This window comes from Gossypium hirsutum, chromosome A06, assembly GCF_007990345.1.
Source record: "Gossypium hirsutum isolate 1008001.06 chromosome A06, Gossypium_hirsutum_v2.1, whole genome shotgun sequence".
NCBI classification, from domain to species: domain Eukaryota; kingdom Viridiplantae; phylum Streptophyta; class Magnoliopsida; order Malvales; family Malvaceae; genus Gossypium; species Gossypium hirsutum.
The window spans coordinates 61,741,078-61,813,166 of NC_053429.1; the positions used below are offsets into that span (position 1 = coordinate 61,741,078).

A 72,089-nucleotide genomic window follows, 5' to 3' on the forward strand; every position below is an offset into this window, starting at 1 on the left:
CTACTTCCCTGACTGGAGGCAAACCCGGTAATTCTTCTGGAAATACGTCCGCAAATTCACACACAACCGACACTGATTCAACTTTCTTTTCAACTTCTTTTGTATTAATTACATACGCCAAATAAGCTTCATAACCCTTTCTCAAATATCTCTGAGCCGACATCGAAGAAATCATACTAGATAATGCCTCTGATTTATCTGATTCAACCCGCAGAGTTTCACCATTTCCACATTTTAATTCTATAATCTTTTCTTTGCAATTTATTTTAGCATCATGCAATGTCAACCAATCCATACACAAAATAACATCAAACTCATCAAACGGAAACAACATCAAGTCGGCCGGAAAGTAATGATCCCGAATCATTAAAGGACATTTCTTGCTTACTTTATCAACTATCACGCATTTGCCTAACGAGTTCGACACTCTAATCATAAATTCTGTGTTCTCAACAGGTATATTCATACTAGACACCAGTTTCATGCATACATATGAATGAGTAGAACCGGGATCAATCAAAGCAATAACATTAACATTATAGAGAGAAAATGTACCGGTAATCACATCAGGTGAGGAAGCATCTTCACGTGCCTTTATGGCATAAGTTCTAGCTGGAGCCCTTACTTCAGATTTAGCTGCTGAATCTCTGGCTACATTCTTGCTGCTTGCTTCATTTCCAGCTTTTCTCGAATATCTTCCTCTCGAGTCTGCACCACTAGCTTTTGTATTCTGAAATTTTTCTTTTTCAGCTCTCTCTGGGCAGTCTCTAATAAAATGATCCGGAGAACCACATCGAAAACATTCATTTGTTCTAACGGACCAAAATGATTTCTACCACACCGCTGGCACTCAGGTTTAACAAATCTCGAGTTCCCTACACTGGCTGCCGAAGTAGTCTGGGATTTAGGACCCACATTTTGCTTCCTATAATTCCCATATGATTGCCCAGCTGAAGCTTGGGAACGAGGATTCATATTCCTTGACTTTCTAGGTTGCTGTGAAATTGAACCGCTCATCGGTCTTTTCTTCCAATTTCTAGTCTCAGCCTCTACCTTTTTCTTTTCTTTAAGTAGTTCTTTAGCCTTGCAAGCTCGATCAACCAGTACTACCATTTCTTTTAGTTCAAGGATCCCGACAAATACTTTAATGTCTTCGTTAAGCCCGTCTTCAAATCGTCGGCACATCTTGGCTTCTGTAGGAACATATTCCCTGGCATACTTACTTAATCGAACAAACTCTCTTTCATATTCTGAGACTGTCATATTACCTTGCTTCAGCTCAAGAAACTCTTTACATTTCTGATCAATAAACCTTTCACTAATATATTTCTTCTGAAACTCTTCTTGAAAGAATTCCCAGGTTACCCTCTCTTTCGGTACCACCGAAATCAAAGTCTTCCACCAATTATAGGCTGAATCTCTCAACAAAGATGTAGCACATTTCAAACATTCTTCAGGTGTACAAGATAATTCATCAAATACCCGGATAGAATTTTCAAGCCAGAACTCTGCTTTCTCTGCATCATCATCAATATTTGCTCTAAATTCTTCAGCCCCTTGTTTACGAATTCTGTCAATGGGGGTTCTGTGAAATTTTATCATATCCATACCTTGAGGCATCGGGGGTACAGGTTGAGGAATTGGGGGAGGTGGGGGAGGTCGTACATTTGGGTTCGTACGAATGAACTCAGTGTACCATGCACTCATCATTTGGAGAAAGGCTTCTCGACCCCTTTCTCCTCCTCCCTGACCAACAGTAGGAGGTGGATTTTCAGTCGGCGCTGCTCCTTCAGCCGGAGCTGGCGCATTACTCTCTACTTCATCTATCACAGCTGGATCGGGATCCATTTACTATATAAAAATCTTTTAAAAAGGTCAGAAGTCGTCACACTATCACAATTCATACATATGGCATGTATAGCAAAACCCGTACATATAACACGTAGTCCGAGAACCGACTAAACCTGGCTCTATACCACTAAATGTAACGCCCCTACGCCCGAGACCATCGCCGGAGTCGAGTATGAGGTGTTACTAAGCTTAGTTTAACATTTTTAGAACTTTGGATTATTGTTTCTACATTCACAGCTTTTAAGCTACTTGCGTCACAGTCACAAGAAAAATCATATCTCAAGTTACGAAACTCAAAATCAAGATCCGTAAATTTTTCCTAAATCTAGACTCATATACCTATCTACTAAATTTTTTCTAGAATTTTTGGTTCGGCCAATTAGTACAATTTATTAGTTAAAGTTACCCCTGTTTCAGGACTCGACTGGTCTGACCTCTGTTTACTACGAACCACATTTCTCTCTGTACAAAATTCATACGACTCAATAAGGATTCTGAGGATAAAAAAATACCACCTAATTATATCTTTATAATTTATAATGAATTTCTAAATTTGGAACAAGGGATTCAAAAACTGCTATGACTCTGTTTCACTAAAATTCAAATATCTTCTAACATATAATTCTTTTACCTGTTTCATTTGTTTCATGTGAAACTAGACATAATAAGCTTCAATTTGATATGTATTCCATCACCAAATTCAATTGCTATGATTTTTAATAAATTTTCAAACTCACGTTAGTGTTGCTGCAGTATTCTGTTTATGGCATATTTCCTCAACCATTCCACAACCATTCCACAACCATACCATAAGATCATTTACACAAAATAGGTATATTGCTATACATGCCATACTTAAATTTACAAGCCATTTACCAAAAGTCTTCCGGATAGTGTGACTGAGCCTTCGACCTATCCCGACTCCTGAGCTGGCTTGTCCAAAACTACAATGAGTAAGAAGGAGGGAGTAAGCATAAATGCTTAGTAAGTTCATATGCAAATAATAAGTAACATAACAAACAGTTATACCAATCAACATTAGCATACATCACTAAAACACATCACATTTCTGATCATTTTTCATCATCTTATTACCTTATAGTGGTTGTATCAATACTCAACCCGAGGGTTAAATACATACCTGTCCAAAATATCCATTTCACATCACTCACCAATACTTCTCTTTACATCTCGAATATTCCTCCATTGAGTAGAACTTTACCCGTTGAACACATCGGAATATAATTCGGATACATGGATAATTTGCATATAAGTGCCACATATTCAATCAAGCAATCATGTAACCCGCCCATAAGCGAACTCGGACTCAACTCAACGAGCTCGGGCGTTCGCATCCATAAGTGAACTCAGACTCAACTCAACGAGTTCGGATGCCTAGTTACATCTCACGAACTCGGACTCAACTCAACGAGTTCAGACATTCGCATCCATAAGTGAACTCGGACTCAACTCAACGAGTTCGGATGCTCAACCATCCTAGTGACATGTCACTTGTATCCTAATCTATTCCTAAGGTTCAAACGGGCTTTTTCCTCGAACACTTATCCTTGCCGTCTTCCGTAGAATGCCGAAATCAATACTCGATAACAATTATATTTAACAAGTAGTTCACATAATTTACATATTATTTGAAATTAACCACAAAGCATACATTTCATAATAAAATTTAGCATAACATATAATTAACATCAATAACTTAAAAATGACCATTATGCTACATTATTTACACATGAACTTACCTTGGTACCAAAATACAAAGATTTTGCAATTTAGTCCACAATCTTTTCTTTTCCTCGATTGAGGTCGATTCCACGTCTTTCTTGATCTAAAATAACACATTTAGCTTATTTAATACTCACATTATCAAATTAATCCTTAACTCAAATTTTGGCAAAATTACAATTTTACCCCTAAACTTTTGCATATTTACATTTTTGCCCCTAGGCTCGGGATTAAACTTTATTCCTTATTCTTATGTTTTACAACATGCTGATCACTTTTCTCTTCTATGGCAACATCAAATTCTCACTCTAACATGTACTTATGACTATTATGTATTTTTACCGATTAAGCCCTTTTACTCGTTTTCACTCAAAACCGAGTAGCACAAGTTGTCTAACATAATTTAAAACCCCATATTCTATCATAAAACATCAAAATACACAAATTTCACCTATGGGTATTTTTCCAAATATGAACCCTAAGTTGAATTATTGTTAGCATAAGCTTAATCGAGCTACCGGGATCTCAAAAACATAAAAATCATTAAAAACGGGGCTTGGAATCACTTACTATGGAGCTTGGAAGCTTGAAACAAACCCTAGCTATGGAGAACCCTTGAAATTTCGGCCTAATGAAGAAGATGGACAAAAATTGGCTTTTAATTTTGTTTTTAATTCATTTTAATAACTAAATGACCAAAATACCCTTACTACTAAACTTTCCAAAAATTCCTTCCATGTCCTAATTTTGTCCATGAACTTAAAATTGGTCAAATTGCTATTTAAGACCTCCTCATTAATATTCCAAAACAATTTCATACTAAAAACTTCTAGAATGCAAGTTTTGCAACTTATTCGATTTAGTCCCTACTTTCAATTTAAGCACTTTAGGCATAGAATTTCATCACGAAATTTTCACACAATCATGCAATCATATCATAAACCTCAAAATAATTATAAAATAATTATTTCTATCTCGGATTTGTGGTCACGAAACCACTATTCTGATTAGGCCCTAATTCGGGATATTACATAAATAGCTCAGTTTAGACCTAAAATCCACTAGAGATAAACGGATGTTACAACTCAATAAGTTGGACGAGATGAGATTATTCTCTTACGAGAATGCCAAAATTTTTAAAGAAAAATAAAAAAGATGGCATGATAAGCACATCCACCCCTGTATGTTCAAAGCTGGACAACAAGTCCTTATCTTCAATTCGAGATTGAAGTGTTTCCAAGGTAAACTTAAATCCTGATGGTCAGGACCCTTTACGATTAATCATATTTTTCCATACGGAGTTGTTAAACTCCAAAACAATAAAAGAGGTACATTTAAAGCTAATGGTGAACGACTAAAACATTACTAGACCGAGAGCAAGAAAACACTTCAATCATTTTAACTGATCCATGAAATTTTTCCTATCAGAAAACTATTACTTTTGTAAATAAAGAAATTTTATCTTTATGTTTATTTTTATTTTTATTTTATTTTATTTTATTTTTATTATATATTTTTATTTTTATTTTTATTTTTAATTACATTTTTTTAGATTAGTTTTTGTAAATAAATAAATGGGGAAATAGAAATAATAATGTAAATAGAACTCCTAATTAAAATTAAGTTAATCTTTTAACTTAAGTGAAATGGGGGTTATTTTTATTATTATTTTTCCTTCCCTATTTTTCTTTTCTTCTTTTGGTTTTTTAGCCACCGTCCACCTCACCGCCACCATCTTCCTCCATGCCGTCACTAGCACCAACCTAGTACGGTCCGAACAGCATCAACCGACCCTCTAGCCCCGTAGACCCGTGCACATACGCACCCTCTAGTAGCAGGCCCTTACGCACTGCTCTGTTGCACATCATTAGCCACCATCGGCCATTTGAGGTAGTCCTCACGCACCCTTGGCCTATGTCGATTAGGCCACCATCGGCCTCTCTCGAGTGCAATCGTCCACCATCAAACACTTTCAGCAGTCATCGACTTCTATCAAGCGAAACCCATCAAGCCCTATCAATCACCATTGACAAAAATCGGGCCCTATCGAGCCATGTGCACCAGCAGTCAACGGCAGTAGCAGATTTTTTTGGCAATCCCATTGGTGATTGTGGCTGACCCCTCAACACTCAGAAAAACCTAATTGTCACCCCTAACTCATCTTGAGGTAATTATGGGACATAATTTTTTCTTCTAAGTGCTTTTTGTCTTGATTATTTTTAGAAGATGAATCGAAAAAGGAAGACTTTGGAGATTCAAGAGGAAGAGTTTCAACATTGGTTCCGAACCCAGGGAATAAGGGTCAGATACATCAAAATATTTAAGAAAAAAAAACCCTACTTCCAAAAAAGGGTTTCCAGCTGGATAGTGAGTATGATGTACTAACACTCATCAGGGAAATAATTGAGAAACGAGGGTGGAAATTTCTATATGATATTAGGTCTCCTCCTAAAGACAATATTGTTAGAGAGCTCTATGCCTACTTGAATTTGCCAACATTGACAATGCTACAAGCATAAAGGAAAGAGTTATCTTTATCATCAACAACAATTAATGTTATATGCAGTTTCCTAGATGTTGATAATGATTACTATTCTGCCATGGTGGCCAATGTTAGTGAAGAGATGATTCTGGACATACTAAAATTCATCACAATTCAAGAAGCCAAATGAATGACATCTAGACAAGGTACTCGTTACTACCGTAGGGAATATCTAACCAGAGAGGCAACGGTATGGTTCTGATTTATTCGAATGAGTATTATTCTTGCCTTTTCAAGTTGCACTGCTTTGATGATTCAAATCATTCTCCTATATTGTATATTGACTGGAAAGTCAATAATACGGGGAGAATAATACTTAACGAAATTCAAGAGCGTGCAGAAAGAAAAATAGGTTATTGTCATTTCCCATCACTCGTTACTATGATGTGTCGCCAAAATAACATACCTATAACACCCCTTACCCGTACCTGAGACCGGGACAAGTACGAGGCATTACCAGACATATACTCGGACACTTTCAGAAAATACAAGTTATAAAATTTCATTCTAATTTAAAACCGACTAAATGACATCATAGTGTTCCGATTATGGACCTACAAGGTCTAAAACATATATTAAAGGTGATCTGGGACTAACCCGAGAAGTATAGAAAATTTTAGTAAAATTACTAGGGTTATGCCTCACACGCCCGTGTGGAGGCAAAACACACGCCCGTGTGCTTAGGGACACACCCATGTCCCTCACCCGTGTTGAATTATTTGGATTTATTATTCAATTCGAACCTACAGGGGTTTTAACACGGCCAAGCACATGCCCGTGTTCTTGGCTCATGTCCCTCACATGACCTAGGCACGCCCGTGTCCAAAAACCCAGAGATTCTGTTTATGATGTCATCATTCATTTTGAGGCACACGGCCAAGGCACACGCTCGTGTGCTAGGCCATGTCTTCCACATGGTTGAGACACACGGCCATGTCTCTATCCGCGTGTTTACTACCATGCAAACTGACCTAAAATTTTAAGTGCAGAGGACACACGGCCGAGCAACACACTCATGGGGATGACCGTGTGTCACACATGGCCTGGACACTTGCCCGTGTGTCTACCCGTGTGGACCTTTTTAAGGCTATTTCCCAAGCCGTTAGTCACCCTCTATCATCCATACACACTTAGAGAATTCAATGGTATTTAACATGGTCTAATTAAACTCTTAAACAACCTTGACATGACTCGTTGCATGTTAACCTCATTTTATTGGTTTAGTACATGCTAAATTATCCTTTTCGTATTAGGGATTAACATAGCACATTTTACTTTTTTACACTTAGGCCATATTATAATCATATACCATTATATACTATGTCCACTCATAAATTATTAGGTTCCATTTCAATCGACTAGTCATGATAAACCTAATCATCATATCTCATGAAACATTTAAACATAGACATGCATCATTGGTAGGTTTACTGCCTACATTAATTTGAGCCATATCTCATGGCCATATACAAAAGAATAAGTATACCATTTAGGCCATTACATTGGCTTGCCAAATGACACATATAACAAAATAACCAAAAATCCTATACATGCCATTAAACAAAGTGAAAGTATCTATATACCAAAGCAGGACAAGTCGATAGTGTGTTGATTCTCCAACCGTCTTCCAATCTTCACGAGTCCACGAGCTCTGTAAGACAGGGAAAAGAGAAGGGGGTAAGCATTTATATGCTTAGTAAGTCCGGATAACTGGAAGGTAAACTTACCAGTTAATTGTCATACAACCATATTAAGCATTAATTCCAACAAGCATGGTATAGTTTCCCTATCACATGCATTCAATCATCGAGTTAGTCTCATAACAATACATCATGTCATTAGTCTTAGATGACTCATCGATTCAATATTTCCCTTTCTATTTTTCATGTTAATCCCGTTGAATTTTCTCAGAAATCTTGATGGATAGCCCAATTACCGTCAAGTCATACAAGTGATCATCTTAAATGTGCACTCTCGTGAACCTTATTTCTTACGGCAGGATTACCAGTCCAGGCTAAATCCCCCGTAATAGTAACTCATAGAGAAATATCGGGATTACCAGTCCAGGCTAAATCCCTCTTAATGACAATTGCTCTCATAAGCTTGGATCTAAATTGCCAGTCCAGGCTAAATTCAGTCATCATTTGGATTACCCGTCTAGGCTAAATCCTTAATGCACCATATTCTTCGAGAGGCTTGATCACTCAAGGAACACCCATCTGGGCTAGATCCTTTCTATTTTGAGATCGTCGGATTACCTGTCCGAGCTAAATCCTTTTCTACAACACATGCAGGACCTCATGTCATGAAAGCCATAATTTATCCATCAGATTTCCTTTTCTATTTCAACCGGGACATTTATTATCTTTCATTTACACAAGCCCATTTCATGAATTATCATGCAATGAATATCTAAATTTTCATACATTCAAGAACATGCATGTTTAAGTATATTAAGAGTTTACTTTGGGTTATACGAACTTACCTAGTAATTACTTCGGTTTCGTATTTCGGTTATTTCGAAACCTTCTATTTTCCATGGTCGACCTCCGGAATTGGTTCCTCAAGGTCTATATCAATAAAATTTGATTATTAAAATTATTCATTTTAGACCTAAAACTCACCCCTGGCAAAATGACTATTTTGCCCCTAACCTTTCACAATATTTTCAATTTAGTCCTAAGGCTCGTATAATGAAATGCATGTAATTCCTTAGCTACCCAAGCCTAGCCAAATATTATACACACTCAAAGCAGCCCATGTTTTCCCTTCATTCTATATTTTCCTACCTATTTATACAACTTTTACAATTTAGTCCTTTAAGCCATTTCCATAAAAAATCACGTAGTAAAAGTTGTTTACCACCCTTTAAACTCTCATATCCCTCCATAAATCATCAAAACACAAAAATCTCATGCATGGGTAAATTTTTAAACATGAACCCTAGCTTGAAATATGGGTAGAAATAGAGAGAGCATGTTACGAGGATCTCAAAAATACAAAGAACATTAAAAACGAGGCTAGGGAACACTTGCTATTGAGCTTGAAATTTTTGAAAACCCTTGTAACACCCCTATCCCGTAACTGTTGCCGGAATAGGTAAGGGGCATTACCAGACAGACAGAACATTTCAGAATCACATTTATCATAAAACATCATTGCATAAGAAATCATCTTTTAAGATGGTCTACGAGACCTAAAACATACTTTTAAGAATAGTCAGAACTAAACTGAACATATACAAAAATTTTCAAAATCCAGAGAAAATTTCACTTCTGATGAGGTCACACGCCCGTGTGACCGGGCTGTGTGCCTCACACGGGAATCAGACACACCCATGTGAACCAGCCGTGCCAAAATAATGCACCCACACTGACTTTCACCCATGGTCATTAAGCACGCCCGTGTGCTATGGCCGTGTGATACTTAGTTAGCTACTGACTTTCTTACACGGCCACAAGACACGCCCATGTCCCCTGCCCGTGTGGCACAATGCAAGCTTGGTTTAAGCCAATTTGCCACCCCTATAAGAGTCTTTCCTACTAGCAATGTTAAACAACATTCATACAACAATTTTCAGCCAATTCCATGCTCAAAACATGCTTCATTACAACTAAATCATCATCATTCAATAACCCATTCAAAACCATATCAAAACTTAACACATTCATACCATTTGCTAGCCAACTCTCATGGCATAATATATATTTACAAATCAAAACTTAATACATAGACCTTCTAGCCTATATATGCCATACTTTAAAATATTTACACTTTCAAAAGTACCAAAATGAGTTCGATAGTGTGGTGACGATCCTCGACTATCCCCGAGGCTTTAGTAGCTACGATAACTGTAAAACAGGCAGAAAACACGCAGAGTAAGCTACAAAGAGCTTAGTAAGCCAAATACAATTGGTCTAACTACTAAAGCATATAAGTACAATGCAACCGTAAAGATTCATAGCGATTTCATAGAATAATTCATAAGCTTCACCGTGCTCCTTTGTTTGCATTTATGTCATGCTTCATTTCCAAATTCCATACCTATTTCACAGAGACAAAGTCTTTCATATTTGGAATCTTAGTACGATTCATACGTACCTGTAAAGGTTATACATTTCATATACTCATTCTCATATTTCATACTGTATCATCAGACGGTTCAAAAACGATACAGATACTCGTAAACAAGTACAACGCCGACGTCTTGGACGTGGTCTTACATGTAATTCAATATCGATGCCTCTGTCCAGACAAGGTCTTACACAAAATCAGATACGATGCCGATGTCCTAGACATGGTCTTATACGTAAATCTCAATCGAGTCCTGTGTCCCAGACATAGTCTTACACGATATCACAGATAGATGTCAATGTTCCTTTAGAAGTATACAGAGCTTTTCGGATACTAACATATTATCAGACTTTACTCAAAAGATATTCATCAGGCTCTCAAGGCCATCCAATACAAATTACAATTTATATATGTGGAAATTAGTAAATTTAACACATAATTGTAATTTGACTTACATCTACGGATTTTGGACGGAATGAGTCGACTATTCAACTATTTTGGACTTCCCTCGATCTAAGTCTAATTTTCTTTGTTCTTGATCTAATACGATTCAAATTCAACCATTCAATCATTCATTTCACTCAAAATAATCCATGAACACATATTTAGGGCACTTTTCATTTAGCCCTTACATTTTCACACTTTGACAATTTAGTCCATTTTTCACAAAATCACAAATATGCAAAATTCACCAAGACTATAGCTTGGCCGAATATACATGGCTTCCATACAAGCCCAAATAACATATTTAATTCACAATTTAGTCCTTCAAAACCTCATTTTCACAAATTAGCTCAAATAGCTCTATTTCATCAAAATTCAAAGACAAAACTTATAAATCATCTACCAAGCCTTCATAATTCATCCATAAACATTTCAAAACTCATGATATCAACAATGGAATTTCATGAAATCTTTAACAGAAATAGAAATTCAGACATGGGTTTTGAAGAACACAAAGCAACGATCACCGAAACATAGAAATTATCAAAAACTGAACAAATTTCATACCTCAATTTATGCTTGCAAGTGTCAAAACCCTAAAGCTCTTTTTCTTTTATTTTTTCCTTTGTTTTTCGGCAAACACTACCCATTATCAACACATTTCATGTTTTATTATTATTTAATTTACATTATAAGCCATTTTCCAATTTTGCCCCTTTTTATAACAAATAAAAATTCCATCACTAGTGTCCATACTTGTCCATGCATTAGTACAATGGTCTATTTGACATGCAAGGACCTTTATTATAAAAGCCAAGCCAAATAGGTGATTTAACCTTTAGCACACAACTTTTACACTTTACGCGATTTAATCCTTTTTCATAATTAAGCACAGAAACAGACAAACTAAATCACAGAAATTTCGCAGATATAAATTCACATATCATAGACACAGAAAATAATATTAAAACATTTTCCAGAATCGGTTTCATGATCTCGAAACCACCGTTCTGACTAGGGTCGAAATCGGGCTGTTACAACCCTATCTATGGAGACCCTTGGAATTTCGGCAGCATGGAGAAGCAAATGAGCTGATTTTAGCTTGATTTTTCCCTTTTTATTCTTTAATTAACCAAATGACCAATATGCCCTTCATTACTAAACTTCCAAAATTTTCCATGCATGCCCATTTTTGTCCAAAAACTTAGAAATTGGGAAAATTAATCTTTAAGGACTCCTAATTAACATTCCAAATCAATTTCATACAAATTGCTTCTAGAATCCAAGTTTTGCGATTTATTAAATTTGGCCCCTAATTTCTAATAGGACACTTTATACATAGAAATTTCTTCATGAAACTTTAACACATGCTCATTTTCATATCCTAGACCTCATATTGATCATGAAATAATTATTTTAACACCGAATTTGTGGTCTCGAAACCACTATTCCGACTAGGCCCTCATTCAGGATGTTACAATACTAATGCGAGACATATAAAAACCTTACAACAAAGGTATGATCACTGCCTATGATATCTCAAAGGTAGTAGGAAACATCACAAGGAAAAATAGATAGTTTAGATTGATAAGGATGAGATGGTAGAACCAGAAGTCGATTCCAGTATTACCAAACCACTAGATGATCCTGCACCAACTTTTATGTCTACTCAACCTTTTGCAAATTTGCTAAAACAGGAGTAAATTATGGATTTATTACAACATGTGAACAAGCAACAACAAAAGTACTGGAAGTATGCCAAGATTCGAGATGAATCAAATCAACTTGCTTTTTAAAGCTTATTTAAATCCTTCGATTACATTCCTGAGATTTTAGATTCAATAATCAAGCCATAGAACCCAACTTGTGGAATCAGTCATGAGGGTTCCACTAGACCGAGGCAAGATACTAGCATAGAGGGGGAGATAGACATAGATAGTGATGGGTCAATAAATAAATGATGTAACACCCCTAACCTATATTGGTCATTGGATTAAGGTTATGAAGCATTACCGTACAAATGGAACATTTAAAAATTCATTTTATACATCATTATAAACATAATATAAAACAACCGTTCATATACATGTCGTCCCTAAATCGAGCCTTCTAGGCCATAGAAATACATTAGAAACAATTCAGGACTAAATTGGAAACATTTGGAAAGTTTAAGAAAAAGTTAGAAAAATTTGATTGCAGTGGTCACATGGCCGTGTCCCAACCTGTGTCCTCACCCATGTAACTCTCTGAGTAGGGTCATACGCTCGTGTGCCAAGCCATGTGTTAGGCCGTGTAACTACCTGACTTGCATGCAATAAAACCTATAGGGGACACACGGTCATGTCATCAGGCCATGTGTCACACACGGCCGTGTCATCAAGCCGTGTGTCATATACGACTAAGTCACACGCCCATGTGGACATGAATTTTCCCAAAATCAAGCTATTTCCAAAACCAATTCATGCATGGTCCTTTAGACCAATTGTGCACATATTCAAGGCATCAAGACCCCATCAAAACATACATATAAATACCAATTCAAGAGTCCTAAATTAACTAACCAATATGTCATTTAAGGCACCTCAATTGCATCAACAAAACTTACCTAAACATGCGTATTTTACCACTTACCATTCATCAACTACTAGTTCCAAGAACTTACTAAACATACAACATAAGGAAACTCAATGATACAAAGCATCATATGATACTAGTAGACCATTCTCAACCATTATCAAAAGTGACCAGAAGTACTTTCTAAAGCAAACATTATAACCTATTATGCATACATGACACGAAAACACAAACACATTTAGTTATTATTTACATATCCATCAAACACCACTTTAAAACATCCTAAATACATTTCAACCACAAATTCAACTATATAAGTTTATACATGCCACTACCTTTGGAGATACAAAAACTACTAATGGATAGTGTGAGCCGAAGGTTTGATCCGTCCAAAATGTCAGCAATGACGATCTACAAAACAATCCACAAGAATGAATAAACTTATAGCGCTTAGTAAGAACATAGTATATCATTTAACTAACAATAAATTGAATACGATTCAAAATTACCGTAGTCTAAAAAGGGTACAAAAGTGCATTTAGGGGTATCGAAGTACAAATAGGGGAACGTATGTGCAATTTGGGGTACCGAACTAAAAACAAGGGCACGTATGTGCAATTCAAGGGTACTGAAGTACAAATAGAGGCACCTATGTGCAATTCAACACTACTATTCTAGAAACATAATAATTAAAGCATCACAATATAAGTATACCAATAGAAATTCATTTACATATTAAAACACTACGAACTTACTTCGACAATTAAGGCGTAGAAATGAGATCAACTAATCCGAGGCTTTAGCTTTTCTTCAATATAGATCCGTACATGGTCTATCTTGATCTAAATAGAAAATTTTAATTTATTTAATATTCCTAGCATTCAATTTAGTCCACATTTCAAATTTTTGCAAAATTACTATTTTGCCTCTAACATTTTTACTTTTCACAATTTAGTCCTTAAGCTCATAAATTAAAATTTAAACATTTGAATCCTCTTCTCATGCTAGCCAAATTCTCTAGGGACTTAAATCAATCCATACAAACCATCATTTCATAAATTTACGATGAACTCTTTCACTTTTACAAATAAATCCTAAATACAATTTTCATCAAAAAATCACTTTACAAAACTTTTTTATTTATCAACAAGGACTCATAATCTACCATTAAACATAAAGAATCACACAAGAGCATTCATGGCACAACCTTAAATCTTTAACAGTTTTACAAATTGATCCCCGAGCTAACTAAATTAAGCTAAAATGACTTCAAAAACATAAAAAATAAAAAAAAGGTTAAAATCACTTACATGTACTCCTTTGAACATGCCAAAATTAAAAACCCTAAAATGGCTTATTTCTTCTCTTCAAATTTGGTGGAATTAACCTTTGGAGAAGATAAGCATTAAACTTTCTTTTATTTATTTTTAGTTTAATTTACTAATTACTATTTTAACCTTTGATTTTAACATTAAAAATCACTTAAGCCATGTCCATGTATGTCACCAATTAACTAAATGGTTTAATTACCATTTAAGTCCATTTGACTTCATTGCCATAACATTTTATCCCTTTAAACTAATAGAACTTCACTTTTACACTTCTTATGATTTAGTCCTTTTCACTTAATTAAGCATGTAAACAACAACATTTCTTAACGAAATTTTAAGAAGAGCCTTCTGACATCCCATAAACATTATAATAATAATAATAACATGATAATTTACTCATCAAATTTGTGGTCCTGAAACCACTGTTTCGATTTCACTGAAAACAAGCTATTACAAATGAGGAGGTTTTTTTATTTTAAGACATTTATTTTTAGTTGATTTTATTTTTTTAGAACATTACTTTTATTTTTTTAATTCTTACGAAATAGATTTCTAGCTGTAATTATTTTTCAAGTGTTTCCTCTTATTTTTATTTGATGGATGTTTTGAACAATAAGGAAATTGTTCCACTTAAGTTTGGGGGCACCATGCCTCAATTTTATTTTATTTTTATTTTTACCTCAGTTTTTGTAAAAGATGAATTCATGCAGGGAGGCAAAAAAATGGAAAAGACACTCAACATCAATCGAGCATGGTATGATTAGTCTAATTCAGGTATGATATTTTATTTATTTCAAGTATTTTTATGTTAAATAAATTTTGAGATGAATGTTGATTTTATGAAAGTGTAGATTCACCATAATTTTATATTCCTTGGAAATTAAGCATTTATGAGGATTTAGTCTCTAGAATTGGTTTGATATTTTCCTTGAGGCAAAATCCTAGATAACAAACCGAGTTTAAAAATGACTTAGGCATTTTTTTTTATTGATTGAGCTTTCAACCCTACCTTATTAATTAAATCCTTTGAAAATCAATTTTGAGTTGTATGGCCTATATTTTTTGGAAACAACCCATGAACTATTAGCTTATCTTAAATAATTGTTTCTGTGACCTCTTGAACCTATAAATCTTAACCTTGTTCCGAAAGGTTGAGGGAGTCCAAGAAGATCATTGGGTGTAAAACACTCAAAGATGAGTTACATATACTGAAATATGCTCCAAAAGGTACTTTTTGTTGAGTTAAAAAAAAGGAGAGTAGCATTGGGCACAAGTGCCGGAAAGAAAAGATGTGGTAGGTGATTATAAAGTATTAAAGGCCAAGGTAAGCTAGGTTTAAGGTTATTGAACCTAAAGTACCTATTCTTCTCCGTACCTTAACCTTAGCCCTGTTACAACCTTTTCTAAGACTTATTGATTTAAAATTGCTAAGTTAACTACATTATTGGAGAGGGAAATATCAAGTCAACATATGAAGACATGTGTTAAATTTGAGGAATGATGCTTAATTAATTTAGGAAACTAATCTTGTATTGTTGAACTTACTCTACTCTTAAAATTAATTGTACAAATCATGATTTATTAGCATTTTAGTTACTTGAATAAATATTGGATGATATGTTGTCTATGAACTAAATATTTACAAGATTGATTGGAGAATAAAATTTCTACTTTTCTATGACTACTTGGATGAATAAAAATTCTACATGATGACATGCTTTTATCATTACTCGGGACGAGCAATGATTTAAGTTTGAGGTATGTAAACTCCAAACTATATATATATTTTAGCACTCTTTTATTTATAAATTATTCTAATTCCGAGTAAAAATATAACACTTTCTGTGGATTTATATTCAATTTCATGATTTCTTTTTTATTTTCATGGGAATGTGTTAATTTAGTGAATTTATGTTAAATGCATGTTATTTTGTTATTTTTTTATTAATTGGGCTAACGGAAAGGATGGTAGAATTTTTTGTTGTATTTGAGTCTTAGATAGGTATAGGTTGAAACATTAATTTTTCAGTCACATGGATTTTAAAGTGGTAATGGTATAGTATGATTTTAAGGAGGCCTAGTATTGCCTAAACATGAAGCCCAAAACCAATTTCATTTACCTAATTTTACCAAAAAAAATAAACTAGCATTATCCATTGCTTAAATTAACATCCTCTAAATCAACCATTCAACTCCCACATATAACATTTTGTCATAAAAAAAACTCCCATATATAGCAGATTCGACTTTATATTTTTCCAAATAAAAGTCAACACCAACATCTCTTGAATTAAGCCTTCAACCATCAACTAACTGTTAAATAGCAGTAAAAAATCCACCACACTTGGACCACATGTGGCCGACCATGTATGGAGAGACAAAAAAAAACTTCCTTGCTAAAGAATGGCAAGGAAGACTCTTTCTTCCTCACACCAAGGGACAAAAACTAAAGAGAGAGGAAAACAAGCTAACTTCCTTGCTAAATTTAGCAAGGAAGACTCATTCTTCCACTATACATGTGATGGAAAGATCAAAGGATAATAGGGAGATTTTATTTACTATTTTTGGCATGGGAAGTTGGGGATCTTCAACTATAAAAGGAGGCCTTCATTCGTCATTTCAATATACCTTTTTCACACATCAAATACTAGAGAGAGGAACATTTTTCATATTCTTTCTTAAATGCTCTTGCCCTACTCATGGCTTGTTAAACACTTAGATTCACAAGATAAAGCAATCACTTGCCGAAATGAGAACAGTTAGGAGGTCGACTTGAAGATTTTTAGGTTATTTTTGACCTAAAGATGAGGAGGAAAGCCACCATGGGAAGTCCTAAGGAGTAGCTGCAGATAGCCCCCTGCATTCAATTGTTTACTCTTCGGATTGTGAAATGGTTGTGGATAGCCCCCTTGATTACTCTTTCTTACCCTTCTCTTTATGTTAAATTGTTGTTTTCTATGTCGGGAGACAAGATTGCATCTCATCTTTATATTTTCAGTTTAATATGACATGACTTAATTTTGTTTAATCAAAATAGATATGAGTCTTGATTTGGTTTTTATTGGTGATTGTCTCTTGAATATTCTATGCTAATGATTATTTCATTCATTTAGGTTTAAATCATGTTTATACTTGTGAATGTATGGCCAACATTTGTAGGTAATTGAATTAACTATTTAATTTGGGAAGAGACAATAGTTAATAGACATAAAACCTAAATGGTGCATATCATGTCGATATTGAATTACAATTGTTGTATGCATTAACTGTATAAATTCCTGGAAGGGTGATTTCTAATTTTTTTTTTGAAATAGGGATGTGCTAATTAACTTAGGAACATAATAGGTCATCAGGAGAAGTCTATGTTTTAAATAAAATGAGTTTAACAAATTTTCATATTTCCACGAATTTTTCAAAATATTCTTTTTATGACTAGTACTAAATTCTTGTTAAAGTGAACTATTTTATTTTAGTCTATTCATGTTGTGTTATATTATTCCTTGTGTTTATTTCATGTTGTGATCATTTTCTGCAATGTATGTTGTTGTTTTTTTTGGGTATTTGAATACTAATTTCATCATTTAATTTAAACTATGATTTTTCATCAACAATATTCTTTTTTATCTTGTTTAATGTAACGCTGGGGTTTATGCTAGTGTATACAGTTGTTATCAAGTAATAAGTATAAGAGTTATCGTCTCCACAGGGACTGTATATGTTAATCAAATAATTTGTAAAATTAAAGTTTTACTAGTTGGTAAGAAAAACAAAATAATTTTGAGTGTTCGGTAAAAATAAGTAATTAAATGCTAAATTATCCTAAATGCAATTAACCTAAATGTGATTAATAATTAAAATGTATGAGGTGGATTTAGCAGCAAATTCGCAAGCTTTAATAACAATAACATGAATAGGCTAGAATAATTACAACCTTTAACTTGGTTCATTTTCATCATGTTCACAATGTTTTGGAAAATATTCCATGGCAACTCAATCTTTCATTAACTTTGAAACTAGCATTAAGTCCTTTCAGAATCTTTTACTTAGAAAAACATGCATACTACCATGATCATATTTAACTAAGTGTTTCTTAGAGTTTATGTGAAGTAACAGAGACGGATAAGGTTTGAAGCAATTTAATCACACAAATCTAAAAGTTATGCAAGGTAATAGAGTTCTCTCGAGTTATTACGAGCCTTTAATTTAATCAAGCTAGGATCTAAATTAAGCATGCACCTTTCAATTATTGCGTGCATTAATCATCACCTGGCTAGGATTGATCAACTAATTCTAATGCATTCAATCACATTTTAATGAATGAAATACATGCATGATTTTAGTTGAAAGCGTGAACGATTGAGGCACAGAACATCATGAACATAAATTAAATAAACTTCATCAAATTAATATAATCATTCTAGCTAAACAAAATTAATCTATCATTGTTAATGTAAAAACAATAAAGCAAATTGAAAACATGTTGAACAATAGCAAATATTAAGGAAGAAGAAACTCTGAAGTAATTTTGTCAATCTTCTGAAAATTGATCATGCTGGATTCTTTCGATCCTCATAATTACTCCTTCGCAAGATGCTCCTCAAGGTGGCTAGCCAAGAGAGAATTTTCTCAAGGAATTGCTAGCTAAGGGAAAATGGATAGTTTATACATGAGAGGGAAAGGAAAGAAAGATGAGAGAATGTGAAGTGAGGGATGATTAAAGGTTTATTGAATGATGAGGGATGAATAAATGGGAAGTAATGGGTGGTATTTATAGTAAAGGGATGGCTAAGAAGTTTACTAATAATAGCTTGAATATCCCTTAGGTTTCTCTTTTGTTTGGCCAGCCATGAATTATGGAGAAGGGAGGTTGTTGGTTGCTTGATTCATGCTTGATTTCATGTATGAATCAAGCAAAGGTTGGACAGTTTCTTGGGTGTTTGTTGGGAACTAATTTTTAATTATTTTACAAGTATAAGGACCTTTGAATAAATCTTTCAAAAGCTTATTTTGGGTTATCCATATGCCCTTACCGAATTAGGCTTCTTTCCCCCTTACTTGGAGGGGTTTGTGACCCAACTACTTATCATACTTGCTCTTCAATTAAATCAACTTTAACTGGATCAAAGTGACTTTCTCTTGACCCAATTTGCTTGCCTTTGTTGTCCAACTGAAGTGAAATAGAGCTCATGTCCATGTAATAAATAAGCTTCTCAACTTTATTAATTCCATGGTCCCACTGCAACAATTAAATAAAGTAAATTATTATGTCACATGAAATAACTAAATTATGCAAAAATTTAATACATAAAAGCATAAAATTGCATACTTTACTAAAACGTGCCCGTTATCTCAATATGAACAAAATTCACCCAATTAACTATCAAATATTCGGGATTAACATAACTTTTAAGTAAAAAGGTGCAATAAACACTATAAAAATTCTACATAATTTAGAGTTTACATTTAACCAAATTGATTAAAAATTAACTTTACAAATAATTACCACACAATCCCTATGGAGACGATAACTCTTTTACTTACAACTTATTACTTGTACGACCGTGTACACTTGCACGTAATCAGGCGACGATACACAAGTATGAGTCTGCAAGGCAAAATGGTGCTTATCTATCAGCAAAATCTCATAGTCAAGGCTGCAATTGAGGATATTAGTAAATGGGTCTTCCTTTAAAGAAAGGTATATACACAGGCTAAGTCATAAGAAGGTAATTGTCGGGGTAATACGGTAAGTCTATTTTGAGTTTAGTGTGGAATGAAGGGATCAAGGTAAGAATTTGTCATCGTGGCGAGATATCTGCAAGTTCGCAAATAATAGTTGCCAATCCGTATATTTGCAAATACGGTTATCTTTTGATGAGTCAAACCAATAAGGTAAAATGGAATTTTGAGATGAAGCTAGACAATGTCAAGTCTTAGAAAATGGTTGTCAGGAAGAGTACAATTACAACTAAACCAGCCTGTTATGTCTGCCAATGATTTGTTTAAGAAGAACACATGGCCGTCATCTACGCCAGTGAACTGCAAAAGCTTACAAGAAATTTTAGGAGTTTAATTATACACATCAAACCTTTATACTTGAGATAACTTGAGTTATTCATTAATAATTAATGTAATAAATCTCACTAAGTTCATTTGAACTTATGAGTGGTTTCCTTTGGTGCAGGATCAAAGACTTACAAGGTTATTATGGGAAGGAACCAAGCCAGACACTGCCAAGTTCATGCGTAGGGCATAGTAGTTGTTTCATGTATATAAGGGGCACCTTTAGAGGCTATGCCTCAGGGGATTGATTAAGTGTATTTATAATGATGTGTTAAGTTTCAAGTCAATGTAGATAATTGTTCATGCTTAGTAAGGCAAAATGATTGTAAGAATCTTAGTGATTGTAGAAAGTTTATTTGAAATTAGAATTTTAATATGTTGATATTTAAAATATTAGAGTAACATTATATGGTAAATATGGATTAAGTTAGGCGTTTATTAAGTTTGTAAATAAACCAAGTTAGAAAGGTTGTTAAATAAAACTCAGGTTAATTGTGACACTTGGTACCTAAACCCGACGATCAGGTCGGGTATAGGGTGTTACATGAAAGAAACAAAAGATGTCATGTTTTATATTTTCTTTCTTCACTGAAACTAGAAGAAAGAAAGCCATTTTTAAAGCTTCAAATATTCAACCAAGCTTTACATCCTTGCATGGTAAGCAAATTTTAGCATGTTTTCCGTAAATTTTATGTTTCTAAGATCGTGGTAGCTCAATTTAGCTAACTCATATGTTAAATTTGAAAACTGTTAAATTTTTCAAAACTTTCCATTGATGAATGCTTGAAGAAATTGGTGTTAATTTGTTAGATTTTAGTCTTAGAAAAGGACTAATTTGTGAAGTTTAATTGTTAGTTTTTGAACATATGGACTAAAATGTATAAAATTTGAAATTGATGTTAAATTTCTGTAATTATAGATGATAGAGGGCTGTAGAAGGATGGAATTGAGATCGGTTTCAAAATCGAAGCTCAAATTTGAAAGTTATGACAATTTCGATGAACCCTTTTTGTGAAAAATCTGTAGAAATTGCAAAAACAATGTCGTGAAATTGAACGCACGTCGTCATGATGAGCTTTTGGTTCTAGGCCACAGCGCAACGAGGAACCTCATAGCCATAACGAGGCCAAGTCAATATGTCACATCACAACAAGGAAGCCCTCACGTCATGACGTCAATTCTGTGTTTTGAAACTTTTGCTTTTTTGTCCTTGTTTGGTCTTGGGTTAACTATAGGATATTCATAGGCTCTTTTAAGACCCAGGATTGTTTATGTATTATATTTAGAGTATGGAATGCTTGTTTTTTACTTGTTAAAGGTTTTTTTCCTGATCGTTAAATGTCTATAGTTGCTCTAATAACGGTTGTGGCATCCTGTAGCTTGGACCCGATGACCGGGTCAAGCGAGGGGTGTTACATAGGTTTTCGGCTTGCTAATATCATAGTTGGCTAAGAAGCATCGCATCATCATTTAAGTTTGAAGGTTGTAATTCAAGTGTTTAGATACCATTCGTATTAGATTATTGGCATATACAAATGACTTAGATTAATTGAGTAATTGTAAAGTTAAATTACAATCTTGAAACTCTTTTGCATTTTTCTTAAACATGATAGGTATCATTTCAATTTGGATGTGTTTATTTCATGTATTTGAGCTGCTTAAGAATGTTTTGATTATTGTTGAAATGATATGGGGATGTTTGGGCATGTTTTAGAGTGTTTTTAGACAAATTTCAACTTCAGGGGCTTTAGTATCGGTGGTTGGTCTCTATAGTATCACAACAAGTCAAACAGAATACAAATTGCTATAGTTTTAGGTAGTTGTTGTGCAACATGGAATAGTTGGATTAGAACAATTACCCTTGGTCCTACAAATTTAAGTTTTTAAGCTCTGAAATGATCCTAAATGATGCCCAAATGTTCTCATATCATAATGAGACTTTGGAAATGGTCTAAAATGACCTTTAAGGCATAAAAATTGTTTGAATGTAGTGTGAAAATTAAGGGTGGATTTTGAATTTGGATTTAACATTTTCTTACTCTAGTCTATTTTAAAAGTTGTATTTTGATCCATTTAAGTGTTCCAAAGTTTGTTTTATGTTTCAAAATTCTTTTAAAAATACATTGAAGCTTCTTAAATGTTGAGAATTATTTTAAATACTTTTATAACATTGATAAATGATGTTTTATTAAAATAAAATATTCATATGAGCTAAAAAAGTGTTTTGATAGCATCTCTTACTTGTATCGGATATTAGGACGGATATGGTGTATTACATTTAGTGATATCAAAGCTTAGGTTTAGTTGAATCTAGGACTAAACAAAGCATGTGAGTTGAGTCTAAATGTACATGCTAATTATGAGACAAAGGTGATGTGATCCCTAAGTAATTTTTTAATAAATTGTGACCAAATTGTTAGCAGTTTCGTAATAAGTTGATATGATTTAACAAGTGTGCTTTAGAATTAAGGATGATTACGAGACCTACCGAATTAAAGTTTTTGATAAGGTTTCATCTTTCTATGGCCACAACAAGGTGGAAAATCGAAAACACCACTAAATATGAGTGTTGATAAAAACGCCTTTGGTGGCTAAGAGATGCCTTAAATAGTCATCATTTGAGACAACAACCAACGCTTAAATTGTGTAGAGTATCTGAAAGGAACCCATATGATGTGTTACATGTGACAAATTTGAATGTGTGAACGCAATCTATGATAAGAAGAGGCTTCACTAGAATTGCTTCTATACTTTTCCTCTAAATGACGATATGAATTAGAACATATGGGAAGTTTAAGATTTGTGAATAATGATGGTTTAATTCTAAGACCTTGGTATTGGAAATAGATTATTGAAAATCCACACATGTATAGAATCTATTTGATATAAATGGAGTAGCCTTTGATGCTTTTGAGACTCATGAATGGAAAGGATATGGATATTCTTGTTCATTTCATGTCACGCCCTCAATCCAACTTGAATTATTGGGTCTAGATCTCGGGTATTACCAACAACAAACTTAGATAAAATTTTAAAAACAGTTGAATAACCCCTTAATAAAAACATATTTCTTTTTATTTTATTCTATTTAATGTCTCAATTAAAGAAACAAAGAAAAGTACTTAAAAATACATTAGACTTGTCATAACCTTTACAATAATTTTTTTTTACTAAAGATAGACTATCTAAGGCGTAGTCCTACTATATGCCACTTTCACAAGTTGTCCATTATATGCATAATAACTCGGTTCACCACTTCCTTGGCACATTCTTGGCGTCTTTCCTCCTGATGTACTCATTCATACAACAATACCTGAAACATAAACATAACGCTTATAAGTTATGCGAACTTAACGAACTTCAATACAGAACTTGGCGGGCACTTTTATAATATTGGATATACTGTAGTTTCCATCCTTAACATATCATTTTTGTTTTAGGAGGATACTTTCATAAAATCAGATTTGCGCTTATGCACCAACTCCCATACTTAACTATAATTTTCACATCAATACTTGGTTGGCTTCATGTCTTACCAAACAACATGCTATCATCTTTTTCCTCTTAGAATAACAAAATACTTTTCAAAAGAATATTCCTACAGAGTCTACTATTTGTTGATTTCTTCTTCACAACACTTAACATTTTTCTAGAATAGTCGTCCCATATTTTATTTACTGGCGAATACTTACCATCTAAACTCACATTTATTAAAGTCCCATACTAAATTTTGATACTAATCGTTAACCAATCAATTCATATCCCACTTATAAAACCCATCACATGCTCATAATGACAAGGTACTACCTAGACCATTTAGAAGAATTCTCACACATATTCATTACAAAACACAATAACACCAAAGATGTCATACATATTCAATTTCATAAAAACCCAAGACAAGATATGATATTGTTCAGATATGACGAATATTGGATAACTTAGATTTCAACTTTACGTAACTTAGATAAACTCAGACCAACAAACATTTATATCTTTCATAATTACGAATATGCCCATAATCCAAACTGGTAGAGTACCATGGTAGATAACCCCTTTAGCATATGAATACATACTTTCTTTCAAGAAATTTCCCTTAAAACTCTTTCGATTACATTATAGAACTAATCGAACCAATTTAACTTCAGTCGTATCATATCCTTACCATAAAATTATCTATCAACAAACTCTTAGTACTATCCAAAACTTACCATAAATGTGAATAACCATATTTTACCACACAAACAACACTGAATATGCCAATGAAACGATACAAAGATTTGCCACAAGGGCTTAGCAGTTTACTGTCTTAGCAGACTTTTACAGAAGGTGCCATGGGTTTCTCCCTTATGGACTTACATATAACTTCATGTTGTGATCTGCCAGTCCGGTTCACATATTGTCGAAGGCATCACCATGAATATTCTTTTTATCATATTATACCATAGGTATCAGTCACATGGGCTTACATATCTTCATGTCGTAATCTGTCAGTCCAGTCTTCATCTTATTGGAGGCTTCACCATAAGTGTTTTCAAATCACACAATGCCATGGGTCTCAACCACATAGTCATGCCCTTATTTTTGTATCGTGATCCTCTAGTCTAGTTAGCAATATAACTACCTTACTAAAGGCATTGCAAAGAGGACATTACTTAATATCCTCTTACCTAAATTTGTTGACACACCAGAATGATTCACACTTTCCTGTATCAGATTTTACCTACATACTTACCACTCATTTTGCTATTCAGACAGTACTCTTAACAAATCATAATCGTACATATAATAAAAAATATGTTTTTCACACTTACCAGCTATCTAGGGTTTTAACTGTGACAGCCCTAATTTGACCCTAGTCAAAAAGTAGTTTCGGGACCACAAAACCGAGTCATAAAAATAATTAATCATTATATTCTATGCTTATTGTATGTGTACATGCATGTGTGAAAGTTTCATGCTTTAATTTTGTTATTTGTATGTGAAATTTATTAAATAGGACTTATGTGAGATAATTGTGAAATGTGATAGGTAAATTTAAAAGTGGTCTATTAATGCATGTTATAAAAAGGTTGGACTTGCATGTCAAATATCCATTTTTGTTTATAGTGGCCGGCCATGATGATGCTTTTATATTAAATATATGTATTAATTATTAGTTAAATGGCTTTATACTTTATAATATAGATGAATAAAATAAAATAATAGTAGAAAGAATGGTGAAGAAAACAAAGTCTCATCTTTGTTCTTCTTAGCCGAATCTAATGAAAGAAAAAGAGGAGCAAGACATTTGGCCATTTGAATCATAAGGAAGGTTAGTAAATTGTGTTAGATTTTTTGAAATTCTAGCTTGTTTTAGGTTAATCATATGTTTCTTACTTAGCCCATGCCAAAATTTTAAATTTTGATGGATGAATTGAACATTCAGTTATGGTTGATAAAGAAGGAATTTGATTATTGCCTTTAAGTTTTGATTAAGAATTTGTTGATGAAAGAAGTTGATCTTGTTAAAAGTATGAATTGTTAATGCTCATATGTGTAATAGTCGAACATGGAGTTGCTTAATGTCTTGAACAAATGTCGTTTAGGTGTTTTGAATTGAGTAAATTAGATGTTTAAACATCTAAGGATTCGGCATTGTTCATGATTCTTTTTTTTAGGGTATGATTTTGAATAATATGAGTATTGGAATGTGAGTAATGTTATGCATAGGTAAAATTATTATGTTCAGTTTTGCTAGTATATATGTATAATCAATCCATTTTACTAATTATACATATACGGTGATTAAAAATAAGATCTTTGATGACTTGTGTTTAATGGCATTCGGCCAAAGTCTATAGGTGCTTGTTAATTCGGTTTAAGTGTATAGGTGCTAATTACCTTGTATTTGAAATTTTGAAGAATAAGTAGTAATTAATTAAAATGATGAAAACTAAATTTTGAGTTTGATTGAGTTGGGCATTCGGCATTACCTATAAAATTGAATATGAAGGTTGAGTTGAATAGTTAGAAATGAATGAGTCATATAGTAATCATTAATGGAATTGCATGCATATGAGTATGAATGTATTTGTGTGTGTGTGCGGCATTATTGATAAATAGCAAGTGGAAATGTGATAAATGTTCAATAAGTTGATATTCGTATATATATGGTTGAATTCGTGCATAAGGTAGCATAATAAGTTAGGTGAATCTTTGTTTGTGCATGCGATTTTGATAGAGATTAAATAAGCATGAAATCGAGTCATGGCATGTTTTATAAAACATAATATGCATTGAAATTATATGATTTTCAGATGTGACTATTAAAGAATTAAAGTTGAGTAAGTAATTAAACAAATTCATTTGTTTAAATTAAAGCTCAAGAGCAAAGAGGAACTAAATCCGATAGGGGAAAGGAGAAAGCAATCAAGTAGCCTATCCGCAACTGTTCAAAATATCCGAGGTAAGTTTTGAGTAATCGCCTTTAGTATAAAATTAATGATTCCTTGATATATATATACTAGATGAATTTTGATCTTTTTGGTTCTATTTGAATTAAGTTGTGTGGTAAATAATCTAAGTACATGATCTATTGTTGAATGACCAATTTGACTTAAGCTGGATTGGTGAGAGGTATATGTGATATGTATGTATGATTTTTAAACCAAAATGAAAATGATGGTGTTCATATGAAGCTTACGTCCAAATGTAGCAAATGGCTACTAATGTGAAATGTTCCATAAGATGTGTTAGTAAATGATTAAATAGGTATGATATTTGATGTGTGTATCTGGGCTTAAAGACCCCCAAGCTTCGTGCTGGAATGGTATCCGGGTTTAAAGACCCGCAGGCTATATACTGGAATTGTATCCGGGTTTAAAGACCCGCAGGCTTCGTGCTGGAATAGTATCCGGGTTTAAAGACCCGCAGGCTATATGCTGGAATTGTATCCGGGTTTAAAGACCCGTAGGCTTTGTGCTGGAATGGAATCCGGGTTTAAAGACCCGCAGGCTATATGCTGGAATTGTATCCGGGGTTAAAGACCCGCAGGCTTCGTGCTGGAATGAAATCTGGGTTAAAGACCCGTAGGCTCGTGTTAGAAATGTGTTTCGAGTTCTAAGACTTGACAGGACTGATGCCAGTAAGTTAAGTAAGATTATGACATTGAATATTCGTGGTATCCATCGCCGAGTAAGTAATATATATATTTTACATGTTAAGGTACGTATTATGTACTCATATGTGAATTGATTGCAAAGTAAATTATTAGTATCAAAGAACGATATATATATGTGTGTGTGTGGATGAATTCGGTATTTAAGAATAAGACAATGACCTATTCGGTCAAGGTATGTCATCATATGAAAGTATGTGACTTAAAGTAATTGCTTAAGCCATATAGTATAGTGAAATATGTGCTGGAAATTTCTTGTGTATTCATATATATATTCGGCCAATAGGTTTTATAACTAGTGTACTTGTGTATATTCGGCCAAGTGAATTACAATTAGAATACGAATTTTGTGACACTCAATTTTCGAATTAAATGACAAGCTTTAATGGTATGAAATGCTTAAAACTTACTAAGCTTCGCAAGCTTACTCTGTTTCTTATTTTTTTGTTTTATAGATTGTTGATTTTGGCCACCGACTCGAGGATCGTCAGCAGTTCATCATACTATCGATTTTGTTGGTACAATTATATTTTGGTCTTGATATGGCATGTATAGGTTAGACTGTTGGCAAAATATGTTTTGTAATTGTAAGTATTTTGGCCATATGAAAATGGCATATATATATATAACTCAAAGATCAGTATGTATGCAGCTCGATCTCTGTTTATGTTAATTAATGTGAATGAGAAATTAAATGTTTAGCTCGGTAATACCTCTTAGCCTAAACCGGCGATAAGACTCGGGCTAGGGGTGTTACATTAACATTATATATTTGTCTTTACCTGGACAACTCACAAGTAGGAGGCAGAATAGACTCACCTAAGACACACTTTAACTATAGCTTGAACTTCAAACTTGAACACACTTCTCGAACTAGCAACAACAACTACTTAAAGAACATATATCCACCATTAAAATCCATTTACATGCAAATTGTTAACATCTCAATCATAAACAACCACCATGCAAGGCCTTATATTCATAACCTACTCTTCATAAGCTTTTTAACAGCCTTATTCTTTCAAAAACTTAACATGCAGAGCTTTTAGACTTACCAAGAGGTGGAACATCTGCTAATACGTCCAAAATCCTTAGCTTCTAGAGAAGAAAACATATAAGTTCTAGGAGGAAGAACCAAAGAATAGATTTTAAAGAGAGAAAAACCATCCCTACTAATCCTTTTTACAATATATATCTAGTTTTCTCTTAATGGAACTTGACAAGTGTCAATGATGTCCAGAATTTGTCTCAAAAAATGGTCTGCAAGATTTGAGAGAAACATAAATGATAATCCTACACAAAGATGTTTGACCAGTCAATCTAGTTGGTTCCCAACCAAATCACTTTACAAACCCATTCAGCACAATGCTTAGGTAACTGGGCATACCCTACTTTTGGCGGTAACCTCACTAGGCTTACTCTTTGTTTATCATATACTTTTCTTAAAGAGCAGAATAACCTGTGACAAAATCCTTAATCATTTCTACGGTGAACACTGGACTCTAACACGCCCGAAGACTGTTGATTGGCGGGTTACATTGTGCCAAATAGATAACTTCTCAACTATACGCATTCAAATTAGGTTTTTCAAGTTTGGGATTTGACACTACATGCACCTAGCTTTTGAGACTTTGTGACTTATGCTTGAGAGAAGTTAATTTTTGATTTTGTGTATGTGCATCTTGGATATAGTTTTGGGAATAGATTATAAATTCAAAATGGGGTGAAACGTGTCATGCATATGTAAAAGGTTGTGAGCTGTGGTGAGTGTGATCAATAGGAATTCAAATTCCTAAGACATGTGTGTGCTTATGTTAAGAAAACTTGAAACTTATGAAGGGAACAACTAGCATTTTGCTTTAAGGTTAAATTGAGTTAAGGTCATAAATGTTTAAAAGGAGATAAGCTTGGATCACTAATGATTACCTCAATGATCCATTAGTGTTGTAGAGTTAATAAGATTTGGAGAGTAGGATTAAGAGGTTTTTCTTTATTTCAAAACTAAATAAAGGTATACGTGTACTTACCCTTCTAGTGATGTGGTGGACGCGGTGGTGGCGGAAGCGAGAGCGTGCGAGAGAGCAATGCTTTTTGCGGCTGAGTTGGGGTGGACGAGGATCCTGTTGGAAGGTGACTCTCTGACTACTATTAAGAAACTGAACTCTGTGGAAGAGGATAGATTGCTTCTTAGACCCATCATTAATAATATCCGAGTTATGAGGCAACAGTTTGAGAATGTTTTGTACCTGTTTGTGTCGAGGACGGCTAATAGTGCAGCACACATTCTGGCTTTGGAAGGTCGCTGACGACAGGTTGCTTGTTTTTGGTTTCACGATCCTTCAGAATCGATTCGAAAAGTTATGGAGAAGGATTGGGAAGATTGGGTTCACAGAGGATAAGGGATTTTTGAGTATTCTTTGAAGAGGGAGATTGTGCTGAAGGTTCTTCATGGGTGGTTTTCAAAGAAGCTTTTTCTATTTGACCAAGTTTCGAGAACAATTGTGTGGTTTCAGGAAGCCATTTCGTCTGATATTTTTGTTGGCTCTTCGTTTTTGGTGCGGGGTGGTTTTACTTTTGTGGACGGTTTTCCTAGGTGTTTTTGTCGTTGTTTTTTTCTTGTGTGCTTTTGTTTACTTTAAATTTTGCTGTTTCAATTTTTCTTTATTGTTTTTGGATATTATCACCTCGGGCCAACGTTTTAATAGAATATCAGTTATATTTGCAAAAAAAAAAACTAAATAAATGTATAAAAACTCTTTTAAAACATTCACTGAGCTTGACACCTTCGAATAGTCAACATTCTTTACAAGAAAAACATTATTAAACACATTAAATAATTAAATAATAAATTTTTTGTTATTTAATTTTACTATTTTAGTTTTTAAATAATTAATCTTAGATTTCTTGGGGGAGAACTTTTATTTTTCAAATGCAGACAATTTTGACTTGGTAAAATTAATAACTAATATTGATTAAAGGTGGCCAAAAACCAAATAAAAGACAAGGTAGTCCAAGTCCAATAATAATATTTTGGTTTTAAATTAATTCTAAGATGTAACCGAACCGGCAAGGAAACTTCTTCCTTCTTTAGTACTCTTAACCGCCTAACCTAACGCCCAATCCACTCTCGTCCTCACCGTCAGATCATTCCACTCGCTCATTCAACCCTTCGATCATCAACAACTTTTTCTAATCCATCTAAGAAATCCGTAGCCCCTTTATTTAATTCCCAATTCAACGCCTTATTACTAAAATTTTCCATTTTCCACAATATTTTCCCTTCATCAATTCCATTTTCGTCTTTTTTTTTCATCGATTCAAATCTGATTATCATCATGAGATTCAAGAAAGGTAGCAAAGTTGAGGTATTGACCAAGGAGGAGGTTCCAACCGGGGCATGGCGTTGTGCTGAGATTATCTCGGGCAACGGCCATACATATAGTGTGAAGTACGGTTGGTTTCCGATCACTGGCGAGGCGGCAGCGGTGGAAAGAGTCCCTAGGAAAGCGATTAGGCCTTGCCCTCCTCCTATGAACGGGAACAATAATTGGGTTTCTGGTGATATCGTAGAGGTGTTCGATGACTTGTCCTGGAAACCGGCGGTGATTGTTAAGGTTCTCGGTGGAAACAACTTTTCCGTTAGGATTCTTGGGTCGAGTAGCGAACTCAAAGCGCATCAATCTCGATTGCGTATTCGGCAGTCTTGGGAAGATGGCTATTGGTTCCTCGTTGGAAAGGTAAATCCTTTCGATTCTTTTTCTAAACGATAATTTAATATTTCTCTTCATTTTTTTTATACGTTAATTGATTCTTACCTTAATTATTATGTTCTACCTCAGGGTTCATCAAATTCCACTGGGCCGCAGAAAAGGAAAAGATCTTCGCTTGGCTTCTCATATATTGGTGCTCAAAAGAAGAGGGTGTTGGAGAAAGGTAGTAATGGTGTTCAAAGAATAATAATTCGGCTTCCTTCGCCTGCCTCTGAAAAGGTAGATGCATTTGATTCCCCAAATAATATGCTGGGTGAAAGATGTATGCCTTCTTCCTTTAATAGAATTGATGATACCATGAGTTGTGCCTCCTCTGTTGGTAGTTGTAGTGGTTTAGGGAATAACGGTCTTAATTTGTCTAATTTTGTAACTAACGCTTGTGAAAACTTAGAGGAGGATTGTCGAAGTGATGCTGACTCTAAACCAGAAGTGAGTTGTCAAGAAGAAGGAAGTTATGTTTCCACTAGTGTGGAATTGGGGTATGACTTCCATAGGTCTGAACTGCATGCCTATCAGAAAGCTCTAGGGGCATTGCATGCTTCTGGGCCTTTGACTTGGGATGAAGAAGAAAAGGTGACAAATTTACGACGTACTCTTAATATTTCAAATGATGAACATTTGATGGAGCTAAGAAAGTTGAGAGATAACAATAATAGGCTTTTTATTAGCTGTTACTAGATTGGAAGAATTCCTTTCATACATGGTAATCTTGGTGTTATGTTTACTCCAATGGTGCAGATAATTGTAAAGATACCTTTCAATTTTGTAATTGCTTTAATAGTTTTTTCTCCTACCTCCATGATTGAAGCTTTTTTCTTTACGTAAATTTTTTCCTTTCTTTTCATTATAACCTTTTGTAGATGTGACATATTGTTCATGCACTTAAATTTCAACACAGGAAAATATAATTTTCTTTAGTGAAACTGTTGAGAAACATTAATATGCAAAGATTTGAATTACATTAATTACTTTCTTTTATTGGTGTAAAGGATTCCCTAAATGAATTTGAGTACATACTGTTTTAAATGCATTGCTTTACACCTCCCCCCCAAGAGAAAAAGAAGAAAAAACCAAAAGACAGACCTTTTTCTTGATTCACTAGATAGGGTATTGTGAATTCTGATATGTTATACGCCGGTTTATGGAATCTAGCTGGTATTTTGTATATTTGCAGTTTTATTCATGTGAAACTGTTCTATTTCATCTCATGATGATGGATACAAATGTTATACATGCATTATTTCGGCAGTATATGGAATTAATGTTGAGAAATATCTTGATGCTTTCTCAGAATATCTCATGGCCAATGTTGGAGGCATCCATACCTTGCTTCTAGAGCCATGATTGGTTGAGTTTGTCATCTCTTGCAGTTGACCAAGGGGCAACAGCCATGGTTTATTCCTAAACGAACTCTTATGCCCTGCTGTTGGTATGAATCATTTCTAAAATTATTTTTCAAATTTTGACTTCATATATGGCAGTATTGTTATAGGTCATTGTCTTCCTCATTGCAGATGCCCTACAGTTACTATGTAAATTGATATTGCAGTGACACGTCTGGAAAGAAAAATACATGATATGGAAAAAAAAAATCCATAATCTTAAGAAATGGACAACTATAATAGTTGGAAAGCTTTTGCGTCTCCAGAATGTATGTATAATAATGAACGTTTTAAGTAGGATGATTAATGACACTCTCCCTCCCCTCTTTTGTGCACAGACTAGTAACCTTAAATGCTCGAGTATTGACCAGAATATTTGATCATCTCGTGACTCTAAAAAAATCAACTTTGGCCTTTTTCGGTCTTCATTATTACTTTCTCAATGTAAACAAGTTCGTAAATGATGATTTATGACATTTGATCAAAAGCTGTTCTAACTTCATAGGTGGTTGCTTGATTTTGTTAGATGGATGCATGTATATCCATTCGGGACACCAGGTTCAAAAATCTTCCCATGTGATGTAGGAGTTATTTTGTCCTTGCATGATATTATTTGTTTTCAATCTTAATGAAATTTGCATGAAAAATCCTTGTGTTAGCATCAATGAATAAAGAACCAAACTGTATGGTTGAACTGGTAATTGGTGACTTGTTTGGTCCAATAAGTGGCATTTAACTGGTAAAGAATAAATTAGTTCAATAATTTAATCTCTTTTAGGTTTTAATTATAATGATTCAACTCTTTGTTCTATTTGCATGAAAAAAATCCTTGTGTTAGCATCAATGAATGAAGAACCAAACTGGATGATTGAACTGGTAGTTGGTGACTTGTTTGGTCCAACAACTGGCATTTAGCCATGAACTGATCAAGAAATATTAATATTGATTGTATTTTAAACACCATCCGAATGTACTTTTAAAAGTTAGACTACATTTAATATTGATTCAACATTAATATGGTACATGTTATGTGTAAATCTATTTTCAGTTAGCATTGGCCGGAAGCGGTTGGACTAACCCTCCACTTCAACCTATTTTCTGGTCACTTATTCGTTAGTACTTAACCCCTAATAATGTGCAGTGGTGTGAATCTATGTTATGGATAACATGGACTTTTCCTGTGATCATGTACACGGTCTGAGCATTGGAAGGCTTGTTGAGGATAAGTGTCTGTTTCTATAATCATATATCAGGTTCTTATTCACTTCTGAATGCAGACATGTACTGAAACAAGTGGTTCAGTTTATGTCATGTACAATGGATGAGAATTCATGCTGTCAGCGACATTGTCTGTTTTCCCTAATCATGTACCGTGGCGAGTCTTCGAAAGACTTGTATGGGCTGATGTTTGATGTGAAAAGATTGTTATATCCTTTGATTCTAGGCAGGTTCTTATCAATTGGTAAGTCTCAGTTACTGCTTTACATGTGCTGCAATTTGGGGTTATTGTTTTGCATTTTTTTGGACATTTTGTTCTTCTGTATTTTAACATGGGTGGATTTCATGTTTTATATATTTATGTAAATATTTTCCGGTTCAGGTTCATATTGGAAAAAAAAAATCCCTTCAAATTGATTTTTTTTTTTTTGAAGATTTCATCATTGGCTTATGGAAAAGTGAACCATCAATAAATTTTCCATTTTCAACGACAATTTCCCTAATGTTCCTTTTTTTTCTTGGATTCACATCTGATTCATTGGTAACGAGATTCAGAAAGGTAGCAAAGTTGAGGTATTGACCGAGGAGATTCCAACTGGTGCTTTGCATTCTGTTGAGATTATCTCTGGTAATGGCCATACGTATGGCGTGAATGCAGTTGGTCTCGGTTTCTGAACACTGAAGAGGCATCGGCTATGGGGAGAGCCCCTAGTAAAGCGATTAGGCCTTGCTGCCCTTCTATAAATGGAAACGCTAATTGGGTTCATGGTGGTGCTGTAGAGGTAGTGGACAAGTTTTCTGTTAGGATTCTTGGATCAAGTAGCAAACTAAGCACATCAATCTCGACTGCCTGTTTTACAATCTTGGGAAGATGGCAATAGGATTCTGGTTGGAAGGTAAATCCTTTTGATTCTTGTTTTTTGAAGGATAGTTCTAATATTGCTCTTCATTAGATGTAACTGATTCTTGCCTTAATTATTATTTTCTACCTCATGATTATCATATCCCACTGGGCCACTGAGGAGGAAAAGATCTTACTTGGCTTCTCCATTGTGATGCGCAAAAGAAGAGGGTGCTTGAGGAACGTAGTAATGGTGTTCAAAAGATAGTACTTCGGCTTCCTTTGTGTGCTTGCGTTTGTTTCCCCAAATAATATACTTCGTGAAAGATGTGTCCCGTTCTTCCTTTAATAGAATTGATGATACCATGAGTAGTGTTATGTTTTACTCTAATCAACTCTAGAGTTCCAATTTTGTAATTGCTTTAATAGTTTCTTTTCCTGTCTTCATAATTGAGGCCTTCGTTCTTTATGCAATTTTTTTTCCCTTTTCATGTGCACCTTTAGTAGATGTGGCATCTTGTTGATGCACTTAAATTTTAGCTTGAATCTAATTTTTTTTAGTGAGAGTTGAGGAACATTAAAATGCAATTATCTGAATATCTTCTTTAGTTGCTGCAACAGATTTCCTCAAATCATTCCGTTTCAAAATCCTTTAACCCCCACCCTGCCCCTCCTTTTTCCCCCCTTCTCTCAAAACCAAAAGAAATACATTTTTTCTGATTCACTAGATATGATAGTGAATCGTGAATTGCGATGTGATCTAGTTGGTTAATGGATGCTATATTTGCAGTTTTGTGCATGTCAAACTGCTCCATGTCATCTCATGATGATGGATGCGGATGTTATATTTGCATTATTCCGGCACTAGATGAATTCAATGTTTAGAAATATCGTTAATGCTTTCTCAGAATTAGCTGGCAGAACTGGATCAAGCCCAAAAGCTCAGCTTGAGCCAATTCAAGTCGTAACAATTAGGGCCCATGAGAGCTCGAGCTTGCAACAAATCTCAGCCCAAAAAAATTCAAGGTTGTGAAAACCCAAGCTTGATAGAACTTGAGCATGAGGAAACTTAAGTCCGTAAGAATTCAAGTTCGAGATAAATTTGATGTAGAGCTCAAAAAATATAAATTCGTAGTTATAATTTTATAATTTTAACTAAAATAAAAATAGAATAAAAATAAATGATCATTATTTATTTTATGAAAATATATTAATAAGTATTACATTTATATTAATACAATTAATAGCAAAAGAGAATATATAAATTTATGAAGTCAAATAAAAATTTTAGAAACATTAATATAGGATAAAATATTTTAAATGCTATAATTATATTTATACATACAATAATATAAAAGTAGCAACTGAAATTTGTAAATTTTAATTAATAATAGGTTTGATTTGGTTGGCTAAGTTAATTTTAATATCTAACTATAATAGATGAATCGATATATTATATATTATATTCTATGATATAATATTATAGAATATAAAAGGAGGTTTAACTTTTAAAAGTACAAATTGTATAGTGATATGGAACACATTTCAACTAACATAATCATAAACAATAATGTATAATGACTAATATATTATGTATTACTATTATAGTGTGAGATATAGAATCACACGAGGTTATGATACATTTTAAAACGATTAATTCATATATACTATTATTTGGCTCAAAATCGAAATCAAATTTACCGACTGATTTGTTGTTAAGTTGTTTCTCATAATTAACTATAATTAGATGAATATTATTATTATAACATCTTAAATTTTTTGATACAATAAGTGGCACTACTCTAAGAACTGATAAGTAAACTTTTGAGAAAATTTAATAAAGAGAATTTTTCCAAGAATTATAATGATTTATTATTGGCAATTAATGAAGTAAAATTTGGATATGGAAATGTGGATAAAAGACTAAATTGTAAAGTTGGAAAAGTATTAAAAATAATAGCTTGATAATGATTTGTCGATATGGAGATGACATGGGGTATATATTATTATCAACAAAAATGAGTTTTGGGAAAATTGAATAAAAGAAAAAAAATAGAGATTAAATTGTAAATATTTTGTTTTGGTCAAGAAAGGATTATGCAATTTTTAACATGATTAAATATTATTATGGACAAATATGATGTTACGTGAGAAGTTAGAGTATTAAGTGCCATGTTGGTAGTAATTGAGTGAACGATAGGAGAAAAGGGACTAGAAGTACAAATTTTCCATTAAAAAATATTATGGGACTCATGAATATTATAATGATAATTTTTGAAGTTATTTTATATGGGTAGAGATGAGATTTATTTATGGTCATAGATTTGAAAGTTTTAAGGCATGGAAAAATATGAGCCTCTAAATTTTGTGTTCACTTTGACTAACTTTTGGTAATAAAAGAATGAATAAAAGACAGAAAAGATGAAAAGCTTTCATATTTTCCCCTTGTTGTGCGTCCCCCTCCATGGAAAGAAGAAAGAGTTTTTCTCTTCACATTTTCTCATATTTTCTCACTTTTCATCAAGAGTTCTCCATTATCCAAGTTGTTCTTTTGTTAAATTTTGTAGAAAATTCATTTCTATGCTTAGTTCTATTATCATCTTTGTTAGCTAGATAAATTAAACTGAAATTGCCAAGAGAGGTCGTGAATTAGCTTATAAAATTTTTTCAAAAAGCTAGAAAGAAAATTGAAAGATGAACACGAAAATTTAGACTGGTCCAGCCCCAATTGCTTACTCTACTACCTTACCTTTCTAGAACTAAGGATTTTCATAAATTCATTAATTTGATAACCTTTGAGGACAAAGTTTAACCTTATAACTTCCTTAAGATTTCTAGCAAAATCTTAAGACACAAACCCTCTCAAGGAAATACAAACAAGCAAAGAAAGAAATAATCCTAACAAGATCAAAGTATTTACAAATTAAGCTCAAATATAATCAAATATACTTGAGCAAAAGAATAGAAGTAAAGCTCACAAGAAAAATATGGAAATAGTAAGCTCAAAAGTTGTTTGATTGATGATTTTAGCTTGAAAGTGTTTTCTTATTGTTATAGGAACTTTAGAAGTTGGTATTTATACATCCTAATTGATTTCCAACCGTTGAGGTTGTTGGTGTCATGAATAGAGAGCCATTGAGGATGTAAAAACCAAAGCATTTAATACATCTGTAACACCGAGTATCGATACTATATAAAAGGGTATCGATAATTTTTGCAATAAACGCTAAATTCAGTGAACGTTGGAGATTTTTTATCGATACCAAAATAATTTTTATCGATACTTATAAAATGTTATCGATACCGTATTGATATTTAGTAAGTTTTGTGAAAAATAAAATGCTATTTTGGTACCGTTTTTAAGATGGGGTATCGATATTTCAGAAAAAATCGATACTTTACCAAAAGTTAACGATACTTAATTGGGTTTGTGAAAAATATAATGCTATTTTGGTATCGCTTTTAAGAATGGTATCAATAATTCATAAAATATCGATACTGGGCCAAAAAGGTATCGATACTTTTTGGCCTAAAGTAATTTTGACTTGTTTGAAAATTATTTTGACTTGATAAAATGATAAAACACTTTCTTACTTAGTCAAAACTATTTTAACTTTATTTTAAAATTATTTCAAAAATTTTCTAAGAGTTCAAAGTAGATTTTCAAAATTTTCATCTCTTTAGACTTCAATTTTAAACAAATCATTTTGTTAATTTTAACTTTTATTTAAAAACACTTCGATTTGTTATATCAAAACATTTTATCAAATAAAACTTGGTTTAACAATCTCCCTTTTTTTAATAAAACAAAACATTTGGAAAATTTGTTTTTAAATAATTTGCTCCCCTTAATAAAAGTCATTTTGAATATAAAGCCAAAATAAAATTTGACATACAATGTGACATTCATTTTTACTTTAAAGCAAATTGGTCACAAAATTTGCATATTTGCATTAGTTAGTATAAACAATTGCATAACAAATAATCAATCAATTTACCTTTTCTTCTACCCCTTTTATGTTAAATCAAAAGACAAATAAAGCCCAAGGAGAAAAAAGGTTAGTCCATCACAATAGATATAGAAAAGTGAATGGATGAAGAACTAAACATCAATGTATCTAAAAATACAAATAAAGCAATAAAGTGAAATTTGATATAGACATAGGTAATAATAAAGAAACTAGGTGCAAATGTTATGAGTATGAAATTAATGACTTTAATTTACTCTGATCGTCACTAGGAGAAAAAGGAGGAGTTGAAAGGAAGTGAGCTAAGAGAGATGCCATTTGTGCCTCCAAAAGTTGATGGGCGAGTGTTAACATCTTCCTGAAGACCTCGAATATCATTGCTCAATGAATGAATAACATCGAGAATAGCATTATTAACCTCAGAAGAGGGTTGAGCAACATGTGAAGAAGAAGCCAGTGGAGAAGCATGTTCAGGTGAAGGAACGTGTTCAAACGTGCCTTCATCATCGTCATTATCAACAACTGGATTACCTCCTTTGATTCGCTCACTAGAGTTGGCATCATAGTGATAGCTGGCATGGTGAAGTGCCCATAACTAATGGGTTGATCAGACATGATGGGGGAGTCTCCAAGGGAGCTAATTCCTAACTGTGTAAAGCCATACACTACAGCAAAACAGGTTAGCGGCGTTTGAATGAAAAACGCCGCTAAAGAAAGAGCATTAGCGGTGCTTTCTAAAAACGCCGCTAAAGATCGAGTATTAGCGGTGCTTTTTTAAAAACGCCGCTATATGTACACCTTTATCGGCGCTTTTTAGAAAACGCCGCTAATGCTTCATCTTTAGCGGCGTTTTTCAAAAAACGCCGCAAAAATTTTTGCAAAACGCCGTCGTTTTGTATTTAGCTTTTAGTGGCTTTAGTGGCACTTTTTAGAAACGCCGCTAAAGATTGAGTATTAGCGGCGCTTTTTTAAGAAACGCCGTTATAAGTACACATTTAGCGGCGTTTTTTGACAAACGCCACAAAAAATGAAAAAAAATTAAAATACTATTATTTAAAATATTTTTAAAGATTTTTTGTATATGACTAATTGTTTTTTAATTTATATGTTAAATATTTTCTTACATAATTGTAAAAGAGATAGTATTAATTTTAAAATATTGGATTAATTATCATTATAGTTTAGGGTTTATGGTATATGGTTAAGGGTTTAATGTTTATGAGTTACAATTTTAAGGTTTATGGATTATGGGTTTAGGGATTATGGTTTAAAGGTTGGGGTTTAAGGTTTAGGTGCTAGGGGTTAGGGGTTAAGAGGTTAGGGGTTCAAGGTTCAGGGTTTATGTTTTAGGACTTATGGTTTATGGTTTAAGGATTAGGAGTTTAGGATTTAGATTAATTAGTGTTTTTTAATTTATATGATAAACATTTTCTTATATAATTATAAAAGAGATAGTATTAATTTTAAAATATTGAATTAATTATCATTATAGTTTAGGGTTTATGGTTTAGGGTATATGGTTTAAGGTTTAAAGTGTATGAGTTACTATTTTAAGGTTTATAGATTATGGTTTATGGTTTAAGGGTTGGGGTTTAAGGTTTAGGGGTTAGGGGTTAAGTGTTAGGCTTTTAGGGTTTATAGATTATGTTTATGATTTAGGGTTTAGATTAATTAGTTTTTTTAATTTATATATTAAATTAGTGTAATTAGTGTGAAAAATATATGTTAACATTTTGAAATACTATTATTTAAAATAATTTTAAAGTTTTTTTTGGGTATATCACTGATTTTTTTAATTTATATATTAAATAATTTCAAATTTTAAAGATTTCAAATTTTCAAGATTTCAAATTTTATCTAATTCTTTTAAATATTAGTTAAATTTTTAAAAAATATTTATTTAAATAAAAAAATTAAAATACTATTATTTAAAATAATTTTAAAGTTTTTTGAGTATATAGCTGATTTTTTTAATTTATATTATTTTTAATTTATATATTAAATAATTTTAAGTTTTAAAGACATTAGCGGCGTTTTTATTATAAACTCCGCAAAAAGTATGCAATAGCGACGTTTTTTAAAAAAACGCCGCAAAAATTCATTTCATTTTAAAAAGGTGCCTTTAGGCTTGTTCTAATCAAATCAGTTTTATTAATTTTTTAGTGGCGTTTTGGTAAAATGCCGCAATTTTATCCCAAAATTTATCCCTAACTCAGATACCCGGACAACCTTAACTTTTCCCCCCTAAAAATTTTCCCCCAAACGCCAAATTTTCCCTAAATCAAAATCCCAACCCATCTCTGCATCGCCGAACCCGACCATCTGCTGCATCGCCGGACCCGACCGTCTGCTGCATCGCCGTCGACTTGACCATCTTCTGCGTCGCCGTCGCACTGCTCTTTTTGCCATCTTCTTCTCTGTTCTCATTTGCCTCTTTTGACGGAACATCTTATTGTTTCGAGGGGTTGTTGTTCAGTTTCAAGATTTCTTGCTTTTTTGTTTACTTTGGTTGATATAATCATCTGGATTGATTGTTGTTTATGTAAAATTTCAGTTACAATGACCAAGTTTTGAACCCTAACAAGAAGGACATCAGCAAGGAAAAACTCCCCAGAAACTGTTATTTTCATTCATTTCTCGATCATATTTCCTTTTTCTTAGAATTGATAAGACTAATTGTTGTTCCCTGCATTTAGTGGGGGAAATTTCGACGACAGATTTGAGCCTTAACTATTTTTTTTTTTAAGAAAATCATAAAATGCCTTTTCTTCTCTGATCTTGCTGAAACATGATTGCATCAATGACATAAACCTCATCAGGACGAGTTAACCAATATGAAACTTGGTTACAAAATCTATAAGTTAATTTAATACTTGCATGATAATTGTAATGTAATTTCTTGCCTTGTTTATAAACATGGTAAATTCGATTACTGGTTTCCAACCACTTAGATTAGATCATGGAAGAACCTTAGCTCTTCTCCATCGTGAATATTTGACATCAATTTTGCATTATATCAAATCTGAAATAACTTGTATGCAGAGAAGAGAACCCATAAACATCCTACCACTATTGCTTGAAGAATGTTAATTTCATATCTGAATTTGCTTTGCTTGTTACTTCATAATGAATTGTTTGTTAGGAGCAATCTTATTGATGAGTTTATCTACCAAAATGAGTTGATTTATGTTCTCACTTGGAAACTTGCAATCAGGTTTTAGAATGGCAGTGAGCAACACGAGTTTGTGTAGCTGACTCACTTTTGCTGGCAGTGAACCACTCAACAAGTTATTAGATATGGATAAAATCAGTGTAAAAGACCCATTATATGTTTAATCATGGTGCCACTAAGGTTATTGCTTCATTTATGATGCACCATTAGTGTATCAAAAGCTTTCATCAAGTATGAAGCTTGTAATTTTATTTTCCACTCCCCATTCACTTTTTCGAATCATCCAGCAATAGTAATGGCGCAGCAATTATGTTTTTGGTTTACACGGTAACATTGAGCATTCATACCACTGCTATAGCATCCTAGCTTCATACAGGTTTATGTTTGTTGCTTGGTAGTCTCTCATTTTTGTTTTTAATAGGTAAGAGGTAAGCCTAAGCTCTCATCTAATAAAGTTTAGGAAGCTTTCGCTTGAGGGCATTTGACAGCTTCTTTCTGTGCTACTTTTGTTGGCTTTTAATTCATTCTTGTTGTATACTTCTAGCATTGGTTACTGTATAAAGCCTCAATGCTTCTTTGCATAGTTCTAAATATGCCTTTGGATGTTTTTGTTTTTCTGCAGTTCTACTTTTATTGAACAGTTATGGCTTGGCTGAAACATTTAGCCATGCTTTTTATTGGTTCCTTATCTATACATGGTTACTTGTTGCCGTTCCTCCTAAAGTTGATTGGTGATCAAACTAGCATGAATGGAGGTAAGAAATATAGCATTCATGCTCTAATTAATATTATTTCTTTTTGTTTCCTGATCTTGAACATTTTCTTTTCATGTTTCGGTGGTTTGATAGCCGTCCTAGATGGCTTACGTAGATGCCTTTTTTTTGTAATAACTTAGTTTTGAATGATTGATGGCTATTTTTTCTAACCTTTTCCATAAAGTTCTATTTGTATTTAAGTGTGTTATAAATCTTCTCATCTGGTTATCTATTATTTTTCCCTTATATATTTTTTTCTTTTTTAACTCAGATTGGTTACTGTTTACTATTTAGTCATATGGAAACTGACTTACCCTAAGCTGTAGCTTTGAAACAATTATAGGTAGCTAATTTTATGAGAAGATTTCTAGTTTGATTCTGCCTATGTCATAAAAACTTGAATTGATAGATGAAAAAATATTGAGTGAAGTGATAACCTATATTACATTTTAAAAAGAGAATGTATGTTTAAATTTTGAAGGTAATATTATTGAATGAGACAAACACAAACTTCAAATATAATATTAACAGTAAATTTGACAAGAAAAATATTAAAAAAATCATAAAAACTTTGAGTTTTAAACCAAAAGAGGAAGGGCAAATGTTAAGTTGAAATTAGAAATGTGACACCCCTAAAGTGACCCTAGTCGAAAAGTGATTTCGGGACCACTAAACCGAGTCATAAAGATAATTAACCGTCATAGTTGATGCTTATTATATGTACATATGCATGTGTGAAAATTTCATTTTGAATTTTGTTAATGGTAAGTGAATTTTATCAAATAGGACTTATGTGAGAAAATTTGGAAATGTACTAGGCAAATGTAAAATGGCCTAATAATGCATGTTGTGAAATGATGGGTTTGCATGTCAAATTCCCCACTTTAGAGGAAGTGGCCGGCCATGAGGGTATGGGATACAAAGCATATGCATTTTGTATTAATATTATAATGACTACATGGTTTTATAATAGGAAATAAGTATTAAAAAAAACATATTAAAGACATTTTATGCTAATATGTGTGGGAAGAATAATAAAATATGAGGGGAGTGGGAGGAGAAACCAAAGTTGTCTCCCCCTTACTCCCCATTGCCGTGACTAGAGAAAGGGGAGGAAAAACAAAATTCTTCCTTTGTTGTTCAACATGGCCGAATGGAAGGAAGAAGAAGAGGGGAAGTTCGGCCAAGGTGGTTCTTGAGATTAAGGTATGTTCAATGTTGCTTTTGGAGGTTTACACATCCTTTGGAGGGTTAGCCTACTTCTATTTATCTCATGGATGAAATTAGAGTTGTTGGAGAGTTAGGATTCGGCTAAGAGGCTTCAAAATTTTAGTTGATGCCTTGATACTACTAGCATGTTAGCTATATGGATGTGTTAAATTACTTGAAATGCTAGATAAATTTGAACTCCCTACCAAATTCTTTAGGCAACCCATGTTAGAAATTTCAGTATTGAGATGTCTAGATCTTTCGGCCATTGTAGCTATGGAGGAATAAAGTTTTTGTTTCTTGTTAAATTGGATGAATCTTGTTGTATGAGTGCTTAAACAAACTATGATTAAATGGATGCATAAATTCAAAGTGGGAAGAAATGGGCTATTATATTTGATGCTAATGCCGAATATGAAGATGATGAACTTGAATAAATAATATTCAGCTAGCATGATAAGTTATGAAATATTAAGTAGATGATATAATTGATTGATGAAGTGGCTAATAAGGATTTCTAATGAAATTGTTGCCAAGGCCGAATGTATCATGAAGTAAATTTGTTTGATTTAGCTCAAGAGCCTAGAGGATCAAAGTTGGATAAGGGAAAGGAAAAAAGTGATCGAAGAGCCGTCGTAATCGTTCGGCAACTTCCGAGGTAAGTTTTAAGTGTTTAAACATTGAGTAAATTCAATTATAATAGGACATGATGAGTTGATTTAATAAGATATGATGTGGCCATGATATGTTCTAAGCTCAAATGGTAAGTTCTTAAGTGTTTGAGCTTGGGAATTTAAAGGTAATTTGAAATAGTCTGCTTCGGACAGCAGCAGTAACGTGACTTTAGAAAATCACCATAAATTTATGGACTTGAATTAGAGGCTGAATGAGACATGAAATTAAAGCTTAATGAGTCTAGTTTCTTATAAAAGAAACCGTGTAAGCAAAGGAATTTCCGATAATGAGATATTTAAAGTTGTGTGAGATGGTGTCAGAATGACTCCGAAATCCCCTGTTCTGTTTTTAGAAAATCATTATAAATTGTACAAAAATGGTTATAAGATAAAATTTATATGCTTAAACTCCTTAATGAGTCTAGTTTCAAATAAAATCAAATACAACACATTTTGAATTCTGTAAAATGAGAAATTTGATTCGTAGTGAAGAGTGGTCAGATTAGTCAAACAGTGGAACAGGGGAAATTTTAAGAAAAATCTGGTATTGATTGGCCAAACCTAAAATTCTGAAAATTTTATGGATGGAAGATATACGAGTCTATATTCAGGAAAAATTAACGGAAAGTGATTTGGAGTTTTGTAGCTCCAGTTATAAATGATTTAGTGACTATTGCTCAGGAAAAACAGCTTGTGCTGAATTTGAGATTGTGTTGTAAACCTTGATAAACTTGTTCTAGTTGCTCATAAGCTATCGATTAAACCCATACGTGAATTCTAAATTGTGATATTGGAAAATGATAGATGTAGATTCAGCCAAGAGAGTGTATATGTGTGATAAGGCCTAATAGCCGATGTGATGAATGTGAAAGTGTATGTATATGTGATAAGGCCTAATGGCCGATGTGATGAATGTGAAAGTGTATGTATATATGTGATAAGGCCTAATGGCCGATGTGATGAATGTGAAAGTATATGTATATATGTAATAAGGCCTAATAGCCGATGTGATGAATGTGAAAGTGTATATGTATGATAAGGCCTAATAGCCGACGTGATAAATGTGAAATTGTATATGTGTAATAAGGCCTAATAGCCGAGGTGATGAATGTGAAAGTGTATGTATATATGTAATAAGGCCTAATAGCCGATGTGATGAATGTGAAAGTATATGTATATATGTAATAAGGCCTAATAGCCGATGTGATGAATGTGAAAGTGTATATGTGTGATAAGGCCTAATAGCCGACGTGATGAATGTGAAAGTGTATATATGTAATAAGACCTAATGGCCGATGTGATGAATGTGAAAGTGTATATATGTGATAAGGCCTAATGGCCGATGCGATGAATGTGGAAGTGTATATATGTAATAAGGCCTAATGACCGATGTGATGAATGTGAAAGTGTATATATGTGACAGGGCCGAGTGGCCAACGTAATGGATGTGAAAGTGCATAAATGTGATAAGTCCCGAAAGGCATTTGTGTCAATACTATATCCGGGTTAAAACCCCGCAGGCTTTATGCGAGAATATTATCACTGATTAATGTCCTTAAGCTTCGTGCTTGTACTATATCCGAGCTCTAAAGACCCGATGACTACGTGTGAGGATTTTGTCCGGATAAGACCCGATAACTTCGTGTGGAGATTATGTCCGGGTAAGACTTCGTAATAAGAATTGCTTATAAATATATTCAATGCGAAAGGTTAAACAGGTATGTACTTCAAGTTTATATGTGAGTTTGATTTGCACTAAATCATAAGGTAGTTATGTGATGCATACGAAAGCAATCTATGAGACTATTCCTATGATTATGTGACATCGGATCAGTGTGAGAGGTGATGTGAAATCATACGATATATCTGTCACATGAGCTCACTTTTATGTGAAAGTTTATCTGCCTATTGTATATGATGAGATGTGCAGATTCGGTAAAGGGATGGTATGCCCGAAGGAAGAGTAAAATAAAAATACGAATAATTATGTTATAATTTGATTGTTATCTGTTGACACTGCTTAAAACTTACTAAGCATTGTAATGCTTACTCCGTTTACTCTGTTTCCTCTGTTTTATAGATCTCATTGCGAAGCTACAGGCTCGGGGATCGTCAGCAACTAGTCACACTATCACTATCCACTGTTTGGTACTGCTATGTTTCGGATTGTCTTATGGCATGTATAAAATAGACTAGTGGCGGAAGAATATTTTGGTTAATGTATATAGCCATGCGAAAATGGCTTATATATGTTTGAGCATAATGTTATAATCATTTGGTATGGAATGGTTAATCGCTATCATGATTTGTGCTATTTATGCTAAAAAAGCTAGTTGAATCATGGAAACTATGAAATAGGTAAAGTCTACCTTAAAGGCAGATGCTGGCAGCAGCAGTGATGTAGATTTGGAAAATCACTAAAAATAGTAGGATTGGAATTAAATAGCGAATAAATTATGTAAACGAACCTTGATGAATCTATTTTCATAGGAAAGTAACGAAATGATCATATGGACAGTATGTTAAGAGATATTCAGGTTCTCGTGAGAAAGGGCCAGAACGGTTTCTAGATTCCCTGTTCCGACTTTGGAAATTCATTATAAATTAACCAGAGATAATTAGGAGTCATGCCATATATTTATGGATTCCTATCTGAGTCTAGTTTCTATAGAAACAAACGGCATCAGTATTGAAGCCCTGTGCAGGGAGATATCCAAGTCGTAATGCGCAAAGGTTAGTGTAGTCGATCCCTGTAACATGGGAGACTTTGACTAATAAACTGTATTAATTTGCCTGACCAAAAATTCTAGAAAAAAATATGTAGATGGGAATATGAGTCTAGTTTCAGGGAAAAATTACGAAACTGAGTTTCAAGTTGTGAAACTCAAGATATGATTTTTAAAGCGACTAGTACGTAGATTGGCAGTGTCTGGGAAATTTTTTTTTATAAGTGGTTAAAGTCTGCTAACACCTCGTGTTCGACTCCGGTGACGGTCTCGGGTTCGGGGTGTTACAAGAAACCTGTTGATTGTTTACCTGGGGGGCCTCTGAGCAGGAACTGTGTTTGTACTTTGCATTTCGTGTTTAAATGGTTTAAATTTTCATATAAATTACAAGAGAAATAATCTGTTTTTTTTCACAAGGTACATCCACTATCTTGTTTTTAGCCTCATGATTAATTAAAACTAATAAGTAAAAAAACCATAAATAATTGAGGTTTTTTATATGATAGTAGATATTTTTTATGTTGTTATATCATTCATAAAAGTTAATTTTTTTTCGATGTTAATTTTAGATGTTAACTTTGAAGTACATTTGTCCGATTCTCAATGCATTTTCTTATATATTTTCTACCCAACATTGTAACAGCCCAAAATTGACCCTAGTCGGGAAGTGGTTTCGGGACCACAAAACCGAGTCATAAAAATAATTAATTTCCATATTTTATGCTTATTATGTGTGTACATGAGTATGTGGAAGTTTCATTCTCCAATTTTGCCAATTGCATGAGAAATTATTAAATAGGGATCGATATGAGACATGGTGAAAATATGATAGGCTAATTTAAAATGGTCTATTAATGCATGTTGTGAAAATGATGGGTTTGCATGTCAAATTACCCAAAATTTGAGCTAGTGGTTGGCCATGCTATGAGTGGAAACATGTTGGGAACATGTTGGCCTAGTGAGATATGTAGGAAAAAAATAAAATAAGGAGTATTGGTAATAAAGAAAGGAAAAACAAAAAAATGAGTGGTTGTTTCCCCCCCATTGCCGTGAGCTAAAGAAAGGAAAAGAAAAACTTTTTCATCCTTTTTCATCCTCTTTTGACCGAAAATTCTAAGGGAGGAGGAAGGAGTTCTTGCTTCATGTTTGGTTTGGAAGAGAATTAGGAGGAAGTTTGGCCATGCATGTAACTAGATTGAGGTATGTTTGATATTATTCTTTGAGATTCATGTATATTTTAAGTTGTAAGTTTGAAATCTACCTAGCCATGGTTCAAACTTTGTTAAATGATGGAGATGATATTCGGCCATGCATGTTACATTCTTGGTTGGTATTTTGATGTTGTGGTGATGAGGCATGAAGATGAGTTAAGATTCGGCCTAGGTGGAGTTTGTGTTAATGCCATTGCATGCTAAATATGAAGCTTGTTAATGATGCATGTGATGGTGGATTGATGATTCTTGAATCTTTTTTTTTAGCATTTTTGAGTGAGCACATATGTGCATTGGTTGCTAGATGGGGAAGAATCGGCTAGCAAGTTGTGTGCTAAGGCCGAATATAATTTTTGTAGGTTAATGAGTAATGCATGTGCTAAATTGATGGAAAGGGAGAGGATGCTTTACTAGTGTATAAATGATATAAAGATTTTAGAAATTATTTTTGGTTAGGTGTATGAATGATTAGGTATATTCGGCCATATGAGTAAATATATAGATGATGTTAAATTTGATTATGTATAATGGGCCATATAGGGTACACATTGTGATATTAACTTTGATTCTCCATAATTGATCAAGTGGGTGATTAGTAAGGGTGATTGCCGAATATACTAACATACATATGCATGTGTAATTGGATTGTAAATATTTAGCAAGGCGGTTAAACTAGTTGATTTATTGATTAAGCTCAAGGAGTTAAAGGAGGAGAATCGAGCAAAGGCAAAGAAAAGATCATCGAGTAGCCGAGTTGGAACCATCTTACCCAACACAAGTAAGTCATTAAGCATATCTTTGGTATTGATTTAAAGGATCGTAATACCTATACCATTGTGTTTAATGAGATGAAATGTATACAAATGTATATGTAAGTAGAGATGAAATTTGTCGAATGTAAAAAGGAAGTGAAGCCTATTGAGTGGCTGGTTTTCGGCACTAAGTGTGCGGGCAATAAGTGTTCACGGTCATGAGATTGGCACTAAGTGTGCGGGTTTAAATTGTACAGCACTAAGTGTGTGAGTTTAAAGTACATGGCACTAAGTGTGCGTGGTTGATTATTAAGCACTATGTGTGCGAACCCAATATATATTTTCTATAAATTATTTACATTAAGGGTGCGACCTTATCGAGTCGATTTTGGACAGCGGAAAAGGTAAGTGTGCGAACTTGAAATGCATGGCACTAAGTGTGTGAGTTTAAAGTACATGGCACTAAGTGTGCGTGGTTGATTATTAAGCACTATGTGTGCGAACCCAATATATATTTTCTATAAATTATTTACATGAAGGGTGCGACTTTACCGAGTCAATTTTGGACAGCGGAAAAGGTAAGTACCTTGAGTTCATGGCTAATAGGCGCTATGTTTATATTTGGAGTTGAGCTTGGTAAGTTTTGAACCTATGTGACGATTATAGTTGAAGTCACGTACATAAGGTTCATTGTGGAATAGGTGAAAGTTCGTTTAATTGTATGATTATAACGAAAATAAAATGATGTATGAAAGGCCAATGTAGGACTTGGTATGAGATTGAACCATAGGGTTTAAGGAACTATGGTATAGTTTGGTATGGATGGAGTACTTAACCTCATTTCATTGTTTCCTGTTGTGATAATTTTATTAATGGATGGTTGTGGAATGCTTATGGCTTACTGAGTTATATACTCATTCGGTGTTTGCTTGTCACCTATTCTAGGTTTCTTGGACTCGTCTCTTTTTGCATGATTGTGCCGTCGTCGAAGTCATCACACCGGCTAGCAAGTTTTGGTACTTTCTTCTTAGTCGGCTTAGGAGAATATTTCGGCATGTATAGGCTATTATGTTGTGTTTGAACTTTGGTATGTAAACTTTTAGCCATGTGAAAATGGCATAAATGTTCGGTTGGGTTTGGTTTCATAACGTTAGGTCGTAAATCTTGATAATTCGACCTTTTTATGCCATATGTCATGGTTGATTATTTTGGTGTTAAAATTCATGATATGGCAATAGTGTAGTAGGGGGATGTTTGACAATGATTAGCCTTTGGCATGGCTAGTCATGATCATAATTTGTGATATGTATGACGAATTACTAGTTAGATCAAGGACAAATCACGAAATGGGCACAGTTGCTTTTGTAACAGATGCTGGCAGCAGCAGTGACGTGAGATTGAAAAATCACTAAAAATAGTAGGAGTGGAATTAATTGATGAATAAATTATGTATTCGAAGCTCGATGAGTCTATTTTCATATAGAAGCAACGAAAAGATCATATGGACAGTATGTTAAGAGATATTCAGGTTCTCGTGAGACAGGGCCAGAACGGTTTCTGGATTCCCTGTTCCGACTTTGGAAATTCATTATAAATTAACCAGAGACAATTAGGAGTCATACCATATATGGATAGATTCCTCTCTGAGTCTAGTTTCTATAGAAACAAACGACATCAGTATTGAAGCTCTGTGCAGGGAGATATCCAGGTCGTAATGCGCAAAGGTCAGTGTAGTCGATCCCTGTAACATGGGTGACTTTGACTAATAAACTGTACTAATTGGCCTGACCAAAAATTCTAGAAAAAAATATGTAGATGGGCATATGAGTCTAGTTTTAGGGAAAAATCACGAAACTGATTTTCGAGTTGTGAAACTCAAGATATGATTTTTAAAGCGACTAGTACGCAGATTGGCAGTGTCAGAAATATTTTTATAAAGGGTTTAAAGTCTGTTAACATCTCGTGTTCGACTCCGGTGTCGGTCTCGGGTTCGGGGTGTTACAAACATCCATTCTTTGGTCACAAAATGATTAAAATCATAGACTTCTTTTGATGTTTTTGTCTTATATATGATTAAAATATATATGATCTAAAAGCAAGAGAGAAGGAACTTAAAGCAAAAGAGGCTGAACTGAATAAGCAATAGACTTCATTTTGCTCTTAGATTAATTTGTCCTTGTAGTAATTGAACGTTAACTTTATATTTTGCAGGAGTTGAGAAGGAAAGAGGATGCAATAGCACGAGGTAGGTTCTTTTTTATTTTTTATCTTGATGAGTCCCGAGTTTATCCATTACCAGTTTGATTTTGACATGAGTTCTTGACATGAGTCCCTTAAACATCTTTTGCTTTTTTTTCCCAAAAGTTTAACGTCTTTCCATTAGAGTTTCATCGTCAAGTTTATCTCTTCTTCCTTTTGATCGGCATTTTCAATACTTTGGACCGTTTTTGTCTTTTTCATATATGCTACTTATTTTATTTTTTGAGGCCTTTACAAGTCCATCAACATGACACTGGACTTATGCCTGTCACTTATTTACAGCGACATTAGCATTTACGATTAGCCTAGCATCAGTTTTTTTATTATGGGTTTACTTTTTACTGATTTCACTTTCATTACAGTGAATGGTATTAGCTAATTTCCTTGTTTTGCTCAGTCAGGTGACCGAGATTCCGTTTAACAATTTTCTTTATTGCTGGAACAAGTCTTAACCAAGATCAAGATCAAAGTACTTCACTAAGATGATGATGATTAATGAGAGGTGATGATGATTTGGCATTATATTCTCACCAGGATGAATTTTGTTTTGGATATTGTAATACTTTGTGTGTCTGTGTGTGGTTGTGTTTTTTTATGTATTAAATTACATATTGAATCAATGTTTATGTATTAAATTTAAATTCATTAATTTTTATATTTAATTTTGAAGTTTAAATTTTAATGGAAAATCTAATTTAATTAATATTTTTTATTTATCCTTAAAAGTATATAGTTTAAAAGTTCAAATTTCAAAAATTAAACAAATAAATATTATTTAATTAAAATAAAATAAATTTTTTAAAGGTTAAGATTTTAGCAGCGTTTGTGGGAAAAGCGCCGCTAAAGGTCATGATTTTTAGCGGCGTTTGCAAAAAAAGCGCCGCTAAAGGTCATGGTTTTTAGCGGCGTTTGTGAGAATTAAATGTCACTTTGTGTGCAGATTTTATATGCTATTTCAATTAAGTAAATTGCCTTATTATAATGAGTTAACATTGGCACTATGTGTGCGGAATTAAATGTCACTTTGTGTGCAGATTTTATATGCTATTTGAATTAAGTAAATTGCCTTATTATAATGAGTTAACATTGGCACTATGTGTACAGAATTAAATGTCACTTTGTGTGCAGATTTCATATGCTATTTGAATTAAGTAAATTGCCTTATTATAATGGGTTAACATTGGCACTATGTGTGCGGAATTAAATGGCACTATGTGTGCAGATTTGAATGTCGATGCATGAGTGAAAATTTCAGGCACTATGTGTGCGGTTTAGTATGGCACTATGTGTGCGAGCTTAATTAGCACTATGTGTGCGAATTTGGTTGATAATATAATATGTGCAGGAAAAGAATAAAGCGATAGAACTATTAACTAAAATATCGAATTTGAGACATGAAATGTATATGTATGAATTTATCTAGTGCATCATTGTTTCATGCTTTGAGGAAATGGATCTAGATCAATTGGGTTATTTTGATATTTGATTGGGTAGAAGGACTTGGCTTAAGATTGAACCAATAATCTAAGTAATTATGGCATAGTTCGGTATGGATGGAGTAATAGATCTTACATTATTTTTCTTATGATCTTTTATCAATGGAATGTATTATATTGCTTATGACTTACTGAGTTGAATACTCATTTGGTGTGTTTACTTGTCTTTTATTTAGATTTCTTCGATCCATTTTGTGTTCTCGGGACCATTGTCGAAGTCATCACACCAGCTTGCAACATTTTGGTACCCTCTTCTTAGTTGGTCTAAGTGAACATTTTGGCATGTATAGGCTAATATGTATTTGTTTGAACTTTGATATGTATACTTCTAGCCATGCGAATATGGCTTAAATACTAAGTTTGAATTTGGTTATATTTAATCATGGTATAATTTGTCTTGGCTATAATGTTTAATGCTATTAATGAATGATAAATATATATATATCTATAAAAATTATACATATGCTTGAGGGTTGATAATGCTAAGAAATCTTGACTATGTTTTTTTGGGGTGGTTCGATTATGACACATTTATATAAGTGATTAATTGCAATGTGGCTATTGTATATGATCTTAGTATCTAAATTGAGATAGCATAATGGGTCGTCTGGTTATGTCTGAACATAACATGCAATCGTATGATATGGTTGTTATATGATGTAAACTTATGTAATAGTTTTGATTGAACTTGATAATGATTAACTATGTGTTCCGGCTATGTACGAATAAGGATCGTATATGGGAGTATAATGAATTATGCATTATTAAAGATGAACTTAACGCAATGAAGATGATAGAAGTAAATGCATGGAAATTTTACGAATAAGTATTTGCTTCGGTAATATCTCGTAACCCATTCCAGCGATGATTACGGGTTAGGGGTGTTATATTTTATTGGTATCAGAGCGACGGTTTAGTCTGTTCTAGGACTATCATAGCGCGTATGAGTCTAGCTATACATGCCTTATTGTTAGTATTTGATAGTGTGATGACTTCTGACGGTTGGAATTATTGTTTTGATTAGTAAATGGAACCCAATTTAGAGAGAACCTTAGCGGATAACGTTGAAAGTGTAGCGGCTGCTCCTGCGCAAGGGACACCGCCTGTTGAACCTCAATCATCCAGAATAATCAAGATGATGGGGCAAAACAAGCCTTCTTTACCATGATGAACGAGTGGGTCGCACAATATGCCTGAACTAACCTGGCTGCTCAACCATTCTCGAATTTAAATAATCCGCCTCAGGTGCCCATAATACCACCAATTACTGATCCTGTGAGGCCGAGTAAACCTCCTGTGGATTTGATTAGGAAGCGTAGGGCTGAGGAATTCCGAGCCACAGCTACTAATGATGCTGAAAGGGCCAAGTTTTGGCTTGATAACATCATCCGGGTTTTTGATGAGCTGTCTTGCACACCTGATGAGTGTTTAAAGTGTGCCATATCTTTGTTACGAGACTCGGCCTACTATTGGTGGAGAACCTTGATTACTATTGTCTCGAAGGAACGAGTTACTTGGGATTTCTTTCAGACAAAGTTTCAAAAAAAGTATATTAGTCAACGGTTCATCGATCAAAAGCGTAAAGAATTTTTGGAGCTTAAACAAGGCCGTTTGACAGTATCCGAATACGAACGTGAGTTTGTAAGACTCAGTCGATATGCTCGGGAGTGTGTAGCTGATGAAATTGCCATGTGTAAAAGATTTGAAGAAGGATTGAATGAAGATTTAAAGCTACTAGTTGGGTATTTTAGAGATAAAAGAATTTGTAACACTAGTTGAACGAGCTTGCAAGGCTGAAGAACTTGGAAAGGAGAAAAAGAAAGCTGAATTTGAAGGTAGAGACTTTCGTAAAAGATCGGTGGGTAAAATTTCATTCTCGACTGTAAAGAAGTTCGGGGACGATACTAATAAATCAAAGACGACTGCAGGAATTTCTATTAGAGAGCGACCATCAACGGACTCTCGAGCTATTTCGGTTGCTAGTGTGGGTAACAATCGCCAAGAAAAACCTGAATGTCCACAATGTGGAAGACGACACGTAGGTGAATGTTGGGGTAAGTCTACTAAGAGAGCCTGTTACAGATGCGGTTCGAAGGATCATTTCATTCGAGATTGCACGGAACTTGACGAGAAAAATAAGATGCAAGGTGCGAGACCTAGTGGTACAACGACTAGAGGTAGACCATCGAGAATTACATGAGGTAGGGGTGGTAGTCAGAGAGGGACTTCTGATACGGCTGTTTGATCTGAGACTCGTGCTCCTGCCAGAGCTTATGCCATCCGCGCACGAGAGGAGGCATCATCTCCTGATGTTATCACTGGTACTTTCGCTCTCTTTAATACTGATGTGATTGCATTGATTGACCCTGGCTCTACTCATTCATATGTATGTGAGACTTTAGCATCCAGTAAGACTCTACCTGTTGAGTCTACTGAGTTCGTAATTTGAGTGTCAAATCCGTTGGGTCAATATGTACTTGTTGACAAAGTGTGTAAGAAATGCCCTCTGATAATCTGAGATTCTTGTTTTCCAGCCGGTTTGATGCTTTTACCATTTGATGAATTTGATGTTATTCTTGGTATGGATTGGTTGACCGTACATGATGCAGTGGTGAATTGCAAAAGAAAGACCATTGATTTGAGGTGTGCAAATAATGAGATAGTCCGAGTTGAGTCTACTGACTTGAAGGGAGTGCCAGCAATGATATCCTCGATGATCACTCAGAAATATGTGAGAAAGGGGTGTGAATCATATCTTGCGTACGTACTTGATAGCAAAGAATCAGAAAAGAAACTTGAATCAGTACCAGTGGTTTGTGAGTATTCAGATGTTTTTCCTGAGGAGTTACCGGGATTACCACCCATTCGAGAGGTAGAATTTGGCATCGAACTTGCACCTGGTACCACACCAATTTCGATAGCTCCATATCGTATGGCACCAACGGAATTGAAAGAATTGAAAACTCAGTTGCAAGAGTTGACGGATAGAGGTTTTGCTCGACCGAGCTTCTCACCTTAGGGTGCACCAGTATTATTCGTGAAAAAGAAAGATGGAACCATGAGAATGTGCATCGACTATCGTCAATTGAATCAAGCAACAATAAAGAATAAATATCCGTTACCACGTATTGATGATTTGTTTGATCAGTTAAAGGGAGCATCAGTATTTTCAAAGATAGATTTGAGATCGGGTTATTATCAGTTGTGAGTTCGAGACTCAAACTTACCCAAAACTGGTTTTAGAACGAGATACAGTCACTACGAGTTCTTGGTGATGCCGTTTGGGCTCACTAATGCCCCTGCGACATTTATGGACTTAATGAATCGAATTTTTAGATAATATTTGGACCAGTTTGTGGTTGTGTTTATAAATGACATCTTGATTTATTCATGAGATGAAACTGAACATGCCGAGCATTTGAGATTGGTATTACAGATTTTACGAGACAAGCAGTTATACGCGAAATTCAGTAAATGCGAGTTTTGGTTGAGAGAGGTTAGCTTATTGGGACATGTAGTATCCGCATCGGGTATTAGAGTTGATCCGAGCAAAATTTCGGCCATACTCGATTGGAAGCCTCCGAGGAATGTTATTGAAGTTAGGAGCTTTTTGGGACTTGCTGGTTACTAACGACGGCTTGTAAAGGGTTTTTCGATGATAGCTACACCGATGACGAAACTACTTCAAAAAGATGTTGAGTTTGAATGGTTAGAAAAATGTCAGAAAAGTTTCGACCGATTAAAAACCTGTTTAACTAAAGCTCCAGTGCTAGTACAGCCAGAATCTGGTAAAGAGTTTGTTATTTACAGTGATGCATCCTTACTTGGGCTGGGTTGTGTGTTGATGCAAGAAGGTCGAGTTGTGGCTTACGCGTCGAGGCAATTAAAGTCGCATGAGAAAAACTATCCGACCCATGATCTTGAATTAGCGACCATTGTATTTGCCTTGAAAATATGGTGACACTACTTGTTTGGAGAGAGGTGTCATATTTATTCGGACCACAAAAGCCTTAAATATTTGATGACTCAAAGAGATTTGAATCTGTGACAAAGATGTTGGCTTGAGTTGTTGAAAGATTATGAACTCGTCATTGATTATCACCCGGGAAAGGCTAACGTGGTTTCCGATGCTTTAAGTCGTAAATCGCTGTTTACTTTGAAAGCGATGAATGTTCACCTGTCTGTTTCATCCGATAATGTGCTAGTAGCAGAATTAAAGGCCAAACCATTATTGATTCATCAAATACTTGAATCCCAGAAAGTCGACAATGAATTGGTTGCTAAATGAGCTGAATGTGTTTCAAATGTGGACTTAGAGTTTCAGATTGACGACAATGATTGCTTGACATTCAAGAGTCGATTATGTGTTCCAAGAAATTCAGAACTTATTTTGATGATTTTGAGTGAGGCTCATAGTAGTCGAATGTCAGTCCACCCGGGGAGTACAAAAATGTACAACGATCTGAAACGTCAATTTTGGTGGCCTGGTATGAAACAAGATATTTCTGACTTTGTTTCAAGGTGTTTGATATGTCAACAACTGAAAGCAGAACATCAAGTACCTTCAGGATTACTTCAACCGATCATGATACCCGAATGGAAATAGGATCGAGTAACGATAGACTTTGTATTTGGTTTACCGTTGACACAGAGTAAGAAAGACTCAATCTGGGTTATTGTTGATAGATTGACGAAGTCTGCTTATTTTATCCCTGTCTGTACGGATTTCTCGCTCGAAAAATTGGCAGAATTATACGTCTCCCAAATTGTCCGATTGCATGGAGTACCTATTTCTATTGTTTCGGATAGAGATCCGAGATTTACATCGCGATTTTGGAAGAAATTGCAAGAAGCATTGGGTACCAAGTTGCATTTTAGCACCGCTTTTCATCCCCAGACTGATGGTCAATCTGAACGGATAATTCAGATACTCGAGGATATGTTGAGATGTTGTATCCTAGAGTTTTGTGGTTCATGGGAAAGGTATTTGCCTTTGATTGAATTCGCTTACAACAATAGTTTTCAATCAAGCATTAAGATGGCACCTTACGAGGCTTTGTACGGTCGTAAATGCCGTACACCGTTGTTTTGGACCGAACTTAGTGAAAGTAAAATCTTCGGGGTTGATTTAATTAAAGATGCTGAACAGAAAGTAAAGGTGATCCGTGAAAGTCTGAAAGCAGCTTTGGATCGTCAGAAGTCGTATGCGGATTTAAAAAGAAAAGACATTGAATATCAGGTTGGAGACAAAGTGTTTCTTAAAGTTTCACCTTGGAAAAAGGTGCTCAGATTTGGCCGTAAGGGCAAATTGAGTTCGAGATTCATCGGGCTGTATGAAATATCCGAACGAGATGGACCAGTCGCATACCGATTGATTTTACCCCCTGAGCTTGAAAAGATTCACAACGTTTTTCATGTTTCGATGCTTCAACGTTATAGATTCGATCCATCGCACATAATTAATCCATCTGAGATCGAGATTCAATCTAATTTGAGTTACGAAGAAGAACCGGTTCGCATTTTAGCACATGAAGTAAAAGAATTACGAAATAAAAAAAATCTCATTAGTGAAGGTACTGTGGCTTAAGCATGGGGTTGAAGAAGCTACTTGGGAGCTTGAAGAATCTATGAAAAACGTTATCAGAATTTATTCGCTGGTAAGATTTTCGGAGACGAAAATTTTTAAGTGGGGGAGAGTTGTGACAGTCCTAATTTGACCCTAGTCGGAATGTGGTTTCGGGACCACAAAACCGAGTCATAAAAATTTACTTTAATTTTTATTGCATATATTTAATCTGTGATAGTGTGTGTAAGAAAATTTAATGTTTTAATTTAGTCTTAGGAATGTGAATTTTCTTGAAAGGACTTAGTTGAGAAACTTAGAAAAGATCATAGGTAAATTGTAAGGATCAAATAACAACAAGGTGAGAAAGCTTGGGTTTGCATGTCAAATTGCCCAAAATTCAAGTAGTGGCCGGCCAAGCAATGATGCTTCTTCCACTAAGTTGAATTTTATTGTAATTTTTTATATTAGTTAATGGTTAAAATAAATTAAAGAAAGGAATTAATAGGAAAAAAATGAATAAAATAAGAAAGGGAGAGAAAGTATTCATCTTCTTTCTCTTGCAAATGCCGTAAGCTAGGGAAAGAAGGAGGAAATTTTCTAAGACATTCGGCCATCCTAAGGGGTTGATTAAGGTAGGACTCATGTTAATTTTATTAAATTTTTGTGAAAATCTAGTTAGTAGCCAATGTCTTATTATATCCCATATGTTAATTTTCTACCTAAATAGGTGACTAAATGGCATACGGTTAGACGGAGGTAAATACTAAGAGTATGGTGCTTTTGATGTTGTGAACGGAAACAGTAGAAAGGTGAAAGAAAATTAGGGTAGATATGTAGATATATGTGGATTTATATGATGTTATAAATAGATGTGAAGCTATGCTAATTTAGGAAAAATTCGGTCAAGTGTTCATGAGATGAAACTATGTGTGTAAATGAATTAAAAATGATATTATAATTGATATTGTATATTCGGCCATCTAATTAAGTACATAGGTGATGTTGAATTTAATTTTTGCACATTCGGCTATATAGGTATGCCCATTTGTGATATTACCTTTGATTATATATAATCGACTAAATGGGTGATGTTGGCTTATAAGTTGAGTTTGATTCATGATTATATATATATTTGAATGTAAACCTATTTGAGATAATGTTATGTTGAGAAGTGACGATGCATTCGGCCTCGAGGTAATAGATAAATATTTGTTGAAGTTTTAATGTCTTGAACAATTACGGTTGTAAAATGTAATGAAAATTATTAAACTATATATGTGAGAAATTAGCAAGGGTGGTTGCCGTATATACAAATATATATGTGTTATATATGTATGTGTAATTGGATTATTGATAGTAAGGTGATATTATATGGTTATTAGCCGAATAGCTCAAAAGCATAAGGTAGAAAGATAAAATTTTACCATGTGTTTCTTATGATATAAAATCACTAATATTTTGATATAAATATCTAGCAAGACGGTTAAACTAGTTAATTTATTTGATTAAGCTCAAGAACTTAAAGGAGGGGAATCAAGCAAGGGCAAAGCAAAGAACATCGAGTAGCCGAGTTGGAACCGTTTTACCCAACACAAGGTAAGTCCTTAAGCATTTTGTATGGTTGATTAGTTTGTGCATAAATAATACTAGTGAATCATGAAAGAATACCTTTTGTTAGGTGTTCCTTTGAAGCGATATATATATTATTAATGTGACCGTATATGCTATTTGAATTAAGTAAGTTGCCATATTATAATGAGTTAACATTGGCACTATGTATGCAGAATTAAATGTCACTTTGTGTGCAGATTTTATATGCTATTTCAATTAAGTAAATTGCCTTATTATAATGAGTTGACATTGGCACTATGTGTGCGGAATTAAATGTCACTTTGTGTGCAGATTTTATATGCTATTTGAATTAAGTAAATTGCCTTATTATAATGAGTTAACATTGGCACTATGTGTGCGGAATTAAATGTCACTTTGTGTGTAGATTTTATATGCTATTTGAATTAAGTAAATTGCCTTATTATAATGAGTTAACATTGGCACTATGTGTGCGGAATTAAATGGCACTATGTGTGCAGATTTGAATGTCGATGCATGAGTGAAAATTTCAGGCACTATGTGTGCAGTTTAGTATGGCACTATGTGTGCGAGCTTAATTAGCACTATGTGTGCGAATTTAGTTGATAATATAATATGTGCAGGAAAAGAATAAAGTGATAGAACTATTAACTAAAATATCGAATTTGAGACATGAAATGTATATGTATGAATTTATCTAGTGCATCATTGTTTCATGCTTTGAGGAACTGGATCTAGATCAATTGGGTTATTTTGATATTTGATTGGGTAGAAGGACTTGGCTTAAAATTGAACCAATAATCTAAGTAATTATGGCATAGTTCGGTATGGATGGAGTAATAGATCTTACATTATTTTTCTTATGATCTTTTATCAATGGAATGTATTATATTGCTTATGACTTATTGAGTTGAATACTCATTTGGTGTGTTTACTTGTCTTTTATTTAGACTCGGGACCATCGTCGAAGTCATCACACCAGCTTGCAACATTTTGGTACCCTCTTCTTAGTTGGTCTAAGTGAACATTTTGGCATGTATAGGCTAATATGTATTTTTTTGAACTTTGATATGTATACTTCTAGCCATGCAAATATGGCTTAAATACTAAGTTTGAATTTGGTTATATTTAATCATGGTATAATTTGTCTTGGCTATAATGTTTAATGTTATTAATGAATGATAAATATATATATCTATAAAAATTATACATATGCTTAAGGGTTGATAATGCTAAGAAATCTTGACTATGTTTTTTTGGGGTGGTTCGATTATGACACATTTATATAAGTGATTAATTGCAACGTGGCTATTGTATATGATCTTAGTATCTAAATTGAGATAGCATAATGGGCCGTCTTGTTATGTCTGAACATAACATGCAATCGTATGATATGGTTGTTATATGATGTAAACTTATGTAATAGTTTTGATTGAACTTGATAATGATTAACTATGTGTTCCGGCTATGTACGAATAAGGATCGTATATGGGAGTATAATGAATTATGCATTATTAAAGATGAACTTAACGCAATGAAGATGATAGAAGTAAATGCATGGAAATTTTACGAATAAGTATTTGCTTCGGTAATATCTCGTAACCCATTCTAGCGATGGAAACAGGTTATGGGTGTTACACTTGGCATGTTTCATAATAGGACGTAAGTTCCAAGTTAGGATAAAATGAGATACTCGATCGTGTAAGGAAAGTTCAGAGGCTAAATTGGACTAAATGAAAAGATCTTGATTAAAAGGGGCCTTTTCATTAGAATTACCCTCAGAAGGCATGTGTAACAAATTGCCAAACTCTTCGACAGTAATGCAAACGGGAGTGTTCATTAAAAAAAAAGGTGATGGCAACAATGAGATCACTGGACTCCTCATGTTCAAGCTTAGCATTGGAATAAAATGCTCGAACAAGGTTATAAATTGTCGGTGAAGAAAGTTTTAAAAAATCTATCCAACCCAGTTCTTGAAAAATAGATAGATAAATAAAATTTATTAATTCAATTATACCAACATCTATCTTTCTTGACTCCTAAACCTTTTTCGAAGCAAATTTTCATTAAAATAAGATTGAGAGTTTGAAGATTAAAAACACTAACTAAAAGAGGATTCTACCACCCTAGATGGGTTAGAAGATGATGAATCGGTTCTTGGCTTTTTCTTAGGGGCCACTTTAACTAATTAGGCACTTAGAGACACTAAAACTTAAAAGAAAACTCTTTGGCAGAATTTTACCAAACGCTTGGTGGGCAAGGGTTTTGGGTAAGGGTTTTAAGAAAAAAATTTAGAAATAGGTAACCTCCTACAACAAAACACAATATATGGTATTCAAAACAACCATCAACAAACACTATTTCAACATACATTTCATAAAATCAACAAGTTGAAGTATTTAGGTTAGGGGTTCGATCGATTCAAGTCGGATCGAGTCAAAAAATTTTGAGTTAGTCGAGTTTACAAATCCTATTTTAGCAACTGAACTCAATTTGAATTTTTTTTGAATCGGATCGAATCGAGTCAAAAAATTTCGAGTAGTCGAGTCGAGTTAACGAATCCTGTTATTTGTACTCAATGTTGCACTTACATGAACCGACTATTTAACTAGTAAACGAAGTATAAAATTATTTAACAACATAAATAATATAATGGTTTTGTCTTTTAACTTAATTAGTAAACTTTATCAAAACAATGTAGTTTTAACTTTTAACTTAATGGTTTTGAATTTTAACTTTAGAAAAGTTAAACATTTATCAAAATGACGTAGTTTTACCTTTTCTTATTCGGATTTTCGGATAACTCGAATTGTGTAATTCACATTCGAGTTAAACCAAAAAACTTATTTTATTATTCGAGTTGATCCAAATAACTTGATTAACTCAAATAACAGGAACTATTTAATTCAAAATTTAAAAATTTTATCGAGTTTTTCAAATCAAATCGGATTTTACTCACCCCTAATTTAGGTTGTTACCTCAAAAATGTTGAAATAGGCAAAATCTTCAAGAAATGTTGAACAAATCTTGAGTAAAAGATGTTTGAAGGTGTTGAAAGACTAAGATTTGTCAAAAAAATGAAGAAATTTGAAGAAATTTTAGGAAGGAGTTGAGAGGGTTTCAGTGGAAAGAAGAAGAAAAAAATTAGGTTTTGATATCTGGATTTAGAAACAGGTGCAGGTACCTTAAAACACCCCATGGTATCGATAATTTCTCACGTGTATCAAAATTTTTATAAAAGTACCGATATTTTTAAAATGGTATTACCAATTTATGATTATGTTTTCCATGTGCAGTGAAAATTAAAAACAATATTTTTTAGTCTTTGGAGGTTCTAAGGGTCCTAAAATGACTCTAAGAACATCTCTGAATGTTTCATATGCATGGAAATGCAAAATGTGAGCATAATGTATATAATTCATAAAACAAACTTAGATTTTAAAGAAAATGACTAAATTAGCAAGAATATGACTAATTCAATGAGTGTAAAAACATCACAAGAGCAAGTCATGCTAGATAAATAATGTCAAAATAGATCAAATATCTACATAAACTCCCCCTGTCTTTATCCATGCAAGAGCTATGAAATCTTTAGGCTTTTTGCAACAAAATTAATCAAAAAGCATAGAAAGATTCAATCACAAAGTCAAGGTAAAGTTGTTAAGCCTAGTTCTCTCCTAAGTGTCCAAAATCTCTCTTTGCCTAATAGTTTTGTAAAAATGTCAACTAATTGGTTTAAGGTGTCTACATACTCTAGAACTATTTCACCCTTTTGTAAATGATCTCTAATAAAATGATGTCTAATTCCAATGTGTTTAATCCTAGAATGTTGGATGAGATTTTTAGTGAGACAAATAGCACTAGTATTGTCACACTTGATAGGGATGATATCTATATCAATTCCATAGTCCTTAAGTTATTGTTTCATCCATAAAACTTGAGCACAACAACTACCGGTAGAAATATATTATGCTTCGGTGGTGGAGAAGGCAACACTATTTTGTTTCTTTGAAAACCATGATATTAGCATGTTGCCTAGGAATTGACAAGTACCAGAAGCATTATTCCTATCTAATTTGAAACCTCTAAAGTACGCATCCGAGCATGCATGCAAGCTAAAGGATGAATTTCTAGGATACTAAAGGCTTAAATTTGGATTGATTCTAAGGTACCTAAAGATTCTCTTAAGGACTTGTAAATGTGATTCCTTAGGACAAGATTGATATCTAGAACACAAGCATATGCTAAACATAATGTCGAGTCTACTTGCTATAAGATAAAGCAAAAAACCAATTATTGACCTATATAATTTTAAATCAACAAATTTACCTTCCTCATCTTTATCAAGCTTTGTAGAAGACCTCATGGGAGTATCTTGTGGTTTGAGAGTGTTCATCCCAAACTTTTTGAGCATTTCCTTTATGTACTTATCTTGATTGATGATGATGACATCCTTTCTTTGCTTTATTTGAAGTCCCAAAAAGAAATTTTGTTCTCCCACCATGCTCATCTCAAACTCACCTTGCATTAGCTTAGAAAATTCTTGACAAAGAAGATCATTAGTAGAACCAAAAATAATATCATTAAAATAAATTTGAACTACTAATAAATCTTTGTCTTTTCTTTTAATAAAAGTTTGTGTCAATCTTTCCTTTAGAAAACCCTTTTCAATAAGAAAATTTGATAATCTTTCATACCAAGCTCTAGGAGCTTGTTTCAAACTATATAAAGCTTTTGAAAGTTTGAAAACATGGTTTAGAAGTTTTGGATCTTCAAAACCGGGTGGTTGTTCAACATACACTTCTTCATTTATAAAAACATTTAAAAAAGGTAATTTTTACATCCATTTGATATAATTTGAAATCATTAAAGCATGAAAAAACTGAAAGCATTCTAATGGCTTCCATCCTAACTATAAGAGCATAAGTTTCATCATAATCTATTCCTTCCTCTAACATTGAGCAACAAGTCTAGCCTTGTTCCTTACTATGTTACTACTCTCATCTAGCTTGTTCCTAAAAACTCATTTAGTACCTATAGTAGATTTATCACTAGGTTTATCAACTAGGGTCCATACTTTACTTCTCTCAAATTGATTTAACTCTTCTTACATAGCTAATATCAAATATTCATCATTTAATGCTTCTTTGATATTTTTAGGCTCAATACATGAGATAAATGCAACATACTGACAAGTATTTATAAGAGAAGATCTAGTAATTTCCCCTTGGAATGGATCTCCCAAAATCATACCGTCCTTCACATAGTTGAACTCTCTTGGATGAGTGATTTCCTTTTCCTTAATTGAAAGTTCTTCTAGAGCATCTTGTGTTTGTTATTGAATGTTTCCATTTGATGATTAATCCTCTTTATCATTTTATTAAAAAATTCATCATCATCATCATCAAAACAAGAATACTTTCTAGGAGAAGGATTAGAGTCGTAAAAAATAACATGTATAGACTCTTTTACTATTAAAGTTCTTTTGTTAAAGACTCGATAAGCTTTAGAACTTAAAGAATAACCAAGAAAAATTCTTTTATCACTTTTTTCATCAAATTTACCAAGATTATATTTTCCATTATTTAAAACAAAACATTTGCTTCCAAAGGGATGAAAATAGCTAGTGTTTGACTTTTTTTATTTTTGAAAATTTCATATGGAGTTTTGTTTAAAATAGGCCTAATCATCACTTTATTTACAGCATAGTAAGGGGTATTTGTGGCTTCCGCCCAAAAGTATTTTAGTAAATTATTTTCACAAAGCATAGTTCTAGCCATTTCCTCTAAATTCTATTTTTCCTCTCAACAAGTCCATTTTGTTGATGGGTTCTAGGTGAAAAAAAATTATGGCTAATTCCATTTCAGTTACAAAAATTTTCCAAACCAAGATTTTGAATTTTAGTTCCATGGTCACTTTTAACACTAGTGATGAGTAACATTTTTCATTTTGGACCATTTTTGAAAATGTGATGAATTTTTCTAAAGCTTCATCTTTAGTACTTAAGAAAAGAAACTAAGTAAATCTAGAATAGTCATCAACAAGCACAAAAGCATATTGTTTTCCACTCAAGCTAGTTGTTCTAATAGGACCAAATAAGTCTATGCGAATTAATTAAAGAGCTCTACTGGATGATACATCATTAATAGGTTTAAAGGAAACTCTTTTATGTGTACCCTTAACACATGCTTCACAAACTTTATCTAGTTCAAAATCAATTTTAGGCAAACCTCTTACTAAGTTATTTTTAGCTAGTTTATGTAATATGCTCTATAACACCCCATACCCGGTCCAATTGTTGGACCTGAGCTACAAGATGCTAGGAATAAATCTAGAAAAATCACATGCAATTTAAAACATTTAAAGATCATATAAATACACACATTAATTATTAAAAATGAACACGAAACTAAATTGAGCTTCTAAATACAACAGATTAGATACGAGCATGAAAAAAGACTAAACTGTAAATTTTCCAAAACTTTGAACTAAGTATTGATACCAAAGAAATAAGTATCTATATTTTTGTAATAGGTATCCATACCAAAATCAATATCGATACCATTTTGGAAATTAGTAATTTTAAAACATTGTTCATTTGGTCAAGTACCAATACCTTGGTCCCTGGTATCGGTACTTTTATCCAAATGGTCAAAAATTACAAGTTTGAAAATTTATTTCATACCCAAAGCTATATCTTAATTCATAGATACAAATAGGTACACATATGACCTGCATAAAGCTCACTCAATCCATTGCAAACATGCCATAATTCAACCATGATCTATTAACCATCTTATCTATTACAATTAATAACTATGTATGACCTTATACTAACCAATATGCCATTTGGCACCATCGCAAACAAATTCAAACATAAAATCAATTGTATTTCAAGCAATTTAATTAAAAATACATTCATCTTATTAAACTTATTTCATCATCAATAAGGTTTCAAATCCAGTTACCAAAATCACTCATTCATGCTACTTAACAAAGGAAGATATATTCACTTCCAGAACCACAAGTTACCAATACTAAATTACCATTTCCATATCAATTCACAAGTAAGATATCAAAACAAAAACGTGCTTACCATTCAAATGACACAAAACACATTCAAACCAAATAAGATCAACACGATAATTCTAATATTTACTCCACATTCATCACAAGATCAACATGAAACACAAGCTTACATCATACACCAACAAAGCTTACATCATATACCAACATTTGCTTGTTTACATATTCAACTAAAACCTTAAATTTGACAACTTCAAAACCCTATATATATGCCACAAATCAAAATAACCATGTAACACCCCTTACCCATGTCTGACGCTGGGACAGGGTATGAGGATTATTGGACTTAAACATAAACAGTCATACAAAATCGGGTCATAAAATTTCATCTAATTTAAAAAAACATTCATGCATATACATATTGTCCCTTATACAAGCCTACGAGGCCCAAAACATACATTGGGGGTGATTCGGGACTAAACCGAGAGCTTTCAGAATTTTTACAACACTTAAAAAAATTTTCATACTTTGGAGAGTCACACGCCCGTGTGGGTAGGCCATGTGATCACACACGCCCGTGTGGCTTGGGAGACGCCTGTGTCTTCAGCCCATGTAACTCTCTATTTATAACATCATGTACAAAATGAGGTCACACGACCAAGGCACGCGCCCATGTGGGTAGATCATGTGTCACACACGCCCGTGTGTCTACTCGTGTGGACAAATACAAGGCTATTTTCCTACCCATTTTGCCACCCTCAATTGCACACATTCACACAACATCACATGACACAATTCATGGAATATAAATGCCTTCAAAACAACTACCATCAAGCAATAACATATCATTTTCACACCATCATCTAGCATACATTATAACATCATGCCTTAAAAATCACTTTATGCTAAATTCACATTTAAAAGGCATTAACATATGCATAAATTCATATCCATTATATATCAATAAAATATAAACAACATCACAAAACATTGACATATGAACATGCATAATTATATGGGCTTATAACCAATTAGCCAATATAAGCCAATTTGCATGGCTACAAATTACATCCAACCTTTAGCCATCACAAGATAGTACATTTAGCCAAATCATAATGACTCATACACCAAATAACCAAGTCCCTATACATGCCATAAACTTAAGAGGTTTGTATTCACTTTTACCCCACGATGATAGCTTGATAGTGTGATAACATCTCCGGCAATCTCCAACTTAAGCTAGCATACAACCCTATAAGATATGGGAAAGGAAAGGGAGTAAGCTACAAAGCTTAGTAAGTTGGCATGTAAATAATAAGCAATGTTAATCATACAATATCATACACATAACATAATGTAAAATTTATCACAATATCATCAAGTATCATAGAGATTTCGGAACAATTACAGATAATTGTGATATTTACTATTCATAACAAAACTGTCCACTTGAGTCATAGTCAATAAATTATTTATATCTTGAGCTACAGAATTCTAAATTAAGATTTGCTTGATTTTTCCAAAACTAGACTCAAATATATTTCTACCATAAAATTTCCAAAATTTAAGGATTAGCCAATAAGTATAGTTAATTCTTCAAATTCATCCCTATTCTGCTATTTGACAGTTTTGACCTTTCTTCACTAAATATTAATTATCTCTTAGTACGGGATTTGGATGATATTTATATTTGTTTCTCTTGAAAATAGACTCAATAATAATTTAAAAATAAAAATTTAAACCCCCAAATATTTTTATACAATTTTTAATGGTCTTCCAAAGTCAGAACAGGAGAACCCAAAATTCTTCTAACCTTGTCTAACAAAATTTACTATATCTCATAATTTATAATACCATTGCTTACATCATTTCTTCTGTGAAAAACTAGACTCAATAAAATTTAATTTCATATTTTATTCAACCTCTAATTCGATTTTCACAATTTTTGGTGACATTTCAAATTTATACTACTGCTGCTGTCCAAAACTGTTTTAATGCTAATTTTACTCTTTCATAATTATTTTTAAATAGGCATTTATGCCAATCCATTTCTCCTTTCATATTCATTAGGCCATAAGGTAAAGGGATAAACATATCATGTCTCAATTTAATTTGGCCTAAAAGCCTCACACTTGATCATCAATCAAATTTACCACATATTTATACATCATAATTATAGACCTATAATCACAAGGTCGTCACAAAATCATTCTCATAGGTATGCCTTACTCATTTACATTCTTACCAAATGTCCAATATACATTGAGTTCATTACTCATGAATTTTTTGTACATACCTATACCCTTTCAACATGATCATACCTTTTCACATCTTTGACATAATCCTTGAATTACCCGTTGAACCACTTGGAATACTAAAGGATACTTGGGGAAACTCGTACACATAGTAAGATGCCAATGCCATATCCCAGATATTGTCTTACATGGGATCACACGTATCGATGCCGATAGCCTAGCTATGGTCTTACACGATGTCTCATATCGATGCCATGTCCCAGACATGGTCTTACACGAAATCACATATCGATGCCAATGCCATATCCAAGATATGGTCTTACATGAGATCTCATATTGATGCCAATGCCATGTACTAGACATGGTCTTACTTGGGATCTCATATAACCCTAATGTCACTTTTGTATCCTAGCTATTCCTAAGGTTCAACCGAGATTTCGAAGTATCAATTCTTCGTTGAATCTTCATCGAGTCATCATTAATCAAATCCATAGAAAAAAATATCCATTTATTACAATATTAATGTATTAGATACATAACAACATAATGTTGAATTATTTACACACGAACTTACCTCAATACCAGAAATAGTGATTAAGACCTAACCGCCCAATACCCGTTTTCCCTCGTTCTAGGCTTGAATCTAGCTTTTCTTGATCTATAACAACACATTTAGCTCATTTATTAGTCACATTATTTATTGTGACCCAAAAATCATATTATGTCAAAATTACGTTTTCCCCTAAACTTTATTATATTTACACTTTTACCCCTAGGATCGTAAAATGAAATGTGTTCAATTTCTTTACTACCCATGCATAGCCGAACCTCTTTTTTACTTATAGCAGCCCACATTTTCATTAAATCACACTTTTATGACATATTTTATAACTTTTACAAATTAGTCCTTTTAGGCATTTTTACTGAAAATCACTTAGTAAAAGTAATTTCTCTAACCATAAAAATGCATTTTCTACCATTAAACACAAAAATACACACACATTCATCATGGGTCAAAACCTTAGGCTTTAACCATATCTCAAATTAGTGGTAGAAATAGATAGATTTTGTTACGAAGATTTCAAAAACATGAAAATCATTAAAAACGGGGCTAGAAGGGACTTACAATCGAGCTTAGAAGCTTGAAAAACCCTAGCCATGGTTTGTCCTTGTGAAATTCGGCCATGGGGTTGAAGATGGACAAAATTTGGCTTTTAATTTTGTTTTTAATTCATTTTAATTACTAAATGACAAAAATGCCCCGAACTTAAAAATATTCTATTTCACCTCTTTCATGTTTGTTTTTGTCCAACAAATTATCCAATGGTCTAATTACCATTTAAGGACCTTAAATTTAAAAATTCATAACAATTGGGCACCTCTAGCATATAGAACTCAACTTTTTTACTTTTTACAATTTAGTCCTTTTGACTAAATTGAGTACCCAAACGTCAAAATTTTTGAACAAAATTTTTACAAAATAATTCCATAAAGATGTAGACCAAAAAAATATAGTAAAACACATTTTTCTATGTCAGATTTGTTGTCCCGAAACCACTATTTTGACTAGACCCAAAATTGGGTTGTTACAATTCTCCCCCTTTAGGGATTTTCGTCCCCGAAAATCTTACCAAAAAAGAGGTTTGGCATCTTTTCTTGAAATTTTTTAAACCTCATCAAATAATCCTCTTCGAGTCACTTCTTTTAGAAACACCCTGTCATTGATTTGAAATCCAATATCTTTAAGTTTCAAATCTATATAACTTTTATTTCGATCTGGAAGTGTTTTCAACCTTCACGAATTGCTTTCACCTTTTTATCAAAACCACAATTCAACTCAGCCTTGTGTTCAGAGTTTTCTGTAGCTTTTTCCATAGCCATGATATAACCCTCAGACTTCTATCTGAAACTAACAGAGACTGACACTTTATGGAAGCTAACTGCCTCAGATACATATAACTCGACCAACTCTGATAAATAAGAAATCCGTACGTACTGAAATAATTATGTGAATTCCATCAAACACTCGACAACAATCCAGCTAGCATCCCTCTTATTCTGGAGATGAGGGAATCTCGATACGAAATTCATAATAACCCTATCTCATTATCATTTCAATATCATCACTGAAAGTATAAATCCTAGACACACTTAACATTCGACTTTACCCTATTGACAAATTAACATCTGAACACAAAATTAGAAATATCGGGTTTCATATCCGTATACCAGAACATTTACTTCAAATCACTGTACTTTTTATTACTCTTTGGGTGAACAGGCAAGATACTACTATAAGCTCTGTACAAAATTCTCTGCATAAGTCATGAGTTCCTTGGTACGTAAATTATATATCAGAATAATAATAACAGTATTTAGATTTGACTTGAAATTCAGAATCAAAAGCCAACTCATACTATACTCATTTAGTTTGCAAT

The 72,089-nt window shown here is 33.5% G+C and overlaps 1 protein-coding gene and 2 long non-coding RNA genes across 8 annotated transcripts; 2 read left to right on the plus strand and 1 right to left on the minus strand.

Moving 5' to 3' along the window:
• Positions 1–23,679: 23,679 nt before the first annotated feature.
• On the minus strand, positions 23,680–30,320 carry LOC121230243 (uncharacterized). The gene is made up of 3 exons (XR_005928193.1): positions 30,028–30,320; positions 29,809–29,944; positions 23,680–23,935 (listed from the first exon to the last, which is right to left on the minus strand). It is a non-coding gene; the product is annotated as an uncharacterized lncRNA (long non-coding RNA).
• Positions 30,321–30,806: 486 nt separating this feature from the next.
• On the plus strand, positions 30,807–35,466 carry LOC107937083 (uncharacterized). Of its 5 annotated transcripts, XR_001694568.2 has the most exons (4): positions 30,852–31,518; positions 31,621–32,124; positions 32,843–32,980; positions 33,066–35,466. XR_001694568.2 is itself a non-coding variant. In XM_016869896.2 (3 exons), exons 1-3 carry the CDS (start codon positions 31,117–31,119, stop codon positions 32,885–32,887), a joined length of 951 nt encoding a protein of 316 aa, XP_016725385.2. In that variant the 5' UTR covers positions 30,852–31,116; the 3' UTR covers positions 32,888–35,466. The 5 variants fall into 5 exon arrangements, 2 of the variants coding, with proteins under 2 accessions (XP_016725384.2, XP_016725385.2); XR_001694567.2 differs by having other exon boundaries at positions 31,621–34,395; positions 34,707–35,466; XR_005928194.1 differs by having other exon boundaries at positions 31,621–32,980.
• A 5,700-nt stretch (positions 35,467–41,166) lies between these two features.
• LOC107961751 (uncharacterized) lies at positions 41,167–52,363 on the plus strand. Of its 2 annotated transcripts, XR_005928571.1 has the most exons (4): positions 41,167–41,424; positions 41,515–42,887; positions 51,671–51,704; positions 52,120–52,363. It is a non-coding gene; the product is annotated as an uncharacterized lncRNA (long non-coding RNA). The 2 variants fall into 2 exon arrangements; XR_001701407.2 differs by having other exon boundaries at positions 41,169–42,887.
• The last annotated feature ends 19,726 nt before the right edge of the window (positions 52,364–72,089 follow it).

What these genes read in the sequence shown, in the direction of transcription:
- LOC107937083 (XM_016869895.2), top strand. Translation starts at nt 31,117, where the DNA reads ATGAGATTCAAGAAAGGTAGCAAAGTTGAGGTATTGACCAAGGAGGAG. An exon ending in ATTGGTTCCTCGTTGGAAAG is followed by an intron (nt 31,519 to 31,620) that starts GTAAATCCTTTC and finishes GTTCTACCTCAG; the next exon opens with GGTTCATCAAATTCCACTGG.